General features: G+C 36.4%; 1 protein-coding gene across 1 annotated transcript; it reads right to left on the bottom strand.

The window, feature by feature from the left end:
* Positions 1-39,694: 39,694 nt before the first annotated feature.
* LOC143564964 (protein FAR1-RELATED SEQUENCE 5-like) lies at positions 39,695-40,669 on the bottom strand. The gene is made up of 2 exons (XM_077052092.1): positions 40,651-40,669; positions 39,695-40,239 (listed from the first exon to the last, which is right to left on the bottom strand). The coding sequence occupies exons 1-2, from the start codon at positions 40,667-40,669 to the stop codon at positions 39,695-39,697; spliced, it is 564 nt and encodes a 187-aa protein (XP_076908207.1).
* Positions 40,670-72,089: the final 31,420 nt, after the last annotated feature.

The following is a 72,089-nucleotide window of genomic DNA, read 5'->3' as shown; positions in this document are numbered from 1 at the left end:
CAGTATCCAAGGTTCATGGTGATATCGTCTCATGGCTATATGATTCCGAGCTTAAGGTATGCATAGTTAAATGGGAAAAGGGAGTTCAATACTACGAGAAGATAATGGATGTTCTTACACTACAGCGTTGGGATGTTCGTACCCTCGCGAGGCGTTCATTTATCAATCGTGGTGGCATCCGGACAGCTGAGTGGTTTCATCAACACTTGCTGTTAGAAGTTAATCATAGGTTCAAGTTCTTCAAGCCCCAGGTCCCGATACGTAAACGTATTGACGAGATTGATCCAAATACTGGCTGGGAGAAACTTGTTCTTAAAGTAAATCCGCCGAAGACGATGAAACGAGTGCCGGTGAAGACGATGCCCCAACAAATGCATCTCTCATTCAACCGCTGGTACTATGACAATCGTACGGGCGAGGCCGTCATTGTACTTGGTAAAGGACTGAAGACTGAGCTTATCAAGATAATCGACCTGATGTGGTTGGTTAATTTATCTGAAACAAACAATGACGTGCTACACAGGAAACAGATTCTGATCGAGCGCAATGAAGACTACGACCTGGCTATGCAATTTCAACGTGTTGTGCACGTTTGTCATGAAAATGGAATTCATAGTTGCAGAGACTGGCGGTCCAAGCGCTTCAAGTAACTTAAAGACAAAGAGCTCAAGACGAGGGGGTGTCTGTTAGTGCACGGTTTTGCGTCTTGAGTATTTGTAATTGACGTTAACGTATTTGTCGTTTGTTTAATGTAATAAACAATTATTATATCTTGTAGTTCGTTAAGGTATTAGGCTAGTTCGCTAAGAATGTTTAGCGAACTAGACCTTAAGTTAAGTCTCTCCTGATTCGTTAGGAGATGTTAACGAATCAGGGGGTGTTTCGTCTGATTTATGTATGTAACGAAGTAGCGTCTGGTTCGTTAGGGGATGTTAGCGAACCAGACCTATCTTCTATAAATAGTGAACGTTGTTCACAAATAATTTAAGTTTTGAGAGTTAATTAACGAATCCCTGTCCAAATATTCTCTCGATCTTCATCCTTAATATTATACAATTACTGATATACTTATACTAATAATATATAAACATATACAACACTTAATCATACGTAATTATGAGCTAGACCTATAGTTAAAGTATTAATCGATTATACACAGATCTGAGATCTGTTATTGTTATTGTGATTGATATACACAGCGATTGCATCCCCTAAACCGGTTAGCTTTGGCTAGTCGCAACCTTTGAATGACTTGTAGTTACACCCACCTTGGACCCTCTTTCTTTCATCAAATTTCACAGACCTAACCTCACTCGAGTCACCTTTCTCTCTCTCATCATCCTTCTAACCATTCTCCCCTGCCCTCTCGGCGGTCCTGACATGGCTTTTAGCAGACTTGCTAGGATGCAGATTCTTCACTACAGCAGCTACAGCTTGAGAAATGGCGGCTTGAACAGCAGGATCCAGTTGATACCCGTTATTGTTGCTTCGTCCTCGCAGAGTTTCACTCCTTCCTTCTCTTGTTTTAGTAACTGGTTCTACAGAAGGTTCTCGGACAATACGTGACCTACCACTACGTCCCGTATGACCTCCCTGACCAACAACTTTCCTTGCTTCAACCATTCGTATTCTATAAGGAAACATAAACGTCATCACTCGAGGAAATATTTAGTACAAGGATACTAAGGCTAACATGTAATAACAGTGGCTGGCTGTGATTAGCTGATCACGTTACTTTCCATGTCCTATACACTTCCCTTTGTGAGTCCACTTGTGCTAGTTCTACTTTTAACAGTTAGATAATCAAACAGTTCACATAATCATATACTCCTATCTCTAGCAATTAAGCTAAATTCCTTACACATTCTTACATTACATGTGAAATTTATAATGTATTTTACCTTTACTTAGCTTGCTTGAGTGACACATGACTTTCTTGAACTGGCATCTTCTTTCTTTTCTTACTTAAGTCCAATTCTCTGTTCGAATCGAAGCATGTAGGATGCTTATTTCTCTCGAGCGTATGTTCTGATTACCAACTTGTAAGGCCCCAGTCCCGGTGCCCTACTTTGGCGTTGGATTTACTCATAAACACAATTCTAAATATCAGAGTGAATTAAAACTTTCACGGAATATAAAAAGATCAATCATATATTACAAAATCATTCAAATATTCTTAACAATTAAATTATTGTCTTTAAACATAATTTAAAAAGTCATTTCAAAACATCACAACATTCTTCTCAAGATGCCAGTATCTTCAGTCCAATGCCATGTGCCTTCATTCAAGCAAGCAGCCTTAGCCTATTCACATGCATGCATACTAAAAGTCAGATACGCTGAGCGAGTTCTAGTTAATCGGGCAACATACAATACGTTCAGATATTACATACTTAACCTGCTTTACTTTCTTTAATACATACATAAGTATATACCTTCATTCTTACTTTCATAATTTCTTTCGTACTTTCATATTTTATCTTACTTTACATACATATTTATACGTTTTAAAGAGTCTTTCGCCCTATTACCTCACATATATTATTAGGGTCCACCACCCTTAAAGAGCCTTTCGCCTTATAACCTCACAAATATTATTAGGGTATGCCACCCTCATTGACAGATATTATTAGGGTCTGCCACCCTCCTTAACAGATATTATTAGGGTTTGCCACCCTACTTCACAGATACTATTAAGGTCTGCCACCCTTTACCGTCAATTCATACGTACAATCTTTTTCTTTTATATTTATATACTTTCATACATAGTCTTAACCTTTTCTATATCATTCATACATCATTAATATACATTCATGTATCTTACATACATCATTCATATACATTCATATATCATACATACATCATTCATAAACATTCACACATATCATACACTTAACACTTAAGGTAAGTGTATTAACTAATCACATTGAGTATGCATACAGCCTTGAAAACATAACAAGGAAATGGGGCTAGAAACTCACCTGTATCCTTTGCTTCTCAAAGTTAACTGTAATATCCCTCCTAAGTTGTGCAAGGCTAACTGTGTAATAATTATAAATATTAATTAACTACATTCATATATCTATATCACTATTATATATTAGTGTAACCCCTAGCTACGGGGTCCAGGGCAGCGCCCCTAGAAGCGGGGTCTAGGGGCAGCAGCCCCTAGTAGGGTCCAAGGGGCAGAGCCCCTGGCTGGGTTCAAGCTGCCAGGTCAGCTTGGAAAAATTTTATTTTCTTTAACATTACTTTACTAAAATCCCATCGGACTTAAGTCTGTACTAATCTAATCGAATGGCAGTTCTAATTGAATGACAGTTCTAATTGAATGGCAGTCCTAATCGAATGACCATTCAATTCGATTACAATTCCATTTGATTACCTTCTCATTCGATTCGATTACATTTCCATTCGATTCGATTACACTTCCATTCCATTCCATTTCCATTCGCTTACATTTCCATTCGATTTAATTACGTTTCCATTCGATTACATTTCCATTAGAATACATTCCAATCGAATACCTTTCTATTCGACTACCGTTCTACTCGATGGATTACTTTTATTTTGAGTTATTTTTCTTAAGGGCTTGATTCTCATATAGTTTCATTCTTATCACTTCATCCTTTCCCGTCTTTCACAAGAAACGAGCCTTGGTCTTTAACGACATCGTTTTCCTTTAGTATCTCGGTCCAACGTTACCGTTTCTCCCGTTACATTCTACAACACCTCGTTTACATCCAAGTTCATATTTTTCTTGCATAAAAATTCCCGATTTGCCTTAGTATCAAATCTTAAGGCAAACCGACCTTAAAAACATGACCTTTAATCTAAAGCGTACCTTTTTAGCTCACTTTTATCTATGGTGTAGCTTCAACACGTGACTAAGGACGTTTCTCTTGCTTCTTTGAGAAAGATCTAGCACAAACCCTACATGGTTACAATTAAAATCTGATCCGTAAAGGGTAAGAGCGTTTGTGTGTGTTTTTGAGTGTGTTATGGAGGCTAGAAGATGGAAATGAGGGTTTTAGGGTTTTAGGGAGGTTTAAGGGGTTTATATACTATTAAGCCCATGGACCTAAGCCCCATCACCATACCATGTTCCATCTTTTACTGCCCAAACCCACACCTTATTATTTTAATTTAACATAGCTAAATAATAACATACTATTAAATAAACAAAACTCTTTTTTATTTATTATTATCAAAAATAGGATGTTACAAGTCTATACCCCCCCCCCCCTTAAAAGAGGTTTCAGCCCCGAAACCTAACTATTACTTAAACAAATCCGGGTAAAACTTGTGCATCTCTTATTCAACTTCCCAAGTGGCATCCGATCCATTACGATGTTTCCATATTACTTTCACCAAGGGGATAACTTTACGAAGAATCCGTTTTTCTTTGCGGTCGACTATCTCTACAGGATGTTCAATGTAGTTCAACTGTTCATCAAACTCGATGTCTATTAATGGAACATGATATGTGTCATCAGCTAAGCATTTTCTCAAGTGAGAAACGTGAAAATTAGAGTGAATTCCTTCTAACTCTTCAGGTAAATATAATTTGTAATCTACTTTGCCAACACGATCTATAGTTCTAAACGGTTCAATGTACCTTGGACTCAACTTTCCTCTCTTTCTGAAAACGAATAATCCTCTTCTAAGGCGAGACCTTGAGCATCACATTGTCACCAATGTTAAACTCGATCGGTCGTTGTCGCTTGTCAGCATAGGATTTCTAGCGATCCTGAGTAGCTTTTATTCTTGCCTTGATCTGATCAAACCTTGAATAGGTTTCTTGCACAACTTCCAAACTTCCAATATCTTTATGACCAATCTCACCCCAACATACATGGTTTCTACAACGTCTACTATGCAACATCTCAAATGGTGGAATACCAATACTCGAATGGTAGCTGTTGTTATAGGAGAATTCTGCAAGAGGCAGATGATCATCCCAACTTCCTCCAAAATCAAAAACACAAGCACGTAGCATATCCAATAGTCCTTTTAGAATTCCCATCTGTTTGAGGATGATATGTTGTACTGATGTTTAGTCTTTTCCCATAGCTTCATAGAACTTCTTCCTGAATCTAGATGTAAAGCGAGTATCTTTATCAGACACGATCTACAACGACACTCCATGCTTAGCCACAACCTCTTTTGTGAACACAAATGCTAATGTTTCTGATGAGATGGCCTCTTGTATTGGCAGAAAGTGAGCACTTTTCGTTAAACGGTCCACTATCACCCAAATGGTATCATGATGTTTAGATGTACGTGGTAGCTTTGTTATGAAATCCATGGTGATGTGTTCCCATTTCCATTCTGGTATCTCTAAAGGTTGCATCTTCCCATAAGGTTTCTAATGTTCCCCTTTGACTTTCAACCAAGTTAAGCACTTAGTGACATTATCTACCACATCGTTCTTCATTCCGGCCACCAGTAGTCACTCTTCAGATCCTGATACATCTTGGTGGATCCTGGATGAATCGAGTATCTCGACTTGTGATTTTCATCTAAGATTCGACCTCTAAGATCCCCATGGCGTGGAATCCACATACGGTCAAACCTAGTCTTCACACCATGAGTGTTGTACATCAGCACGCCTTGCTGTTAGAAGACTCTTTTTCACAAGATCCCAATGGCATGGAATCAACATAAGGTCAAACCTAGTCTTTACATAATGAGTGTGATGTGTGTGGTAGTAAAATTATAACGAGTTGGATATTCAGCTTTTGCATAAGATCGTGTTTTAAATTTATAAAAGTGATTTCTACTAAACCTAAACACACATAAAATAGGCAAGTGTACCTATCGTATATGTAGGATAGTATTGGTAAGAACCAAGTATCGATCCGTGTACACAAATGTTTCTAATAATGAATCGTCGTTTTACTTTAATCGGAGGTTTTAATCATATTGGGATTGATTTTTGAACTTTTTATAAAATATAAATACTCATATATAATATATAGGTGACCAAGATGAGAAATTCTAAAAAAGTAGTTCAATTATATGAAGGTTACCATCTAAGATCAAGAATCCACTCCATTGTTCCTTGATGATTATTAAATAAACACGTGATAAACTTGCCGTAATAATATATGATAGAATAGCCCCTCATTTCTAAGTTAGAATATCCTATAACATAAAAGAAAGTAGCATGCATATTTTAAAGTCAGCCCTTTCCTATGTCATGCTACCACGAGAATGTCAATTTGAGTTGGCAAGTAGTTTAGTAAAGTAGAAAGATTAAGATTGACTTCAATTTTTCAAATACCAATTCTAACAACTCTGGGTGGTTATAGTTTAGTCACATAACCTCCCCTTAGTTGATTTAAGTAAGTTATAGTTACACATTCCTTTAACATATGATTTAATTAACTAGCATGATAACCTAAGCAATCGTGTTAATAATGTTATTTCAAAATTATCAAGACTAGAGAAATAGATCATAGCTTATATCTCATCATTTCTAAGTACAATATAAGGATCCATGTTTCAACAAATTATCAAAGTATTTCTATATTTCAAGAACATGAATCGATCATGAATGATTGTCAATCACCAACTTTGAATTGTTGAATTAAGATGGTGAAACATTTCTCATCAAAAGATAATTGCAAGATAACCATGTACTCTACTAAACTAAATCACATGTTTAATATAATCATCAAGTAAAACAAAGCTTCTTCTTATATTTTAGATGGTAAATGGAGTTTAGCTCATAATGAGCATTGTTATGAACATTAAAAGAGATGATGACAACAAACACATGATTAAATTAGAACAATCTAACCAAATGTGGATGAATCTCCCTTCTTAATGATGATGACGGATTGTGATGATGTTGATGATGATGGATGATGATGGTAACCTCCAAGCCTTCAAACTCCTCAAAAGATCTTCAATATGAGTGTTAGTGGAAGTTTTTATAATTGAAAACCGTATAGAACTCTCTTCAAGGCACATTTCTCAAATGACACAAGAGCCTCTATTTATAGGTTGTCTGGAGGCAGAAGCACGGCCCCGTGCTTTAGTAAGCACGACCTCGTGTCTACGTGTCCCAGTTGCATGTTGTCAGATCGTACATGATGACTCACCACGGGGGTGTGCTTTTAGAGGCACGCCCTTGTGCTTTTATTGACATGTGCTTCAATTGTTTTTGTCTTTTTCTGGAGGTGACCACGGCCCCGTGGCCAAAGAGGCATGGCCTCGTGCTTCTATCAACATGTGCTTAATTTATTGTAGAATTTTGTCTTTTCTTGTTTCCAGAAGCATGGGAGCGTATTTCTTGATTTTATTGTTTTTTCTTCTGTTTTTCCTCGTCTTTCCGCTTGTTTCTTCGTTTGAGGATTGGGTTTACCTGAAATTACATTTTATTAATATAAGTAGCCTTCTGTGCTATGTTATTTGATAGAAGTTGCAGTTGTTAGAGATTATTTGATGCTTAAAAGATGTATAATTTTATATACAACAACAGACAACTAAATCCTCGTCACCATCGGGTAGAGCAAGGATTGGAGATTGTGTGAGTCTTTTCTTCAATTCCTCAAAAGCTTCCTTCTGAAACTTACCCCGATTGAACACTACATACTTTCGGGTACTACCGGTCAATGGTGCAGCTATCTTGGAGAAGCCTTCGATGAATCTCCTATAATAGCCAGCCAACCCTAAGAAGCTTCGTATATTATTCGGGTTTTGTGGAGTCTTCCAATTCGTTATTGCCTCAATCTTAACTGGGTCCACAGAAATCCCTTCAGGATTTGATTACGTGACCTAAAAACTGCACTTCACGCAACAAGAATGCACATTTTGAAAACTTAGCATATAGCTTCTGTTCCTTCAAAATCTCCAATACACCCCGTAGATGTTCTATATGGTCTGACTCACTCTTTGAATAAATCAATATATCGTCAATAAAAATGATAACTGACTTTTCTAACATCGGCTGACACACCCTATTCATCATGTCCATAAATATTGCGGTAGCATTCGTTAGACCTAATAACATCACGAGGAACTCGTAGTTTCCTTGTCGTGTCCGAAACTCTGTCTTAGGGATGTCTGCCTCTTTCACCCTTAGCTGATGATAGCCTGATCTAATGTCTATTCGTGAGAACCAACTTGAACCTTATAGTTGATTAAAGAAATCATCAATCCGTGGAAACAGGTATCGGTTCTTCACCGTAAGATTGTTCAACTTAGGATAGTCTATACACATTCTCATACTTCCATTCTTATTCTTAACAAACAACACCGGTGCGCCCCAAGGGGAAACACTCTGTCTTATAAAACCTTTATCAAGGAGTTCTTGCAGTTAGGACATCAATTCCTTCATCTCGGATGGCGCCAGGCGGTAAGGTGCTTTCGCGAAGGGTTGTGCTCCTGGTATTAAGTCTATCTAGAATTCTACCTCTCGATCCGGTGGCAACCCTGGAAGATCCTCAGGGAACACTTCTGGGTAGTCGCGCACAACAGGAACAACTTTTACTTCTCTCGTCTTGGCTGTAGCTTTGACAACATACGCCAGGTAGGCACCACACCCTCGTCTTAACAAACCTTCGATTTTAATCATCGAAATGACATTAAGCCCTGAACTTCAAGTTTAAATGGTAAACTGAAAGAAATCGAAACTGAATTGAATCCAGAGCGATGGTGCCTTGGTGGTAAGGAGACGAGAATATATTGTGGAGATAAAGGAATCAAACCACGACACCACCCTAGTTACTTTGGGACACGTTATTTAGCTCCCTCATGTTGGTCGTGGGACCAGTCTGTGAGGGATGCCCAATGGTGGTGTACTGTCATACCCCAACCTAAGGTGTAAATGTTGGGGTGTGAGCTGATTGCTCACAGCTCTTAAGGTACTATCATGTAATATTAAAGGTGAAAATATCTATTAAATTTAATTAAAAAATCAAATACATCAAAGTAAACAAAGTACATAATTTAGAAATAAAGCAAGTGAAACAAAATCCAAAATTTAATTCTTGTATCTTCTTCTTTAGCATGCAATCCTAAGTTTCTTCAAACAAATCTTGATAATCATATCATATGTTAAGCTGCATATGCGTTAAAAATACAATAATTTTGTCAACACTAGGCTGAGTAACACACCAGATAAGTGAATATATATATATATATATATATATATATATATATATATTTAATAAGTATAGAAAAGTGAAAATTGTATCAAGTGAGATAAGCAATTTAACCGATAAGCAAGTAAATAAGTTGTCGATGAGCTCGATGCAAGATGAACTGGGCAATGGCTATTACGACGATATAACCAAATAAGCAAGATAATAAGTTGTCGATGAGCTCGATGCTAGATGAACTGGGCGATGGCTACTAATATGGTACAACCAAATAAGAAAGTAAGCATCTAAGACGTTAGTCATAAATTTTTAAACACACATGACTAACAGTTGCAAGTTGAGTATTAAATAATAATAAAATATTTAGAAACGCATGTCCCCAACACAGTTGAAATGAGTTAAAAGGGTGAGTGAGATAATCACCTGATTAGATGAAGGAATTACAAATGAAGATAATGTGAGAAGGATAAACCCTTGGGGATACACCGACAAGGATTCCTAGTTAAATATAATAATATAAATTAATTATAAATGATATAACATAATTTAATGAATTAGGATTTCGATGTGATTTGAGTGTGATTTGGGGATTGTAATGTTAGTGATTGAACGATTGATCTCTACGGATTATTTGTTATTACGAAAACAATATTATTAATCATCATTTAATTAAGAGAGTCAGTTGTTTATCACATAGTCGAATTTATGAATACTTAGTTTAAATAAATATAAGTTGTGATATAGTATAATAATAAACGTTTAAATAGTTTATTATAATAAAAATCTATATTTTAAAAACTTTAATGAAACCCAATGGTAAAATACAACTAGTTCGTTTTACACGTTTAATACATTTTATTATATTTTTGTTTAAAAATAAGGAATAATACATTTTAAATTTTTAACCTAGAATGTATATTGAATTAGGTGTGAATTTGTTTGTTGTTTAGATCTGTAACAACAAACAAATTAGCATAAGCTATTACTAAGATTTTTTTGATTTGAAACAGAACGTGCTTAATGTTCAATTTTGTTTAGTAAAAAGTGGGTGAGTAAATTTGAATTATCAACAGAACGTTTTAGAACGTTTAAGTTTAAAAATGCATAGGTGTTTAAAGCTTGGAATAATAGAAGTTGAAATCATGAGAATGTATTAAGGAGCAGAAATCATGAATTAGGTGTGAATTTGTTTGTTGTTTTGATTTGTAACAACAAACAAATTAGCATAAGCTATTACTAAGATTTTTTTGATTTGAAACACTGATCATATTTTTTTGTAACGAAGATGTTGAAAAGAAAAAAAGAATTGCAGAACCAACTAAGGAAAATGAGCATGAACCTGCAAATAAGAAGTTAAAACAAAACAAGCCGAAGAATGAAATTCCGACTCCGACTTTGAAACACCAATCAAATCATTGAAATTCAAAACGAAAAAGGTGGAACACAAGCAACATGATAAAAAGAAAAAAAGGAAAATCAGAAGCCGAGTTTCACAATTCTGATTCAGACTTTGAAACCCAAATAAAAAAGCCAAAAGGCCAAACCCTCAAACAACACGTTGTAGAAAACCTTTTCAAGAATATATAGATACAAAGCTTTGGATGAGGTGTGCACCAGGTAACATTTTTGAAGCAATTAAAGTGATGAATGAAAAAGAAAAACAATGGATTGAAGAAATAGGATTTGGGTCATTGTTAACAATGAAGATTACCTTTATACCTGGTCGATTGGCATATTGGTAGGTTATGAACTATGATCCTGATCTAAATGAATTAAATATGGGAAACTATATTGTTAAGATAACACCACAATTAGTTCATGAGGCTTTTCGAATACCAATTGGTGAAGAAATAGTGGTAGAAAAAAACAGACCAAGATTGGGCTCAAGCATTTGTGCAGACATGTTTATAAATCAATTTGACCATTCAAGGATAAGTATTCAAAACGTCTTGGATAGAATGAAAAAACATAATGGAAAAAGAGATGAGTTTAAACTGAATTTCCTTGTGTTGTTCAACATATGTATTAGGTTGATAACAAAATCTACAATAGTCAATTTAATATTCGTCGCATCGATTGATGACTTTTTAAAATCTCAAATATGAATTGGTGTAGCTACATAATTCATAATTAGAAGAGATCAAAAAATGAATGGAAAGGTATAAAAGAAAATGTAAAACAAGAACAATTCAATGGTCCGACAACATTGCTTGCAGTGATTTCCACACATGAGTATCAGTAACGTCATGGAGCATTTGAGAAGCCAATCAGAACACCAGCAGTTAGCTACATTACCACAGCAACTCTTGTGAGCATGGATAGCTACGTGTATAATAATGGTCCATTAACTGATACCGAGGAGGACAACGAAGACTCAAGTAAGTAACTATAGCTTACTAATTTTAAAAATATGACTACTAATGCTATAATAATTTAATCTTTGAAAATACCTAAACAGTGAATCATGGTCCTTCAAATATTGAACCAACTGAAAAGGGTAAGGTTCTGATGATCACTGCATCTTGCAATGAAAAAGTGAGTGAACATAGAACAAGCCATGTTCAATTAGTGCAAAAAATGTGACTGAAGTGGATAATGCTATGATGAACACTGTTGCTGCAAACAAGATGAAATAGTTGAAATTGATCATGGTAAGTAACTATAACTTTATAACGTTAAAAAATATTACTACTGATTCTATATTAATTTTATCATTGAAAAAACCAAAAACAGTGAACGATAGTCCTTCAAATATTGAACCAACTAAAAAAGGTAAGGTTCTGATGATCACTGGAGCTTGCAATGAAAAAGAAATAAACAAATGATCAAGTAAGTGAACATGCAACAAGCAGTGTTCAAAAAGGGGGGGGGGAATGTGACTGAAGAGGATATTGGTATGTTGAACACTAGTGATGGTAAGGATACTGAAAAAGAAGAAAATGAAACTGCAAAGAAAAAAAAAACAAAATGAAAAAAATTATGAAGATTATTTCCAGATGCCTATAGGAACAGCAACTCAAGAAATAATAGACTACTACAATACGCAACCAGAGTTTTCTGGATTGTCTGCATATCTGCCAAAAGAACGTTTCACCAAAGAGGAAGAGGTAACAGTTCTAAACATATAAAACATTTTTTTGTAAAAATATTAAAAAAAATATTTATTGCAGAATTGGAATAAAGAAATGGACAACAAGTTAGAGGAATTTGATGAAATTGTCTCTGAAATCAATGAGTTGGTAAAGAGAGGTAAAGAAAAACATGGAACAAACACATGGTTATTTGATAGGTGTTGTGCTTGGGAAGCTAAATTCTATCAAAAAGGTTGTTCAAAAGAAACATCATTTGGATCTCAATCTGAATGAGGAGGTCTAAATGAATTAGGTAAACACCATTTTAATAATTTAATTGTATAATACAATACCTAACCAACACCCCTGTATAAAATTGTAGTTGCAGCAGTTGATCTTTCAATAAATCAAAACAAAGCTGGTTTGGAGTCATGGTATGCTAACAAGGAAGACAATGAAGGTAAAACTAGAACGTTCTAATACATTCTAATACGTTTTAATACGTTTTAGACCTTTACATTTTAATTGTTTTTATTTATTATGTAATTATATCAAAAAGATGATGTGAGCCAAGACAATGAGGTAGAAAATGATGTTCAGAATCAAGTTGAAGTAATCAAGGGGCAAGGGGTAATTCAAGGTAAAAAATACCATCTTCTTTATACATTCGTATGCGTTCTGCTCATTTGTACTTTCTTATACGTTATGCTCAAAATTTTTATATTTATTATGTGTGTAAGTGACAAAGATGACGTGAGCACCACAAATATGAGCCTTGACCATGAGAAAGATGTTCAGAATCATGGCAATGTAACAAATGAAAAAGAAAAAGATGATGGTAAAAAACTTGCTTTATACGTTCTACATCTCTACATTTTTTTTTATTTATAAGGTTTTTTAAATGACAAAGATGAGGAATTAAATGATGTTGAGAATCAATTTGAAGTAACCAAGGGGCAAGGGGTAATTCAAGGTGAAAAATACCATCTTCTTTATGTGTTCTGTTGGTACATGATGTCAGTAGTTCAGTGTCTAGTGTCTGTAATCGAGTCAGTTGGATTTGTATTTTGTTTTAAGCGAAGTTAGCTTACAAGTTCGCTGATATAGGCGAACTTGTGAACCAAGCGAAGTTAGTGACAACTTCGCCTAAACATGTTAGGCGAAGTTGTCGTGCTTTATAAGTGTTTAGGTTACGGCTTAGAACAGACTAGATAGAATCAAGTATTGTACGAGTTTACGAGTTTGTGTAATCAGTGATTCATATCACGTGTTTCAAGTTGCAATACAACGAGTCTTTGTTTATTGTAACGTGTGTTTGATCGTGTTAACATATATCGTCTTCTACGCTCGTAACGTCTTACGTAGGGATTCCGAACCTACGTAGAATGAGATATTCCGTGTAGATCCGGCTGGGAACCTACAATTGGTATCAGAGCATTTGCTCGTGATTGTGTGGTTCGGGATTATCACGCGGGTGTAGAAATCGTTCCGTTTGACTATTCGCGGGATGAGTTTACCGAGTTTTTGTGTCCTACTCACCTCCCACCATCATAAACAACCCATAACACCTTCGCATACCTCGAAAAATCCAGAAATCAAACCTGCAAAATCATCGTGTTCATCAGGCGAAGTTGCCGTCACTGTTTGTAGGGTTTAGGCGAAGATATAAGGTTAAGCGAAGTTATCCACAACTTCGCCTACCTCTCAAGTTCGCTTATCTCAAGCGAAGTTATCCAGAACTTCGCCTACTTCACAAGTTCGCTTATCTCAAGCGAAGTTATCTACAACTTCGCCGAATCAGGCGAATTTAAAAGGGGGAGCGAAGTTAAGAATCAGCGAAGTTAAGACTTAAGCAAAGTTATCCACAACTTCGCCTGCAGTACTGTTAAGAATAAAATTTTTATTTTTCGAGTTTCTTTGTGTTTCGTGAAAGATAACTTCAATAAATATTACGGAACTGGTGAAGATGGAAGTGGAAGCGGGTTCAGCTACTAAGGCACCGAAGATGCTTAAGGGTACCGATTTCGTGGCTTGGAAGGATCGGTTTGAATAGTATGTTAAATACCAAGATGCTAAGATGTGGGTGTGCATTCAAGATGGTTACATTCCACCAACTGCCTTGTATGAGGGTCGTGAACAGATAAAGAAATACAATAAGATGGAAGAAGAAGAAAAGAAAATGTATGAGGCTGAAAGCAAAGCTCAGGCAGCGATAACTATGGCTCTTCCACAAGAGATTCTTCACACCTTCAGGAAGTGTAAAAGTGCTAGAGAACTTTGGGAAGCGCTTGAAAGCCGATTTGAGGGTAATGTGGGGATTCGTGCATCAAAGATTAAACTACTTAAAACCCAATTCTCGGTGTTCAAGTACTTGAAGAATGAATCACTTGATGATATCATCACTAGATATTATCATCTGATGACAGAACTAAGCAATTATTCCATTGCTTACAAAGAAGATGAGATCGTGGAAAAGCTTCTTGATGCTCTCCCACCGAAATGGGAGATGTACACTGTCTTGATGAGAGAAGACAAAGAGTTTGCCGACTATGACTTGGAAACAGCAGTCAACAAACTACGAACTTTTGAACTTAACAAGGTTCGAAAAGAGACACCAACTGATCAGGTTCAGGATCCAAGAATGTATAGTGCAAAAGTTAACTCAAGTTCAAGTTCGAAGTCTGAATCATCTGCTTATTACTCAAAGGGAGACTCGGGCGCTAACTCAACACATGAAGGTCATGTATCTCTCAACATGAATGGTGATATGTGTTTTGTAGCTGGTGGATCAAATGCTTCTAAACCTCAAGCAACCAAGAGTAGTTTTTCCCCAAGTGTTTCGAACAACAACTACTCAAAGATGCCCATGAGTGTTAAATCTGCTGAACAGCAGTTTGCTCTCTATGCATCTTTCATTGCTTCATATGAAAATTACATTAAGGGTAAGATTGTTGATCCTGCAACTTTGGACGAAGACTATGATCAGATCGATGCTGATGATCTGGAAGAGATGGATCTGCAGTGGCAGATGGCGATGATTGTGAGAAGAGTTAAGAGGTTTATGAAGAAGACAGGTAGAAAGTTTGTTTGTGAAAGACCAGGTTTTGACAAGTCAAAGGTGCGATGTTATAACTGTCAACAAAATGGACTCTTTGCTAAGGAGTGCACAAATGAACGAGTTGAACGTATTCAGAACAGGTCTACACAACAGAGTGGGGGTGGTAATGAGAATAGAGCCATGATATCCATACAAAACGGGGAGTACAACTGGAATCTGCATGTTGAGGAAGTGTTCGAACAGGCCAATTTAGCGAACATCGAAACTGCAGGAAGTGAGAAAGTAACTGGAGAAAATGAAGCTTACATGGCAGAAGTGGCAGACCAGCTCACCGAGGTAAGTACTAAACTCCCTTGTACGAAATGTGAAAATCTGTCTGAACAATTGACAACTATAACTGATCAGTTTGTTAGTTTGGATGCTCAATTTAAAACATTAAAAGAAGATCATCATTTCACTAAAGCTAGAGAAAATAGTTACAAGGTAAAAATAAAAGCTAGTGAGAAAGATATCAGAAGTCTTAAAGCAAGTCTAGCTGAAAAAAATACAAGTAATTGATCTTAGCTATGAAGTGTTAGAAGAGAAAACCAAACTAATAGCTGAAAGGGATAAACAGATAGCTGATCACCAGGTGAAAGTGGTGGAACTAAACAGAAAACTTGAGCAATTTAGAAATTCCTCCGCTATACTTGATCACCTCGTTAGTGATCAAGGTTCCCCAGTTAAAAGGGGAGGAATTGGATATCATGAAGGTCTACCACCTTACAATCATAACTATACTTAAGATCCTAGTAATCAGAAATCTGTTGATGTTGATTTTGGTCAGACAGTTCCGGTTAAGGTTACTATTAAAGAACCAGAAGTTAGTAAAGGCGAAACAAGTAAGCCTGTTTCGAGTGTTAAGATTTCGGTTCCTAGTCCTGTCTCATCAAACTCGGACAAGTCATCCGAGTCGAGTGAGACAAAAGAAGAGGCAGTATTACCAAAACGTGGAGAGGAACATATACCAAATGAAAAGAATTCTCCACTAAACCCGTATGTCCCACCATATGTGAGACAAACGGGCAGTAATGCAGCCTCAACATCTAAACCAACTATTGAAAAGAAAGTTGAACACAGGAGTTGTTTCAGATGTAATCAATTAGGACACCTAATTGCTGATTGCCCTCTGAAGCAGAGATTCAGAGGTATGAGGCCTTCAAAACTGAGAACAGAACTAATAGTAAGTACAATAATGGTAAAAATGAAAACTCATCAAAGTTTAGAAATTGGACTAATCCAGGTTTTCAAAGAAAACAATCTCAGTTTTTCACTGCTAACAACCAAACCATAAGTAATAATTCATTTAATTCACGAAGGTTTGGATGGCCTCATAGTCAATCTACAAGAAGGTATCCTTTTAGGACTTACAGAAATTATTATGATACTAACTTTGGACAGCCAAAGTACGGGATGTATCGACCCAAGACCAATAGGTCTTGGGTCCCCAGATTTTAATCCTCTGCTTTAATCGTGCAGGAACAGTTGAACAGGGCTGCAAACAATCTATGGGTTGTGGATAGCGGCTGTTCCCGGCACATGACGGGTAACAAGAATTTGTTACATGAATGGAAACCTGTTCAGGGAGGAAGAGTGAGTTTTGCTGGAGAAAGTGGTGGAAGGATTACTGGAATTGGGACGGTGACTAATGGTAAAATGACGTTAGAGAAAGTGAATTTCGTTGAAGAACTGAAGCATAATCTGCTGAGTGTATCGCAGATCTGTGACAAAGATTACACCGTGCACTTTACCAAGAATGAAGCGATCGTGCTGTATCCTGGTTTCAAGATACCAGAGGATTGGATAGTAATGAAGGCTCCAAGGGAAAAGAATACGTATGTTATGGATATGAGGTCGACTGAGATGGCAACAGAAGAATCTTGTCTTCTGTCAAAAGCAACTGAATCGGAGTCCGAGTTATGGCATCGAAGAATGGGGCATATTCATCTTCGGAAAATGAACCACATTGTCAAGAATGGGCTGGTGCTGGGTATTCCCTTGAAAAATTTCAACTTCGAAGACCAATGCTTATCGTGCAAAAAGGGAAAGCAACACAAGAAATCCCATCATACCAAGAAGGTTAATTCAATAGTCAGTACCCTAGACCTACTTCACATGGATCTCTTCGGTCCCGTGAATGTAAAAAGCCTAGGTGGAACATCATACTGTTTGGTGATCACTGATGATTTCTCTCGAATACTTGGGTATATTTCCTGAAGACAAAGGATGAAACGGTGCAGATGGTAATAAATTTGATTACCAAGGTTGAGAATATTATGGGGAAAAAGGTTAAATACATCGGGAGTGACAATGGGACTGAGTTCAAAAACTATCAGATGGAGATCTTCTGCTTACAGAATGGGATAGAACACCAGTACAGCGCTCCGTATACTCCGCAACAAAATGGGGTGGCTGAGAGGAAGAACAGAACGCTAATTGAAGGAGCCAGAACCATGCTGGCTGATTCGAAACTTCCTGTGGTGTTCTGGGCTGAAGCTGTTGCTACAGCCTGTTATATCCTTAATAGAGTTTTAACTGTTAAAAGATTGAATAAAACATGTTATGAACTTATGCATGGGAGAAAGCCTAACTTGAGTGGTCTCGAACCATTCGGGTCCCCGTGTTCGATATTAAAGACGAACTCAAAATTTGGTGAAATAGCCGACGAAGGTATTTTAGTCGGATATGTTGTTGGGACTCCCAACAGACGAGTCTTTAATACATCGACCAGCAAGGTTGAGGTGGTGTGTAACACTGATATCACAAGTTACAAATCACCAAAACCAAGCACGGGACCCGCTGGGGCTTTCGACTATGATAGGCTTTTTAAATCTTTTAACATGCCTTACGGGATTGTGCTGAGAAGAAACTGATTGTGCTCGAAAAGGTTGATACATTAGATAATTTCGCTGACTTGTTTACTAAAGCGTTTGACAAAAATCGTTTTCAAAACCTTGTTGAGCTAAATGGGATAATCAATCCCGAGTAATCGTGTTTTGTGTTTTTGTTTAAAAAAAAACAAAAAAAAAAAAACAAAACAAAACATCACTATCGCTTAGAATTATGTCGGTTGCCTCAGTTTGAAGGACATATCTTCGGATATGTTTGGTCCTCATTTCTACGTGTAGACTATGAGGATAGCCATTAACCAGATGACTGAAAGTGACCGGGGCGGTTTATGATGTGTTTTTATTCTTTCGCTGAAAATTAGTCGATCATACTTAGTTAGAAGGACACATACTTGTATGTGGTCGGTCCAGCTGATCCATTGGATCTTCAGGATAGCCGTTTACCTGAAAACTTCAATTTGATCGGGGCGATAGAACTTAAAATTTTTTTTTGGGAGATGAAATTATTTTTCAAGTCTACTACTTCGTAAGAAGTTCCTTTACTATGTTTAACAGAAAATTGATCCAACCTTGGAAAGTGATAGATATACTGATTCTGTGTGCTTAACTAGTGAAGTTATTAGGCCTAAAAGACTTTAGAACAGTCATTGTATGTCATGGTAGCTTCTTATGGTGCGTAAAAGTAGAAGTGATACTAACTAAATCTACTCGATTTTACGTGGAAACTCCTTAAGAGTTGTGTATGTCTCCATATATATCTTTCCGAATGATAGGCAGAAAAGCGATTACCCAGTCATACACGAGCCCGTGAGGGTTCTGATTCCCGTGAAGATAGCGTGTCAAGAAACTGCAGTGATCCAGATTCGGGACTTGCAGTTGTTTACTACTCTGAGTTCATAATGTTCATACTTCTCAATCAAGATGTAAGAAAGAGAACGGGATGAAGAGTCTAAAGATCGAAGAGTACTTACTATTTAATCAGACACTACGGGTCGAGGTCAACTCGGGGTGACTTGGGGAAAGCCAAATACGCTTTGAGAATAGATAGGAGGCATCATAATCTCTGAGTTGTTGCCCATTTAAGTTTTGAGCTTAATTGAACCTAACCCGTATCACAAAAGCGATGAAAACCATTTTAAGTTATTTACCTGCTTACAACCTGTTTCTTTATGTCATAATACAGCTGAACACGGATCTGTGTGACAGTCACTTAATTAGTATGATTCCTGTTCGGATCTTTTCTAAAACATAGTGGTCCCTGTTGAGACTGAAATTTGATCTTGTGTACTTTATTGTTAAAATTCTTTTTTACTTATGTAGTTGTATGATTTTATACCTGGTTACTTGGTCTTGATCGTATCATTTAACTTTTTAAAGGATGTTTTAAAACTTAATTGCAAGTTGTTCAAATTATAGGGTTTGTTTTGTAAAGTTTAATATCGGCGAACTTGTGCATAACTTCGCCAGCAATAGGCGAAGTTATCCATAACTTCGCCGGTATAACTCTGACCCTATATAAAGAAGTTTTAAGGTCAAACTGTTCATTATTTTCATAAACCGGCGAACTTATCTTCAGAAACCCTAAGCGAACTTATATCTCGTTTCATCTGTGTTCATTTTTCCAGTTCTAATCCTTGATTAAAGGTGTGTCGGGTTGTAGTTTCGTATAATCACGTTCATTAAGGTTAATCAAAGGTCGTTTCGACCCGATACGCGACCCTGTTTATTCGAAACCTTAACACCCGATTTTCAAACTTGTTATTACGTGGTCGTAATCAACTTGGACGTCTAGATCGTCTTAAAAACATGTTCTACGAGATCCGTAATCTCCAAATTCACCAACTACACGTCGAATTGAAAACCTTAACTGTTGCCGATTCATATTCGGCGAAGTTACAATTTAGGCGAAGTTATCCGTAACTTTGCCTGAGGTTTAACTTCGCCTGACAATTAATTATGTAACAGTTTATGAGGCGATGTTGTGGTTAGGCGAAGTTATTATTAACTTCGCCTGGCGAAGTTACTTAACTGTTAACAGGCGAAGTTCAAGTTGAGGCGAAGTTGTTCCCAACTTCGCCCCACCTCTAACTTCGCCTATACAGAATAAATCATAACTTCGCTCATGGTAAGAGGCGAACTTGTGATTTGCCTTGACGTTTATCTAAAAGGCTGTTGAGATCGTTGAATACATTGCCTGAATGTGAAGTGAAGGACTTAGCCAGATTGGGGTTGATAAACAGGAGTGATGATAACATGGCTAGGGTCATTGGAAAGATTGTTTGGAAGGAAAGTATAAAGGAGAAAAAGTTCGAGCTGTTGAAACCACAGAAAGGAAAGCTCATTGAAGATAAAGATAGAGGGATGAGAGCAGATGGCAAGCCTTGGATGATCATGAAGTATAAGCCGATCCGGTGTTTAAAAGAAGTGCCGATGAAACGAATGCCCAAGGATGTGCTCAAAGATCTGAAGTGGTGGTACGTTGATTGTGAAACAGCTGAAGCAGTAATGGAGAATGAAGATGAACAAGAGCTGATGAGAGTATATGATCCTATGCATTTAGTGAACTTGTCTCAAGCTGATCTGCAGGTGCTGAACGAGAAGAAAATATTTTATATTCCTGCTTGGAAAGAAGAAGCGAAGAAATATCAAAGAGTTGTTTCGGTTTGTGTACGAGAAGGCGTTCATGCTTGAAGATGAAAGATACAAGATTGTTGAAGATTACAAGACACGTGCTTGAAGATAGAGATATGAAGCTACTGCCAAGGGGGAGTCTGTTTGTACATGATGTCAGTAGTTCAGTGTCTAGTGTCTGTAATCGAGTTAGTTGGATTTGTATTTTGTTTTAAGCGAAGTTAGCTTACAAGTTCGCTGATATAGGCGAACTTGTGAACCAAGCGAAGTTAGTGACAACTTCGCCTAAACATGTTAGGCGAAGTTGTCGTGCTTTATAAGTGTTTAGGTTACGGCTTAGAAGAGACTAGATAGAATCAAGTATTGTACGAGTTTACGAGTTTGTGTAATCAGTGATTGATATCACGTGTTTCCAGTTGCAATACAACGAGTCTTTGTTTATTGTAACGTGTGTTTGATCATGTTAACGTATATCGTCTTCTACGCTCGTAACGTCTTACGTAGGGATTCCGCACCTACGTAGAACGAGATATTCCGTGTAGATTCGGCTGGGAACCTACATGTTCTTATACATTCTGCTCCTTTGTACTTTTTTATACGTATACTTTCTTATACGTTCGGCTCCTTATATGTTTTGACAAAGATGATGTGAGAAACAAAAATATGAGCCTTGTCCATGAGAAAGATGTTCAGAATCAAGGCAATGTAACAAACGAAAAAGAAAAAGATGATGGTAAGAAATTTGCTTTATACGTTCTACATCTCTACAATTTAATTTTTTTTATTTATTAGGTATTGTAAATGACAAAAATGAAATAGAAAATGATGTTGAGAATCAAGTTGAAGTAACCAATGGGCAAGGGGTGATTCAAGGTAAAAAAATACCATCTTCTATATACGTTCTTATACGTTCTGATCATATACATGAAAAAATTTTAGATTTATTAAATGTGTATAATGAAAAAGAAAAAGATGATGGTAAGAAACCTGCTTTATACGTTCTTATACGTTCTACATCTCTACAGTTAGTTTTTTTTATTTATTAGGTATTTTAAATGACAAAGATGTTTAGAATGTTATCCAAGACAATGAGAATCCAAGAACCTTAGCCAATGAGGTAGAAAAAGATGTTCAGAATCAAGTTGAAGTAACCAAGGAGCAAGGGGTAATTCAAGGTAAAAAAATACTATCCCCTTTATACGTTCTTATACATTCTATCCCTCTGCATTTAATTTTTTTTATTTAATATGTATGTAAATGACACAGATAATATGAGCAAAGAAGATGTTAGCCAAGTCCATGAGAATCCAAAAAATTTAACAAAAGAAGTAGAAAAGGACGTTGAGATTGTTGATGCCATGAGAAAAAAGGAATTGGAAGAGAATTTCAAGAAAATTTCAAAAAAAATAAAAGGTGGTAAAACGTTCTGATACGTTCTAAGATCATAACCTAATTTTTTATTGATTTTTTTTATCAAAGAAAAATGCTAAATACTTTCCAATACGTTCTAATTAAAAAAAATTCAATTGCAGAAAAAAATCAATTGACTAATGTAGCTGACAAAGGATGTGAGGATGATGTAGGTTCCCAGCCGGATCTACGCAGGAGTATCTCGTAACACGAGGGTGCGGAATCCCCACGTAATACGATACAAGCGTAAGATGGATAATACGTTGAACCGATAAACAAACACACGTCACAATACTAATAAACACGATTGTATTCCACACTTCAACACGTGATATCAATAATCACCAATACACGTTCGAAAAAAAAACCTCACCAAAATAAACCGAAGTGAGGTTTAAATAGACCTCGACAACTTCGCCTAACATACTAGGCGAAGTTGTCATAACTTCGCTTATCTCCAAGTTCGCCTACATCCCAGGCGAACTTGTGTAAAACAATATTCAAAACCAAAACAAACAATCTGACACGATTACAGACACATACAAAACACGAGATACTGAACTACTGACATTATGCACCAACAGACTCCCCCTTGGCAGTAGCTTCATATCTCTATCTTCATTCTCGTGTCTAGTAATCCCAAAAATCTCGTGTCACCCGTCTTCAAGCATGAACGCCCTGTCTTACACAGACAGAGACCACCCTCTGGTACTTCTTAGCTTCATCTTTCCACGCAGGAATGTAGAATATCTTCTTATCGTTTAGTACCTGCAAATCAGCTTGAGACAAATTTACCAAGTGCATGGGATCATACACTCTTAGAATCTCCTGTTCGTCCTCATCTTCCATAACGGCTTCAACTGTTTAACTATCAACGTACCACCACTTGAGACTCTTTAAAACATCCTTGGGCATTATCTTCATCGGCACTTTTTTCAAACACCGAATCGGCTTATATTTCATCACCATCCAAGGTTTGCCATCAGCTCGCATTCCTCTTTCCTTATCTTCAACTAACTTCCCTTTCTGAGGCTTTAACAACTCAAACTTCTTCTCTTTCACACTTTCTTTCCACACAATCTTCCCAATTATTCTAGCCATATTGTCATCACTCCTATTAATCAATCCCAATTTAGCCAAATCCTTCACTTCACACTTAGGCAAGGTATTGAGCGATCTCAACGTCCTCTTAAAATACTGAATCCCATCAAAGTGTTTAATCACAAATAACTTTAACTGCTCATCATACAGCCAGCAAATAATACCCTTCTTTGACTCAGCATACCCCTTGATATTGTAACTCTTTTTGAACATCGTTGGAACCGCTGGCTTCTTTGTCTTAACAAACCACTGAGTGTAGCCTTCTTTCCATCTCGGCTGTTCTTCCCACTCAGACTCATCAGACACATCCATATCTTGACTCACATTCACCTTGTCAACATCTGGAATATCATGTTCTACACTATCATCCACAATCTCACCTTCTTCTATCTCACTATCAATCACAATCTGTTCTCCTATCTTTTCAATCTCCTCAATAGTTAACACATCATCGGTTAAATCATCATCATCACCCAACATTTCCTCATCATCAACAACCACGACATTTTCACCACCTGATCCACCTTCCGTACCAGTTGACTCCCCCTGAGATGTGGAAGTCCCAAGAGTTTGTTCAGTTCTTGGCAACTCGCCACCTGCACCTTTCGATGCATTGGGATCATCGTCTCTATATTGTCTCTTCTTGGTTCTCAACTCGTCGCCCTTGCAGCTCGTCTCCCCCTGAGATGCTAAGAACTGTTTTAGAGCATCAAATAGTTTATCGTGTTCAACAAGGAGGGACGATTGGATCTGATTTTCTGCTACAAGTCGTTGGATACCTTGAGTCTGGATTAGATTGATTCTTGACTGTTCAGCAACTACTCGTTCAAGAGCAGCTATCCTTTCAGAATCAGACAAGGTAGCAACAAAATCAAAACGCATGTGAGAAACGTCTTGAGCATAAGGTGGAGGTATTCCCAAACTAGCTGGAGTATCAGAAATAGTCTGAAAAGTAACTGCGGGTGGTATTGAAACAGGCAACCTCGCAGTAGCAACCAACATTGACTCAACAAATCTTGCAACAACCTCCGATGGAGTGACAGTAGGAGGTGGCAAAGAGACAATCTCTGGTGCTGTAAACTGAAACGTGGTCGGAGGAACACCAAAGGATGACGGTGTGGTCACCACGGGAACACTTGAGGTAATCGGTACTGTCACAGTCATAGAAGCAGGAACCATAGTCATACCAGATAACGAGGGTGGAGAGAAACGAACCACCCTTGAGCTTTCACCAACTCCTGAACTTTCACCAGCTCTGACCTTCTTCGAATCTTCGTACCAACTTGTCTAACTCCTCCTCATAGTCAGATTCACTGTCATCCGAGTCTTTCTTTCTCTTGCCATGTATTCTTTCTTGTCTGACCAGAATCTGTTGTGCTTCAGCAATATCGTCAAGTGGAGGAATCAGAGTCGGTTCTCTCATAATCCGCCACAGACGTAGCGACCATAGAGACATGCACACCAGATGCCTCAGCTACTAGGGCTCGAACCTCAGCAGCAAGATCAATTTGTTCCATGTCAAAGAACCCTTGCCCTCCAAAGGCGACTTCAAGATCGACCTATTCTTCCGGAGCTGCAACAGGATCAGCAGGCAGTGCTTGCTGTACCACAGGTGGTGGTAGAACCACAGGAGGTGGTTGAGGAACATTAGCCTGTTGCGGTGACGGGTCACGAAATTCATCTCCTGGAGGAGCAATATAAGCAGGATTCACCAAATAACCAAACAATGCAGTGTGCCGCGGACGAAGCTCTGGTTTGCTACGAGCACTTGATGACCTACATTGCGCAAAAATTCTCTTACTTACACTCTCAACATAACGGATAGGATGTCGTTGAGGCAGCGTAGGGGCTACATGATTCAAAATCATCTGTAAAAATCTCGGGTACATTAAAAATCTTTCCCTGGCGACCGCGCGTCTCTGACGATCAATTTCATAAAACACCATCTGACTAAAGCTGTATGGCTTGTTGTAAGTCAGGGCTATCATTGCAGATTGCATCGTTGCCCCCATACCGTCTGTACCAGCTTTACGACCAGACATGCACACTATCATCACGTGCATCAGAAAACACCACTGATCTCATAAAAATCCCTTTCTCCTTTGAGTGTCACCCAACGGACCCGAATAACCCATACGTAGAAACGCACCATCTCTGAATGGAGCCGGAAAATCTGTTGGATAATCTATAGTTTCAACCCCGAACTGCAAAGCGACTCTGATTTGATCGACCGAGAACTGTACCACCTGATTGTTCACTGTAGCGCGCATAACCGGAGGATCAACTCTACAGTCATATTCTACCGTTCGCCAAAAGTCTTCAATATTTGGTAGAGAAATGGGAAGAGTAGTAGTGATGGCGTGAAAAATACGTGAGCGAACGAGGAAGGAGATGATCTCGCGATAGTCGTCGATACCACTCGCATCCGGATCCAAAGTAATATACATGTTGTGACCCGGAAAGAACTGTCGGTTGTTGTCACCACCTTCGTCACCACCAGCCCCTGCCACAGCAGCCATATCTTTAACACGGACAAGAAACAGATAATAATGAGGTTCGATTCAAGTTATAAGTTCACCGAGGGTAGAAGTGTGGGTATAAGTTCGCCGAGTGTTTGATAGTTTGGAAAGTGTTTAACCAAGTTGACCCCTTATATAGGTTTGAAAATACATGGGCGAAGTTAAGGTTAACTTCGCCCCTGTGACAACTTCGCTGGTCAACTTCGCTGTGATAATAACTTCGCCTGAACCAACTTCTTAATAAACAACATCGCCTTAAATTAGATTAAAGAGAAAGGAATCAAAACTAGTAACCAAGTGTTTATTAAAACGTACCAAGGTATAAAACATAAAATAAAGTAAAGATAATTAATTAAACGGGATTATATTTCAGTCTTGACGAGGACCTGCATGCTTTAGAAAAGATCCGAACATGAATCATACTAATTAAGTGGCTGTCACATAGATCCATGTTCAGCGATATTATGACATAAAGAAACAGGTTGTAAGCAGGTATAAAACTTAGTATGATTTTCATCGCTTCTGTGATACGGATTAGGTTCAATTAAGCTCAAACTTTAGATGGACATCACATGAGAGATTGTGATGCCTCCTATATATTCTCAAAGCGTATTTGGCTTTCCCCAAGTCACCCCGAGTTGACTTTGACCCGTAGTGTATGATTAAACAGTAAGCACACATCCATCTTTAAAGTCTTCTTCCCGTTCTCTTTCTTGCCTCTTTATTTATATGTGAGACAACACAAGCTTCAGAAGGCTTAACAACATATATGTTTTTTTTTTTTTTTTTTTTTTTTACTAAAGACATTAATACAGCTTCAAATTATAGACAACTGCAAGTCCCGAATCTGGATCACTGCAGGTACTTGACACTATCTTCTCGGGAATCAGAACGCTCACGGGCTCGTGTATGACTGGGTAATCACTTTTCTGCCTATCATTCGGAAAGATGTATATGGAGACATGCACAACTCAGAATGATTCTCCACATTAAATCGAGGAGATTTAGTTTGTATCACTTCTACTTTTACGCACCATAGAAAGCTACCATAACTTACAATGGCTGTTCTAGAGTCTTTTAGGCCTAATAACTTCACCAGTTAAGCACACAGATTAGTTTTTCTATCACTTTCCATGGTTGGATCAATTTTCTTTTAACATTATATTGAAACTTCTTACGAAGTTATAGACTTGAAAAATTATATCATCTCCCTAAAAAAAATTTAAATTCTATTGCCCCGATCACGTCAAAGTCTTCAGGTAACCGGCTATCCTGAAGATCCAATGGATCAGCTGTACCGACCACATACGAGTATGTGTCCTTCTAACTAAGTATGAACGACTATTTTTCAGCGAAAGAATAAAAACCCATCATAAACCGCCCCGGTCACTTTCAGTCATCTGGTTAATGGCTATCCTCAAAATCTACTAGTAGAAGTAAGGACCAAACATATCCGATGATGTGTCCTTCAAACTGAAGCAACCGACATAATTCTAAGCGATAGTGATGGTGTTTTTTTTTAATCAAAACGAAAAACAAGGTTACTCGGGATTGATCATCCCATTAAGCTCAACAAGATTTTGAAAACAGGATCGGTCAAACGCTTTAGTAAAAAGATCGGCGAAATTATCCAAAGAATCAACCTTTTCAAGCACAATTAATTTCTTCTCAGCACAATCTCGTATAAAATGATGACGAATGTCAATATGTTTAGTTATGCTGTGTTTGACGGGATTGTTAGTTACTGAGATTGCAGCAGTGTTATCAATGCAAATAGGAGTTTGAGTGAAATTCAGACCGTAATCGCGCAATTGCTGTTGTATCCAGAGAACCTGGGAGCAGCAGTCTTCGCAAGTGGAAATGACTACTGAGATCTGCTTCTTACACTGCCACGACACCAATCTTCCTCCCAGAAACTGACATCCACCGGTTGTTGACTTCTTGCTCTGATTGCAACCTCCATAGTCAGAATCTGTGTAAGCTACCAAATCCAGTTCTCCCCCTTTCGTGTACCACAATCCCAACTTAGGCTTGCCTTTGAGATACCGCAATATTCTCTTCACTCCCTTCATGTGAGATTCCTTCGGGCTTGCCTGAAAACGAGCACAAAGACAAACTGCAAACATAATATCAGGTATAGATGCAGTTAGATACATTAAAGAACCTATGATTGCTCGATATTGGGTGGGATCAACGTCTTTATCACTGTCAGAATCAGCACCCAGTTTGTGGTTGACGCAAATTGGAGTATCAAATGGGGTGCTATCGTCCATCTTGAAGCGTTTGAGCACATCATGGACATATTTTGTTTGATGAATAAACATCCAATCTTTCTTCTGATCTACCTGCAATCCCAAAAAGAAAGTTAATTCGTCCATGGCGCTCATTTCAAACCTCTTTTTCATGACTGCTTCAAATTCCTGACACATGGCGACTTTTGATGCAGCAAAAATGATGTCGTCCACATAGACTTGAAATAGTAGATAATCTCCCCCTTTTCTCTTGACAAACAGCGTGCTATCGATCTTTCCTCTTTCGAACCCATTCTCAAGCAAGTAATCGGACAAGGTTGCGTATCAGGCACGAGGGGCCTGATGTAGCCCATATAAAGCTTTACTCAGTTTGTACGCATGATCAGGAAAATCTGGGTCAGGGAATCCCGGAGGTTGTTCAACATACACCACCTCATCGACTTTACCATTTAAAAGGGCACTTTTCACATCTAATTGGATCACTTTCATCTCTTTGTGTGCAGCAAATGCCAAAAATAGTCGAATTGCTTCCAATCTTGCCACAGGAGCAAACACTTCGTTGTAATCGATTCCTTCTTGCTGATTAAACCCTTTTACTACCAGTCTTGCCTTGTTCCGTATGATTATCCCTTTCTCATCCCTCTTACATTTAAAAACCCACTTTGTACCAATAGCATTTACATTCTGTGGTTTTTCAACTAATTTCCATACTTCCATCTTCTCAAACTGTGCTAATTCTTCTTGCATGGCTTCGACCCACGAGCTATCCTTTAGAGCCATTTGATAATTCTTCGGTTCAATCTGGCTGATGAAGCAGGTGTACAAGCATTCACTTATGATACCCGTGTCTTTAATGCTTGCGTAAACACATGTGTGTTCATCAAAACTTCTTCTTGTTTGAACACCGTCAGACAGATTACCTACCACGTTCTCCAAAGGGTGATTTTTATGAACTCCAGTAGTCTGAACTGGACCGACTTCCAGATTTTTTTCTAAATTCGAAGAGAGTTCATCAGTGGGTGATTGATGTTGAGAGTGAAATGGATTGTAGAATTCTTCTTCAGTAGAGGCAGCAGGAGTATCAACGGCACTTGACGAGGAAGGTTAACTTTCATCGTATCGCGGACGTTGCATAATATTTTCCTCCTCGTCATACAGAATCTGTGAAGCATTTTTCTCATCAACTTCTTCTTGGAGTGATGAGGCTTTTTGTGTTGCTTTCCTTTCTTGCACGACAAGCATTGATCTTCAAAGTTAAAATTCTTTAAGGGAACTCCAAGTACCAGCCCATTCTTGACAATGTAATTCATTTTGCGAAGATGTATATGTCCCATTCTTCGATGCCATAACTCTGACTCAGACTCAGTTGCCTTTGACAGAAGACATGACTCTTCTGTTGTCATCTCAGTTGACCTCATATCCATTACATACGTGTTCTTTTCTCTTAGAGCTTTCATCACTACCCAGGCCTCTGGTATCTTGAAACCAGTATAAAGAACGATTGCCTCATTTTTTGTAAAATGCACCGTGTATTCTTTGTCACAAATCTGAGATACACTCAACAAGTTATGCTTCAACTCTTCCACAAAATTCACCTTCTCTAACTTCATTCTTCCATTTGTCACAGTTCCAATACCACTGATTCTACCTCCACTCTCTCCAGCGAAACTAACCCTTCCTCCTTGAACGGATTTCCAGTCACGTAACAAATTCTTGTTACCAGTCATGTGCCGGGAACAGCCACTGTCAACAACCCACAGATTGTTAATAGCCCTGTTTGACTGTTCCTGCACAATTAAAGAAATAGATTAAAATCTGGGGACCCAAGACCTACTAGTCTTGGGTCGATTAAATCTGTTGACCGGCATCCAGTACTTTGGTTGCCCAAAGTCAGTTTGAGGATGGTTTCTGTAAGTTCTGAAAGGAAACCTTCTAGAGGACTGGCTATGAGGCCATCTAAACCTTAGTGAATTAACTGAATTATAATTGTTGGTTTGGTAGTTAACTGGGAAAAAATGAGACCGATTTCTTTGAAATCTTGGATTAGTCCAATGTCTGAAATTTGGTGTGTTTGCATTCTTACCAGTATCATAATTAATATTCGTTTTATTCTCAGTTTTCGGAGGCCTCATACCTCTAAATTTTCTCTATTTTAGAGGACAGTCCACAATAAGGTGTCCTACTTGATTGCATCTGAAACAACTTATGTTTTGAACTTTCATCTCAACAGTTGTTGCAGATGTCAAGGTTGCATTACTACCCATTTGTCTAACATATGGTGGGACAAACGGATTTAGGGAAGAATTCTTTTCATCGGGCTTATATTCCTCCCCACGTTTTAGTAACATTACCTCTTCTTTTATCTCACCCAATTCGGATGACTTGTCCGAATTTGATGAGACAGAGATAAGGACAGAGATCGCAACGTTAGAACTTGACTTACTCGTCTCGCTCTGATTAACTTCAGTTTCTTTTGTAGAAACTTTGATTGGAACTGTCTGACTGATCTCAACATTCGCAGATTGCTGATTACTAGGATTATTAGTATAGTTATTGTTATACGTTGGTGGAACTTCAGAAAATCCAATTCCCCCTTTGTTAACTGGGGAACGTTGAACACTTATGATGTGATCTAGCATTTCTGAAGAATTTATAAATTGTTCAATTTTTCTGTTTAGTTCCACCACTTTTACCTGGTAATCAGCTATCTGTTTATCTTTTTCAGCAATTAGTTTGGTTTTTTCTTCTAACACTTCATAACTAAGATCAATTACTTGTATTTTTTCAGCTAGACTGGCTTTAAGACTTCTGATATCCTTTTCACTAGCTTTTATTTTTACCGAGTAACTGTTTCTCTAGTTTTAGTATAGTTATGATCTTCTTTTAACGTTTTAAATTGTGTGTCCAAACTAACAAACTGATCAGTTATTGTTTTCAATTGATCAGACAGATTTTCACATTGTATACAATGAAGTTCAGAACTTACCTCAGAGAGCTGATCGTTCACTTCTGCCATATATGCTTGATTTTCTCCCGTCTCCCTCTCACTTCCTCCAGTTTCGATGTTTACCAAATTAGCCTATTCGAACACTTCCTCAACTTGTATATTCCAGTTGTATCCACCATTCTGTCTAGATACCATAGCCCTATTCTCACTACCTCCCCCATTCTGTTGTGCAGGCCTGTTCTGACTTCGTTCGACTCTCTCATTTGTACATTCCTTAGAAAAGTGACCATTTTGTTGACAGTTGTAACATGGAACCTTTGATTTATCAAACCCTGGTCTTTCTCCAACGAACTTTCTACCCGTTTTCTTCATGAATCTCTTTACCCTTCTTACTATCATAGCCATCTGCCACTGCAGGTCCATCTCTTCCAAATCATCAGCATCAATCTGATCATAGTCTTCATCCAAAGTTGCAGGGTCGACTATTTTACCTTTGATGTAGTTCTCATAAGATGCAATGAAGGATGCGTATAGAGCAAACTGTTGTTCAGCTGATTTAACACTCATGGGCATCTGTGAGTAGTTGTAGCTTGAAACATTTGACGAGAAATTTCCAGTTGTGGCTTGAGGTTTTGAAGGATTACTACCTCCAGCTACGAAACATACGTCGCCATCCATGTTAAGAATCACATGACCATCCCGAGCTGAGTTTGAGTTTGAGTTTGATTCTCCCTTTGAGTAGTAGGCAGAGGATTCTGATTTTGAACTTGAGCTTGGAGTGACTTTCGCACCATACATTCCCGGATCCTGAACCTGATCAGTTGGTGTCTCCTTCCGAACCATGTTAAGTTCAAAATTTCGTAATTTATTGACCGCTGTTTCCAAATCAATCATGGCAAAGTCTTTATCCTCTCTCATCATAACCGTGTACATTTCCCATTTCGGTGGAAGAGCATCAAGAAGTTTCTCTACTATCTCTTCTTCCTTGTATTCAATGATTCATTTTTCAACTAATTACTTAGTTCGGTCATCAAGTGATAATATCTTGTGATGATATCGTCAAGTGATTCATTTTTCAAATACTTGAATACAGAGAATTGGGTTTTGAGCAGCTTTGTCTTGGAAGCACGTATCCCCACATTACCTTCATATCTATTTTCTAGTGCTTCCCATAGCTCTCTAGCAGTTTTGTACTTCTTGAAGGTATGAAGAATCTCTTATGGAAGAGCCATTGTTATTGCTGCATGAGCTTTACTCTCTGCCTCATACATTTTCTTTTCCTCCTCTTCCATCTTACTGTACTTCTTAATTTGTTCACGACCTTCAAAGAAGGATGTTGGTGGAATGTATCCGTCTTGAATGCAAACCCACATTTTAGCATCTTGATACTTCACATACTGTTCAAACCGATCTTTCCATGCAACGAAATCGGTACCCTTGAGCATTTTTGGAGCTTTAGTTGCTGAACCGGCTTCAACCTCCATTTTTACCAGTTCTGTAATGTTTATTGAAGTCATAGTTAGAAGAAACACGACTCGAAATACAAAGAAAGTATTTTTTTTTTTTAAACAGTGATCATATAGCGAAGTTAATATAACTTCGCTTGGACGTAACTTTGCTTGGACTTAACTACGCTTGTACCTTATAATTTCGCTTATAAGTTGTACTCAACTTCGCTTTTCGCTTGTTCTTAACTTCGCTTAAACCTTATAAGTTCACTTAAACCCTACGTAAGATGACGGCAACTTCGCCTGATGAACACAAGGTTTTGTAGGTTTTAATTGGATGTATTGCGAGGTATGCGAAGGTGTTTTGGGGTATATTTGATGGGGGGAGATGGGTAAGACACAAAAACTAGGTATTTCAACGTAAACTCGTTCCGCGAATAGTCGAACGGAACGATCTTTACACCCGTGTGATAATCCCGAACCACACAATCACGAACAAATGCTCTGATACCAGTTGTAGGTTCCCAGCCGGATCTACGCAGGAGTATCTCGTAACACGAGGGTGCGGAATCCCCACGTAATACGATACGAGCGTAAGATGGATAATACGTTGAACCGATAAACAAACACACGTCACAATACTAATAAACACGATTGTATTACACACTTCAACACGTGATATCAATAATCACCAATACACGTTCGAAAAAAAAACCTCACCAAAATAAACCGAAGTGAGGTTTAAATAGACCTCGACAACTTCGCCTAACATACTAGGCGAAGTTGTCATAACTTCGCTTATCTCCAAGTTCGCCTACATCCCAGGCGAACTTGTGTAAAACAATATTCAAAACCAAAACAAACAATCTAACATGATTACAGACACATACAAAACACGAGATACTGAACTACTAACATTATGCACCAACAGATGACGATGGTATAAGACAAACAACTGATATAATTCAAGGTATTTTTTTAAAAAAACTATTGATTATAATACATTTAAGGTAAAAAAAACTTAAAAAAAATTATAGTGACAGAATTTTAAGAAATGAATGAAGAAAAGAGATATGGTCAAGGTACATTCAAATTTTAGAAAAAACTGTATTGAAGGAAATGAGAAAGTAGGTAATGATACACTTGATTTTGAGAATACAGGTACATCAACACAAGAAAATGCTGAAAGACAAACGGAAGAACCCATTCGAGGTAATTAATTAAAAATCGTGTTCTTTTAAAATATTATTTAAAAAATATTCTAATAAAAAATGGTATGTAGTTACAGAAGTGGAAGAATTAAATGCAGAAATTGGTGACAAAGAAAGTGTCAACAACTCTACTCAAGGTATTAAAAAGTTTTATACATACTATCACAGAAACACACACAACAAAAAAATGTATATTATAACTTAGTCGTATTATAGGGCTGGTTGATGTTAATATTGAAGAAAATTTTGAATACGACAGTGAAGATTCGGATTCAGTGATAATGAAAACTCTGTTTTACAATCAATCAACAGAATTTAGAACTTCTGAATCTAAATCAAAAAAATTGCCCCTTGTTGCTACATCTCCTACACCAGCTGCAAGTTATCATAAAATAGATAAACTACAGCAAGAAGAAAGAGAAAAAAGATTAGCACCGGCCTTGAAATCACCTTATCTAAACCGAGAAATTGGAATGACTGAAAAAATAACAATAGATGAGCGGATTGTTTCAAGATTTGTTATTGGTGATCTTTCTGATAAACATAAATTTGAAGTGATTTACAAGTCAGAATCCGCCACTGCTTTCGAATTTGTGTTTAAATGCTTTTGTCCGGATATGTACATCTTGTCTGGTGCTATGGACATTTACACAGAGTTGTTGAATCATGAAGAGAGATGAAAAATTATCCCCGTTAAGATTTTTTGCTATATCAACGCTTATAGTAAGTATTACACCTTTATTTATACGTTAACAAAAATGTATACATATATTAATTATATCAAATTTTATTTTTTATACATGAAGCCAAGTGATTACTATTTGAAGGGAGCTAACGTCAGCGAATATAAAATACTGGAAGTCACTCGAACCAGTTACACTATTTGTTGTGCCAGTACTTTATGAATACCATTTCTATGTGGTTGTTTTCATGAAAATAGTTACAATTGAGCTGATTGACAACATGGCTAACGGCGATATATCAAAAACTGCTCGCTTTATATCAGCTCAAGAAAAAGCAGATGTTCCAAAAAAAATCTTTGGAAGTAAGATATAAGGGTGTCCTAGAAAAACTGGTAAAACATTTAAACATTCTTTAAAAACTTATTTAAATAATATATAAAAAAAATTAATAGGTTGATTGCCCGTAGAGGGATATTTTTTGCACCTACTTATCGAGAAAGAAGCACCCAATTGCGCCGAGGTTGGAGATATCAGATATCAAGAGGCTACAGATGGATTGGAGAACAAAAAACAACGAACTCGATTGTGGTGTCTTTTCTATAAAACACATGGAAACTTACAAAGGGAAGAATCTGTGGACATGCGGATTTTATAAAGAGTGTCCAAGACAAAAACGACAACTAAACAATTTGAGGATAAAATACTTGTCAAAGGTGTTACTATCCGATATCAACAAAGCCAAATCAGAGTTAATTAGAGTGGCAAAGAAATATGATGCATTACCTGAGAAAAAACTGTTCAGTAACAAAGATTTAACTGCTAAAATTGATGAGAGGCAAGATAATTAGGAACTGGCCTTTATTATGTTTTTATGGAAATGACCTTTATTTTTCTAATACGTTATAGTTAGATTTTGTTTGTACGTTCAAGTTAACAGACCTTGTATGGAAAATATGATGGAGTTTAATTAGATTTTGCTTATACGTTCTAGTTAACATATCTTATTTTTGCTTAATTGTTTATAAGATAACATAGAGTTATTATTTTGCTAATACGTTCTAGTCAGATTTTGTTTGTACGTTCAAGTTAACAGACCTTGTATGGAAAATATGATGGAGTTTAATTAGATTTTGCGTATACGTTCTAGTTAACATATCTTATTTTTATTTAATTGTTTATAAGATAACATAGAGTTATTCTATTTTGCTAATACGTTCTTGTTAGATTTTGTTTGTACGTTCAAGATAACAGACCTTGTATGGAAAATATGATGGAGTTTAATTAGATTTTACTTATACGTTCTAGTTAACATATCTTATTTTTTGCTTAATTGTTTATAAGATAACACAGAGTTATTCTATTTTACTTATACGTTCAAGTTAACATATCTTATTTTTGCTTAATTGTTTATAAGATAACATAGAGTTATTCATAAAAAAGGTAAAAACATAAAAATACCAAATAACATAAAACACATAGAATGTTATCAAAACCACATAAAACATAAAAAAAAAATACAATTAACAGGCAACAATTATTGGGTAACCAGAAACATACTGCCTAAAATCCATTGATTACATGATAGATTTAAGAAACTCGGTCTTCAAATCAATAGAGCAGTTCAGAAGTTTAATCGCCTTACACAACTCTTTCAATTCATCTACTTCCTTTTTACCTGTGTCAATCAAAAACAAAGCACACAAATAGTTAATAGTACTACCAGGCATGTTTGCTAGCAACTTTGTTATTTCATCCCTCATATCCATGTTTACACCAGCGGTGATGATAAAATCATGTTGTAAAGCAGCCCGATTTTTTGTATCTTCAAGGATTTGTGCTGGAATCTGTTTCAACAACAAATTCTTAGCTGATGAAGAACACGATGAAGATGAGGAATCCATATCTTGTTGTACTGAGTTTTATGTGGTGACATGAAAGGTGTGGTTGTAATTAAATAGATAAAATAAAGATACATAAAAACAAAAATAACTAAAATGAAATAAATTATTGGGAAAAAGTGAATCTTTTGTAATTTAATAATTTAAATATCTGACACCTATGAAACTATGAAAGACAATTACACGTTCCAATACATTAAATATCTGACCACTGCATGTAATACGTTCCAATACATTATCAAACTGCATGACCACTGCATGTAATTAAATATCTGACAAAAATACGTTCTCATACGTTCTAATACCAAAGCATTAAAAGATTGGTCACAAAAATAACCCTACTGAAGTGACAACTTCATGTAATTAAAAAATTATCATCAGATTTTAGTTTAATAATGATATATGTTAAATCTCCAACCAATTAAAACACAAAGAAAAAAGAAATTACAAATTTCATTAACACGTTCAACTACTCACTTTGAAAAAATTGGCAATGCAATCATGCCTACTAAAATGTTAAGATGCCTAGATATAATTGTACTCAGTTCAAAAATATTTAAGTAAAAATTGTAATAACTTCATTCACCAACCAAAAAATCAAAAAAATCTATAAAAAGAGAGCAAACGCATCCCACAAACACACAACAAAAAATTGAAAAAATAAATGGATTCTGGGAATGTTACTGTTAAAATCATTTTCCGAGCAAGAATCTACATGGAGCTTGAAAAAGACTGCAATCGGCTATGAGTAGTTGAAGATACAAAGAGGTGTGTGACAGATGAAGCAACAAAAATCGATGCTCTTCACCAAGAAATTCTAAAGCAACCAGATAGCACATTCAAGACAGAGGCAATAACCTACCTGGAAAAGCAAGCTTCATACTATGGTCAGCTTCAAGATGTGCTAGAGAGAACAGCTCACAAGGTGACGGTGAATAAAAGAGTAAAGCGTGAAGGGGCCGAAGAGATCTTCGACAACAACTAGGGTTTCCAGGTGACTGCTGGTGTGGTGGTGTGGTGATGGTGTGGTGTGGTGGTAGAATAAAATAAGTTTGTGAATAGGTTTGATGTGATCCTCTTTTGTAACCTCCTTTTTCAGCCGGATTTAATATAAAATCTATTTAGTATCAATTTATTTACACGTTCTTATACGTTCCATTACACAACTTGCAGGTTCCATGAAATATAAAACACAAAAAGTGTAAAAAAAAAGAAAATATAAACAAAACCATAACGCTAAAAACTATTCTTCTTGAAGTTGAGGACAAGTTCGACTGTTATGACCTTGTTTATGACAAACTTTGCATTCCCTATATTTCTTCCCAGACCAACTTATAGCAATCTCTTTCTGAGATTTAATCCGTTTATATGACCCGCAACCCTTATTCTTAATACCACTAGGCACACGGACAGTGACCTCTGATGGTTGATTATACCCTAGAATAGCAGCAAACATATCCCTTTTTGATATATGAGTTCTTTTGTATCTTGTCTCATCGGCTTGTTTGATCATAATATTCATTTGATCCCTGACTTTAGTTAGTTCATCAACATCAGTTGCACAGCTATTTATGAGATACTCACCAGCCAATGTTATTTCCCTGAGATCTCTTTGACTTTTAAATATTTGTCATTACCAAAAGTTGAAATTGAAGCAGTTCTAGGATTAACACCAGCATTTCTCTTCCAACAATCGACCATGTATTTCTTTGGAAATCTTGTAACTCTAAACAAATTTAAAATATAAAGGCTGTGACGACACAATAACCCATAATGTTTAAATCTTTTGCATCCGCATGAAATCGTCGAATCAATTACTTCCTCACCTTCCTTTTTAAACAAAACCTGACACACAAAAATATATTAAATACTTTAAAACATTCTGTCAAAAATCATATAAACTTACAAAAAAATGTTTTAAAACGTTCTACAACATTCAAGCAAAAAAAATAGAATCTTTAACTAATTCATACCTCCAAACAGCCTGGAATATATGCATTAAAGTCAAATACTGAAAACCTCACAAAATCTTCTTCTCTTAATTTCAAACATGCTACACCGCTTCTAATATGATACATTTCATATTGAAAAACATTAAAAATAGCCTTTGTATACATCAGTTCTACTTCCTTCTCAAAAGGATTTTCACTAATCGGATCTGGATGGGTGTACCTTGTATCATGATCATTTTTCCTACCATTGTGCCTTTGGATCTCCATACAATGATCAAAATGACTAAAGAGCTCAACTAGTGATAACTGTGAGTTAGAAACTTGACAAAAAAAATGATTTTCACTTTCTGATCTCTATGTAGTTCTCATAAGACCAGACAACGGTTCATCCATAATAAGCAGGAATCCAATCATATCTCATTTCAAACATGTCACACAACCATTTATTTGTTTCAAGATCATATTCCTTCACTATAAGTTCCGATTGCGTTTCGAATTTGGATTGAGAAATTGCATCCGTCCAAAAAATGTCACATATTTTACGTTTGAAATCTTCATTGTTACAAATGGTAGCACCAACCTGATGTAACAAAAATTAATAATTTGGTAATAAGGTCAACCTCAGTAAAAAAAATGTTCTTATACGTTCTTACACGTTAAAAATATGGACGGATATAACACGTTCTTAAACGTTAAAAAACACACACTTAAAACACACTGATGCATGCTAGTTTGTTTTACATGTTCTAAAACGTTCTAACACGAATACAAATATGACCTAAATATACTAAAACAATAATATGTTTATACGTCCTTAAACGTTCAAACACATTTAAAAAATATGCAGCTATCAAATAGTGATGGATGCTAATATGTTTATACATTCTAATACGTTCTGAAACATATGCATAGTACTTTGAATACATTAAAAGTTACCTTATCAACAAGTTTTTTCATAATGTGCCACATACATAACCGATGTCTCAAGTTTGGTAAAACTAAGGAGATTGCTTGCTACATTCCTGGATCTTGATCAGTAACAACCACCTTTGGGGCAATACTGAAAGAATCAAGAAAAACTTTCAAAAGTCAAGAATAAGATTCAATAGATTCAGATGATAATAACGCAACACCAACTGTAACATTACGACAGTGATTATCAATGGCAGTAAATGGTAAACCACATTGTACCTGTAACAAACAAATTTATAGGAAACGAATTAAAAAAAATATGTACAAAATATTAAAAAAATTAAAAAACAAATGTATTAAATTGACATACTTGTTGGTCTTAAATGTGGCATCAAATGATATAATATCTCCAAAAGCCAAATAATTTTTCTTTGAAATTTCATCCGCCCAAAACAAACGATCTAATTCACCATTAGAATTAACAGTATACTCAAACGAATAACCAACACAACAGTTTTTCTTCCCACTTAATCTTTGTAAAACCATTTCCGCATCATACTCCCCAATATAACAAGTTAAACTCTATTTGAAATTCTTACAATCTTATTTTGTAGCCCCAACTTCCTCAAATCCTCCATACTTTGTCCTCATAATATGAAAATCCTTAACAGGGCCCATATTCAATGTTGACAACTCATATATAATATCTTGTTGTACATGAGTCAACTTCCTATTTGATAGAACACAATGCATATCTTTTGCATCCACCAGTTCATGATTATGTCCTTCGACAAAATCGTTTATTTCAAACCTCAAACCGTCATCATATTTTAGAAATATTTGAGCTAGACAACCACACTGAATTGTTGGTCTCTTCCTTCTTTTATAATACGGTCTATTGGAACCATCTTTTTCAGCCATAAAGTCATAACTGTTTGCAAGTTTATGACCTTCTTTCGAACAGGTAAAATATTTAGACTTTAATAAACCGTCATTCATATACGAACCTCCTTTATGAACACAAAAACCAGCTTTCTTTGCATATTCACAATAGAAATCATATGCATGATCAACAGATTCAAAAATCATTCCTTTTACAGGTTTAGAAGATGCATTAACTTGCGGTATAACAAGATCTGATGAAGGATCTGATAAACAAAAAGCAATTTAAGTCAAAAAAATTCGCCTAAAAAAACATCTAATTAAAGTTTAGAAAATACATACGAAAATAAATATAATTTACAATATAATCAAACGTCAAACATAAATTAATACGTTCTAATACGTTATAATATGTTCTAACCGAATCACAACTACTAACCAAACTATACGTTCTAAATAGAAAAACAACAATCCTATCAACGATTTGCTATTAAAACACATAATTTGAAGTCTAATCGAATCACAATTAGTTGACAAACTATAAAACACAATATCGATCATAAATTCAATAGAAAAATAACCTAAAAATCAAAAAAATGTATTTATCCGTCGATTAAACCTACAGTATACAGCTAAATAAATAACAAATTATTAGAATTAAACCTACAATTACTTACTTTGATGATAGTAATACATGACGTTTAAAATCAACGAAGACCGTCAAAGTTAATCGAACAACAAAACTCGCCAATTGTTAAGCAGTTTTTGGATACAAAGATCAAATTGAATAAAACAGGGTATATGCAAAAACCGTTTAATATACTGGCGCGATTAACTTTTAAAAGTAATGTAAAAAGACAAAAACACCCTTCTGTTAACTTACGCGATCAAATTAATCAAATTGGTAATCAAAGATAGGAAGCCTCGTGTACGTAATGTACGATAACCAAATTTTGTATTGGATCATTTATCTATATATATATATATAATAAATATAAGAAATTTGTAAAAACGATTAACGACAAGAAACGTCAATAATGATATTCGGGTTTTAATAAAGTAACGATAATTTATTATTATTAAAATATACTTAAAATACACACACACACATATATATATGTGTGTGTGTGTGTGTAGGGAAAGGATCAGAAAGAACTAGAAAACTAATAATAGAATATTTTTAATTTAATAAAAAAAAAATTAAATTGTTTTTTCATCCTTCTTATATGTTGTTATTCTTCAGCACAAAAAAATATAAAAATTAGAAAAAGTTTAAAAAACTCGTTGTAATGCATATATGAAATACATCGACTTTTTCTTAATGCATATGTGCACAAGTGTGCTTTTTTATATGTGCAATATTGTTGATTAGCATATATGCAAGTGTTTGTATTGTATTTGTGCAATAGTGTTATATTATATACAAAAATTAAAAAAAAATCGATATAGTGCATATGTGCATTAGTGTTGTATTACATATATGCGATAGTGTGTTTTGAATACAATTATTAGTTTTGTATTTGCATATATTCAATATATATTCAATAGTGTGTATTGTATAATGCAATTGTGTTGTATTATATGCAATAAAACACTATTTTATATATCCAATAGGTATTAGTAGAGGTGCACAAATCGGTTTTTTTAAAAAAACCGGTTCGGTTATTAACCGGACCGGTTTTTTTTCACCTGGAAAAAAACCGGTTCGGTTAATAACCGGACCGGTTAATAACCGGTTTTTTTATCTGAAAACCCTAACCGGTCTAACCGGTTAGGATCGGTTTAGAAACCGGTTCATACCGGTTAATAAACCGGTTTTTTTATTAACCGGTTTTATAAAAACCGGTTTTTAGGTTAACCGGTTTTTTTTTTTTTTAAATAACCATTATTTTTTCACAGTATAAACAAACCGGTAACTACAAGGCAAACCGGTAACTACAAGGCAAAATGGACTCACTCCATTCTTTGCTTTCGTTGTTAGGGTTCTTTGCTTGGAAGATTAAAAACACATAACTTTCATTTATAGCTTTTACATTAAAAATACAAAAATTAAATCGTTATCTCATATTCGTATCTCAAAAATACAAACATTAAAGAATGCTTAGACACGATTACATTAACAACTTGCTGTTTCTTACTCATTATTTGCCTCCATGTTTGCTGTTTCTTTAACTAATTTTCTTCGCTACCCGATCCCGAGCTATTCCTTAGGTAATCGTCGTACGCGGCTTCTTCATCTGTCATTGGTTGAGTGTGTCCTTGATTGACCTCGTCTTCATACAAGCCCGCCTCATACTCCATTTCCCCCTCGAGTGAGCGTTGATGTTGTGCCCTATCTAAAGAGTCCAAGTAATCCTTGTAGCAAATCGACATCTCTACAGCTGGTGGAGTGAGTCGAGTCCTCCTAATCGATATAACCCTGCCAGAAACAGAAAAAGCAGACTCCGAAGCTACCGTTGAAGCTTGGACCGTTAGTAAATCTTTGGCCATGGCGGCGAGGATCGGAAACTCATCCTCCTTACCTCTCCACCAAGCCAGCAAATCAAGACTTCTAAATTCATCCGGAGTCATGTGTTTCACAAAGTTGGTACCACCATACCTTCCAAGTTCACTGCTTGGGGTGTTTACCTTTTGACGTTTACCGGCGTCTTCCCAAATCATGTAGTACATCCCCATTTCAAGGTCGGTTTGGGATTGGGATTGGGCAACAGCTCTTAACGAGTCATGAATTTGGGAAGACGACCCGTATTTTGTAAGGTAAACATCATACATGTTTGACAAGGTGGTGTTGAAAGATTTTACTTTAATTTTAAATGGCCAACCGCGGCCGTATTGTTGGACGCGTTATCAAACGAAATTAAAAAGATTTTATGTTCAATCTTGTATTGTCGAATGACTTTATCCAAGAGTTTAAAAATATTTCTACCCGTGTGCGGGTAATCAAACAATTGAAACGCAACGGTTCGTTTCATCATTTGCCACGACTCGGGGTCAACCCAATGAGCCGTCACACAAATGTATGAGTCGGGCGAACCATTAGGTACCGACCACACATCCGTTGTTAAGTTTACACCAGTTTGTAAGTTTGAAAAGTATGAAATTAGTTCGGATTTAGCGTTTTTCCATGCTTTAAGACAATCTCTTCTAAGGGTCGAACGACTTACGTGTTGGTAGCGTGGTTGAACATACTTTTGCATCATCTCCGTGAATTGAGGGTTGTCGAAGTGGTTGAAAGGAAGTGTTTGTTGAATCACAAAGTTTGAAAACTGTTGACGTACCGCTTCAAGGTCGTACGTAAACACCGTTCCTTGATTCGTCATCTCCGGCTGCGAACTACTTCCCGATTCGTCCTTCAAGGCCTTGCAAAAGGGCCTTTGTACATGCGCTTTTAAAGTGGAGTTTGCATCTTTGCCATAAAACTTCAAACAATGTTTGCATCGAGCTTTTTGGCTACCGTTAGACATTTCGCATAGGTCGAAATGTTGCCAAACATCTTGGTTTCGTTTCGTGGGGATGACCCGAACGACCGTTTCTCCGGTGTTCGAGGCACCCATGTTGACGGATGAAGCAGCACTTTGGGAGGTCATGATAATCGACTACGAAATAAGAGCGTATAGAGTGGTAATGTGGTATAATTGAGCGTTTGATAACAAAATAATCGCGTATGAAATAAACGTTTAGAGCGTTTGGAGCGTTTGGAGTTGTATAATCGAGTGTGATCTAACCAATACCCAACCTAAACTATATATAGATGTTTGTGGGGGTAAAATGGTAAAAAAAAAAAAAACGGTCAAAAAAAAAACGGCTATATAGCCTTTTTACAACGGAAATAAACCGGTTTTTAACCGGTTAACCGGTTACTTAAAAACCGGTTAACCGGTTTTTCTATAACGGTCATAAACCGGTTTATAAAAAAACCGGTTAACCGGTTTTTTAGTAACCGGTTATTTAAAAAAACCGGTTTTTTTAAAAACCGGTTTGTTAACCGGTTTGGGCTCTAAAAAGTGTAACCGATATACAAACCGGCGGTTTGTAAACCGGTCAAACCGGTTTTAAAAAAACCGGTTTTTTAAAAAACCGGTTTCCGGTTTAAACCGGCAAACCGGTTCCCGGACCGGTTTTTTTGACCACCTCTAGGTATTAGTGCAAAATGCATTACAACGACAAGTTTATTTTTAGTAAAAATGTCATCTTATTAGGAGGAAAGAAAAAAAATCACATAATATTTTTTCAAATAGTAAAAAATAATTACTTACTAGTTCTCTAGTTCTCAGTTCTCTCTATATCTCACCTATATATATATATATATATATAGAAAGCTTCTAATGAGATTTATGGGTAAGAAAATGTAACTTAGTGATGTCGGTTTAATAAAATAATGTTTATTTAATACCTAATAATTACTATAATTAATTAATTAATTAATCAATTTAACCTTAAAATTTATTAACAAAAAGAAATAGAAAACTGGGTTCAATGAGGTTCGAACCCGCGTGGTGGTCGGCACAATAGTATAACACACACAAGCAACCAACTGTTCCAGCAAGTCAGTTGAGTCACAAACGGAAATGATTCATTATATCCAGACACGAATAGAAACCCCCAAAACTTATAAACCCTAAAATTTGAAATTTGATAAATTGTTATTTGTTTGATAAATTGAAGTTAGGGTTAACAATATATGGATCAAAACGATTACAGTTCATGTTTTACTTACCTGATTTGACCACGAATCGATGACAAATGGTGCCATTACAATCGCGGACAAACACGCACGGGTTAAATGTGTTGCATAAGACTATCGACCAATTAAGCTTAGGGTTTTGATTGCGACGTGAAGATGAATGTATAACTGGGTTTAATTGAATTTGGGTATACGAGTTCTATAATCGGGTCACGGGTATGGGTTTGGATCTTGGCAGATGGGTTAAGATGATAATAATGATAATATTTGCATTCCAGTCCCTGAAGATTGAATATGGATACATAAAGTGGTAATAGTTTTAGTTTGGGTAATTTTTGCCAAAATATGATAGTTATATATATAATTTAAATATATAAACAACAATATTATAATAATTTGTTTACTCGATAAACACGATAATTTTTTTGATAATATTTCCCGAATATAAAATGGGTCAGGTAACTAATATAAATTATAAGTTTGAAAACCCGAGTTGTTAAACGTACTCCATAAAAACACAACGGAAGTTGTTATTGAAATGAGAAAATCGTCAAAGTATTCTAATTTGAAGAAATAAAGAAACTTGATAATCAACTATATGATGCTCAAATATAATCTACATTGATTGGTTAAGAAGATGACAACTAAAGAAGTCAAATGCCATGATAACGCAATCAGACGCTAGTCCAAAACCGTGCAAATAAAACACGATCTCAGTTGTGTTCTCTCAAGGTCATCAATCTGAATTGAAACAAACCGACCGAACTCGTGGCTTGTTCACTCTTACGACTAGGGGTTTTCATCGGATCAGATAATGGATTATTCGGTTTATTTGGTTAGGATTGTTCGGATTTAAAATTTTTAGCACCGATCCGATCGAAATTAGGCATGTTCCTATCTGATCTGATTTCAATTCAGATCGGATTCGGAAATTTGAAATAGTCTGAATAACCAGAAATAAACCGTATAACAAACATTTAAACATGTATGATTAAATGAAAATACAAAATCTGAAAAATTAAAATAAAACATACACAAACAAAAGTAAAACTTCAAACAAAAGTCTAATTAAATCCATGATCCATCTTAGTTCTAAAAATTAAATCAGTACACAAATAAAGTCAAACCTTTAATAATTAATAATATCGTGTTATTCGGATATCCGAATAATCCGAACTATTAGAAGTGTTTCGAAATCCCAATTCGAAATAGATCTGATTCCGAAGTACTTATTCGAATATTCGGATCGATCCAGTCCAAATAAGAATTCAGATCGGGTTATTTGGGTTTTAGTTTCGGTTCGAATTTTGGTTTCTTATTCGGATTTCGGATTTCTTGAACACCCCTACTTACCACTGACGACAAAAGGGCGGCGCAAAGGTGGCTTGCAACAATTAGTTATCGATGACGACGACTAGGGTGGTTCCTGTTTGGTATAACGTCAATTAATCACCCCCGAATAGCAACAATATGATGTACGCTACGCGACTCAAGGCCTCGAAACTTGGATTTGGTTTGGCGATTCATCAAGCGAGTTCTCGATCAAGTCCGTGAAGAAACTTTTTATTCAAAACAAAGACAATAGCAATAATTATGTTATGAGATGGTGTTAGTGGGTTCCGGCCAAGTGTAATATTTGTAACAACTCGAGTTTTTTGAATTAACATTTTATATAAATACCCAACCCGTTTCGATGTTCGGGTTATTTTATATCGCGATTATCGAGAGGATTAATTATTAATACATTGTTGTTTAATTTTTTATATAAAATATATTTAAAACTTTCAAATTTTGGCAAAAATGACCCAAACATAAACTCTTATCTCTTATTACATCCATTCTCAAACCCTAGGGTCTAAAATGAAAATTTTGATTATAACCCTTTAACAAACTGGTTAACCTGTTTACCCATGACCCGTATAACAAACCGTAGACCCGATTCCTTGGCTTGCACCTCAATTCTCAAAGGATTTTGGAAATTGAATCAAAGATTGTATCATACCTTCTAAAATCGGCCTAACCGACGTTTGTATTATGTTAATTGAATCAAAACGGATTAGTTTTCTTATTTTACCTAGCCGACACCAAAACCTAATTCGTTATACATTTAAACGATCATAATTATTCAATTAAACTTGCAAATTAATCACCTAACCCTAGTGATCCTTAACCCTCTACTTTATTTGATTTTCATTGCTGTTTTATGTTCATCATCGTGTCTGAGCCGGCCGTTTAATTAACAATTAACCATTCATATATTGTCATACAAGGTAATTAATCATATGGTTTTGCTCGTCATGATCTGTTCTATAATAACCCTATGCTTAATCGATTAAGATCGTTATGGTTCTTAGTCGGAATGAATTATTGTGCTTCTAGTTATCTAGTTTTCTGTTGATGTTAATATCAATTGCCATGGTAGCTCAGTTGGTGGTGCGTGTGTTGTGCTGGGCTGGAGGTCACGGGTTCGAACCCCCCTCCAGACCCGTTTTATTTTTGTTTCTTTCCTTCTTGTTTTGTTAAACAATTTTAAACCTTTTATTAATACATAATCAATTAGATTTATAAATATTTTCAAATAAATTAATTAAATCGGTATTTTATAAACACCGGCATATTAACCTCTTTTCCAAACCTTGATTAAAATGATATATATATATATATATATATATATATATATATTAGTTATAAAAAATTAATAAATGTTTTATAATAAAGATTTCATTTAGTTTTTTAAATTAAAATACATAATATAATCTTGATAATTAAAATATATATTATTAAGTATTTTATAAAACATGTTATTTTATTTAAATGGTTTATCATCTATTATATATTATTTATTATTTATAACATTAAATATCTCTATCATTAATAATAAAACATAATAATCTATTATTTCACACTACCGACAAACCGCAAATCATTATTTACATAGTATTTACTTCAACTTTAATATTTATTAAGAAAAAAGTATTTATGTATAAATACTAATATAATTTTTATAACTTTTATATAATAACCTATTGTAACTCTTGAACAATAGGTTATTATATAAAACATGGTATTTTTGGGTCGGTTTTAGGTGTTTAACGGGCTACCCGAAATTTTCTCACCCCTAATCACAACATGATTGTTTTCCCTCTTGACCATCATCACCATCGTCCTTCTAAGAACTCACTAGAGGATTATCATGTAATAATATGGCCTCCACTTTCAATAACGAGGCTTTAATTTAACTTTTCCACTTATCACATTTAACCCTTAAAACTTTATTCGATTGAACAAACTTCTTTTAAGTTTTGAAAGTATTATATCCACACACCATAGTTTAACTAATAGTTCAAATCCTCCTATTTAACTATAACAATTGCTTAATAACAAAAAATGCATAAATATTTTTATTTATGATTTAATGATTCTTTTTTCTATTGTATATAAAAAACAACCTAAAATAGGGTTTTACAATTGTGATCAAATAAATAATTACTCTCTGTCCAACACATAATCAAAGGTCTTAGTCCCTTTGAGATGGCCAACAAAGACGTGAGTTGTCACACCCGACTTAGGGCTTAGAAGTGTGACCACAAGTTGGTGCTAGTTTTGAAAATATATTAGAGTTTATGAGTTAATTTTAGCAGAAGACTTTAGGTTGAATATAATATTAATTTACATTGAAAATTTACTTGGGAATTAAATACCCAAGTATTCATTTACAAAATATAAGTTTATATTACAAGGATTTTAATCTTTAAAAAACTGAGCCATCACGTAACGCGCATCTATCTCCATGACGACTTCAATCCTTGATACTTCTTATCATACTTAGTTACCTGCATTGGGTTGGAAAAATACGTCAGCTATGTGCTGGTGAACACGTATGACTCCAAAAATAATTGAATAACAGTTATAATAAAAATATAGTTTTCTTGACAAGCTCAGCGGAAATATTTCTACTTCCGGTTAACTCAATTAATTAAATAATAAACAAACATAACTTAATAAAACAATTCAAAAGAAGAATAAAATTAATTAACTAACTCGAACCATAATCTTCTTTACTCGGACGTGATTTGGTTGTTCGATTACGGTTTCTATTAGTAATAAACGGAATACATAAATGAACAATAAACAATCGATCCATAATAGTTAGAATGACAACAATCGATTAGGGTCAACAACTGATAATTTTAGTGGCTAAGATTAAGCCTAATATACCTAAAAATATATTTAATTTTAAAACTAAAAGTTTATTCGGGTTTTTCGGGTTGACCCGAAACTTATAAATCAAAACCAACCTGAATTACTTTAGTTCGGGTTCGGGTTAGTATTTTCACGGGTTCAGGTTTTTCGGCTCGGGTTAGTTCGGGTTTGAATACGGGTTTTTCGGGTTGGGTTTCGGGTAAAAGTGACAGAGTTTTCGTGTTTATGGGTAAAAGTGACAGCGTTTAGGGCCTAGAAGTGTGACCACAAGTCGGTACCTGTTTTGTAAATATATAAGAGTTTATGGGTTAATTTTAGCGGAAGACTTTACATTGAATATAATATTAATTTACATTGAAAAGTTACTTGGGAATTAAATACCCAAGTATTCGTTTACAAAATATAAGTTTATATTACAAGGATTTAATCTTTAAAAAACTGAGCCATCACGTAACGCTCATATATCTCCATGACGACTCCAATCCTTGCTACTTTTTATAATACTTAGTTACCTGCATTGGGTTGGAAAAATACGTCAGCTATGTGCTAGTGAACACGTATGATTCCAAAAATAATTGAATAATAGTTACAATAAAAATATAGTTTTCTTGACAAGCTTAGCGAAAATATTTCTACTTCTGGTATATGTACCACTGCCCTAAACACACAAAAGTGTTCCCCGAGCCACGTATCCCTTAATGGAGAACTAGTTATGACTGTTAACTTACGGCCACGTAGCCTTTCACTACTAGAAAAAGGGTACAATTGCTACAGAAATTTGTGACGCGATTTTTTGCGTCGGAATTTGCCACACATTTCCGACACATTTTAGACGGAAAGTGAAATCCTAATTTTATGTCGTACGTTATGGCACATTTCTGACAAAAACTAAATTGCGTCGGAAACGCGTTGGAATTTCAGACCCAATTACGACACATCATTTTAATAGTGTATTCTATTTCTTATATTTACATAATAATACAACTTGTGCCGGGAATGCATCGGAAATTCCAACTTATTTATGACACAAAATTTAAATTTCGTAATATTGTTTTTTTAATAAGTTAAATTAAATCGTAATCGATTTCAGGTGAGTTTCTAGCCCCACTTCCTTGTTATGTTTTCGGGGCTGTGTGCATACTCGATGTGATAGTTAATACACTTACCTTAAGTGGTAAGTGTATGCTTGGTATGATTTATGTATAATGATTTCTTAACGGTGCGTGAACGATCTTCGGATATTGCATGTACCATCAGGTGGTAGTTAAAGATATGATTGATATATATATATATATATATATATATATATATGATGTATGAATGATGTATGTATGTTATGTTGATAGTACATGAACGATATTCGGATATTGCACGTATTATTAAGGAAGGTATGTAAAGACAGGTATGATACTGTTGCACGAAACAAAGGGACCAGACCCTACTATTATCCGTGATGATAGGGACCAGACCCTAATAACATCTGTGAGGATAGGGACCAGACCCTTATAATATCTGTGAGGGTAGGGACCAGACCCTAATAATATATGTGATGTCAGGGACCAGACACTTATAATATCTGTGAGGTTATAGGGCGGAAGGCTTTTTAAGTAGTATGGATAGTTATGCATGTAAAATAAAGTACGAATAATGTACACACCCTCGGGCATGTGTGCAAGTATGTGAACAGATTATATGTAATATGATTAACTAGAACTCATTCAGCGTAGCTGATTTTTAGTATGCACGCAAGTGAGTAGAATGAGGCAGCTCGCTTGAGGGGAAGCACATGGCATGGAATTGAAGACACTGGTATCTCAATGAAATGTTATGTTATCTTAAAAGACAATGTTTTATGTTTGAATGATTTGAATGCTCATTAAGACATGAATTAATGGTTATGTAATGCAATGGTTTGAATGTTTTAATATTCCGCGAATGTTTTTATTAACTCTGATATTTAGAACTATGTTAATGAGTAAATCCAACGTCCAAAGTAGGGCACCGGTAACGGGGCCTTACAAGTTGGTATCATAGCAAAGTTCGAGAGATTTAAGTATCCTACATGCTTAAACTCGAACAGAGAATGGGATTTAAGTAAGAAAAGAAAGAAGATGTCAGTTCAAGAATCCCATGTGTCACTCAATCAAGCTAAGTAAAGGTAAAGTATGTAATTAATTTCGCATGTAAAGTAGAATGACGAATGAATGCTTGCTTAATTTCTAGAGAACAAGGTATGATGTTAGCTTAATTGCTAAATAAAGATGTATGAATCTAGCTTAAACGCTAGGGATAGGAGTGTGTGATGATATGAACTATTTGACTGTCTAACTGTTAGAAGTAGAACTAGCACAACTGAACTCACAAAGGGAAGTGTATAGGACACGGAGATTAACGTGATCAGCTAATCACAGCTCGCCACTGTTATTACCTGTTAGCCTTACTATCCTTTTACTAAATAGTTCTTTGAGTGATGACGTTTGTGTTTTACCTTCCAGAATACGATGGCTGGATCTAGGGTAGTTGTTGGAGCAGGAAGTTGCACTAGACGACGTGGCAAGCCTCGTCGTGTTCAACAACCTTCGGTAGAAGCGGCTTCCAACACAAGAGGTGAAGGAAGCGCTGCTGGACGAAACCCATGCAACAACGAAGGGGTCCAACTGGATCCCACAATTCAAGCGCCATTGCTCAAGCGGTAGCAACTGCTATGAAGAACATGAATCCCGAAAAGTCTGCTGGAAGTCAGGCTGGAACTGCAGAGAAGTCGGGGGAAAAGAGTAAGAAAGATGATGAGAAGGAGAAAGAGGAATCGAGTGTCGTTAATTCGGTAAAGATTGATGATAGGAGGAGAGGCCGAGGTGGATGCAACTATAATTCTTTCAAAGGTTGTGATCCACCGAAGCTAACTGGCTTGGGAGACGCAATCGCTACTCTCCACTGGATAACCACGATGGACAAGGTTATCCGAATTAGCGAATGTCGTCATGTTAGTGCACGGTTTTGCATACAGAGTCTTTGTATTTATCGTTAATGTTTATTTGATGATTAATGTAATATTTAATGTTTATTTTGAACTAGTTCGTTAAGTTTAAGTCTAGTTCGCTAGGGATGTTAGCGAACTAAGACTAGTTCGTTAACGTTAAGTCTAGTTCGCTAGGGATGTTAGCGAACTAAGACATTATTATGTATTACCTCCTGATTCGTTAGGGGATGTTAACGAATCAGGGGGTGGTTCGTTAAGTTAAATTATGTAACGAAGGGGAAGCTGGTTCGCTAGGGTATGTTAGCGAACCAGGTCGCCTTCTATATATAGTGAACAACTGTTCACTTGTAAAAAGAGAGTTTTTGAGAGATATAACATTATTCAGAAAAGTTTTAAAGTATTTTACTCTCTCTCTCTCAAGCTTCACATTAACTTTATTACACATACATAACATTAAATCAAGGTTAATTATGAGCTAGATCTATAAACGTATTGATAGTATAGATTCGGATCTAAGATCTGTTGATTGTTATTGATACGGGTAACAACAAGTGGTATCAGAGCTGTTGGTGCTCGTTTTACACTTGATTTGGTGTTCTATTTATTTCATTTTTGTTAGTTTTCGATTTTATTTGATCTTGAATCAATTTGTGTTTATTTTGGTTGAAATATGGACGAATTGGATTGAATTCGTGTTGATTAAGGTATTGTAGAGTTTTGGTTAAGAGGAATTGATGTTTGATTTGGATTTGTGTGGTTTGGTTTTGATTTCGGTTTAAGTCCGAAACAGGGTGTGGTTTTTGGTTAATTTGGATTGGTTATCGAGGATAATTGATTACGAGGTTTTGTGTATTGGATTCGGAATTGGTTTACGAGAATTTTGATTGGTTATTTATGAGATTTGGTTGAGTAACGAGGTTGTATTACGAATTTGGTATTTCTGGGTTAATCTTCATAATTTCTTGAAATGAGTTTGAAGATTTGAAGATTTGAAGATGAGGGTGATTCGTTATCTTCTTCATGGTAATTCGCTATATGTTTCACTGTGATTCGTTATCAACAGTGCTAATTCGTTATCTTATTCGTCAGCCAATTCGTGTGAGTTATTGATTCGTGTTATCTAGTTCGTTAACTAGATTAACGATTCGTGTGACACGTGTTCTTCTTGGGATTTGTGTCATAACAACCTTTGCCACGTGGCATAAGGTGTCAGAGTTTGTTACAAACGGTTGTAACAACCTGATTCGTTATAGTATAATTCGCTATAGTGTTGATTCGCTATCAACTATAGCTGATTCGTTATCTTAATTCGCTAAGCACTTCTTAGTGATTCGCTAAGTTGACTTGGTCAATTAGTTTGGTCAATTCGTTAAGTTGACTTGGTCAATTCGTTTGGTCAATTCGCTAAGTTGACTTGTGATTCGTTAAACCTTCATCTCATTCGTTATCTGTTTCACCATTTGAGTGATTCGTTAATCTTATTTTTAATTCGTTAAGTTGACTCGTTCGGTTGACTTTTGATTCGTTATGATAATTCGTTCGTTACTATTCACAGTTCGTTATATTTGTTTATTGATTCGCTACACTTGATTCGCTATAAATGTTCACATTCTTTAAATTTTTGAATCGTTTCAAAAATGGCTGGTATGTATGCATTGGCGTCTCAAAACATGTTGATGCAACAAATGTTACAATTTGATACCGAGATAGGCTCACATTCCAAATGTCCGAAATTGATGAAGTTCAGTGACTTTGCCAAGTGGGAACCTCAGTTTGGTGCACATTTGGGATCTGTTCATCCTGACTGCTCATATTGTCTTGATGAAGTTTATGTTGCACCAATGATTGGTGATGATACTATTGGGTATACTCCTAAAGCCGTTTCTCAATACTCACAAGAAGAAAAGAAAGCTTTAGAAATCGAGATAAAAGCATATTCTACTTTGACTATGGCATTACCAGAAAATATTTTTCATCAAGTTGGTAGTATCAAGAGATGTGCATCTTTATTTCAACATATGCGTATGAGAAGCATGGGAAACACAGCGGAGAGTAAGAAAGTGATGCTCAAGTTTTAGTTTCGAAACTTTAATTTATTAAAAGAAGAAACAGTTGAAGAGATTACTACAAGATTTAGTCATTTAATTGCTGAAATGGACAAAATGAAAATGGAAATTTCTGAAAGAGATAAAATTGACACTATTAAAAGTGTGCTTCCAAGTTCTTACTCAACATTTCTAATGGTTTTGAAAGAGAATGATTATTTTCTGAATGAAGACTTGACGGCACTTGAATTCCTACAAAAGATCGAAGCTAGAGAATATGATCTTAAGTGTCAAAAATCCTCCAAAGAAAATCAAGATCCTGCTTTCTATAGTGGAAGTATGCCTCTTAGTTCAACAATATCTCCAATCACTGCTTTTCTTACTCATGCGGCAAGTGAAAAAGAATCAACAGTGTTTAATGATCCAAAAGTTTGTTTTTACTCTGCTGGTAATTCGGGTGGTTTCGGAAGTTCGACAAGTACCAATCCATTTGCTACACCACCTAGTGTTAATATGAAGGAAGCTGAGCAAAACTTTGTTGTTCTGACGGCTTTTATGTCTTCATATGAAAACTTAGTGAGTAGTAAAATTGCCACAAGTGATTTAACAGATGAGGACTATGATCAGATAGATCCAGATGATCTAGAAATCATGGATTTGAAATGGAACATGGCGATGATCGTTCGTAAAGTTAAAAGATTCATGCAGAGAACTGGAAAAGATCTTCCAGCTTTAAACAAGAAGTTGGGTTTTGACAAATTAAAAGTAAAGTGTTATAATTGTCAAGAATTTGGGCATTTCGCGAAGGAATGTGATAAACCTAAGAAAGAATACACGGGTTCTCGTGGTCCAACATCAAAATTCTTCTACACCACGAGGAAGTGATGATGAAAAGAAACTATTTTCTTCTACAACACAAGCAATGTTAGCAGATGGTAATGATTGGTCACAACGATTACTATGCAATGATGTTCAAGCAAAATTGGCTATGTTTGGGTTACATAAAGACTGTCTAGATGCTGCTGGTAGTGAGATGTCTTCCCATAATGATACTGGATCTGATTCTGACTACTCATGCGACAAGCCTTCTGAATCAATGTTTGCTTGCATGGCCAAGATCAATGAGGGTTCATCCAAGACCATTTCTGGTGAAAACTGGATCATGGATAGCGGATGTTCTCGTCATATCACTGGAAATCTCAACCTATTAACCAACGTAAGAAATATTCAATGAGGTTATGTAGCGTTTGCTGGGAATTCTGGGGGCATGATCACACAAGAGGGTGAAGTTTCAAATGGTCACATTACATTTGAGAAAGTGAATTATTGCGACAAGGTTGATCATAACTTATTGAGTGTATCGCAGATTTATGATAAAAAGTACACTACGATATTTACTGACAAAGAGTGTCTTATCTTGAAACCGGGTTATGTTATTCCCGAGGACATGGTTGTCATGCAATCACCATGATCAAATGATATTTATGTCTTAAATATGAGTTCTAAGATATCAACATCGATCAAAACATGTTTTGTCTCGAAAGCAACCGAGAAAGACTCGATTCTATGGCATCGTAGAATGGGTCACATACATGTCAGAAAGATGAATTATTTAATGGCAAATGACTTAGTTGAGGGTGTCTCGTTAAAGAATTTTAAATTATCTGATCACCGTGTTGCATGCAAAAAGGCAAGCAGAAGAAGATGACACATCCCTCTAAGTTATTGGATTCCATTGATACTCCTCTTGAACGACTTCATATGGATTTGTTTGGTCCAGTGAATCGTGCGAGTATTTCTGGAGACTGGTATTGTCTTGTAGTGACAGATGATTATTCAAGATATTCATGGGTGTCATTTATGAGTTCAAAAGATCAAACACCAGTTTTGGTACAAAACCTTATTACTAAGATCGAATCATTGTACAAACAAAAGGTGAGGAGAATTCGAAGTGATAATGGTACTGAATTCAAAAACACTATATTGGATTTCTTTTGTATTCAAAAGGGAATTCACCGAGAATATAGTGCACCTTATATACCTCAACAAAATGGTGTTGCTGAAAGGAAAAATAGAACTCTGATTGAAGCTGCACGTACAATGCTCGCTGATTCAAAGCTTCCTGTTCAATTTTGGAATGAGGCAGTGAATACAGCTTGTTATAAGCTTAATCGAGTTCTAACAGTGAAACGACTCAAGAAGACAAGCTACGAGATCTTAAATAATAGAAAACCTAATTTAAAGTACCTGGAACCATTTGGGTGTCCGTGTACAATGTTGAAGAAGGATTCGGGTAAATTTGAAGAAAAAGCTATCGAAGGGTATTTCTTGGGATATGCATCTCCAAAGAAAAGGGTTTTTAACTTCACATCTGGCTGTGTTGAAGAATGGTACCATGTGGACTGTCAAAAGTACACAACTCCTCTTCAAGGGAAAGGTCCAGACTGGATGTTTGACTACGATAGTTTATTTAATTCTTTTACGCCTTCGACTGAACACATCGATGAAGATCTTGTTCGAGCATACTTTGAAGATCATTTGGCAATTTCAAGATTTTCAAGTTCTAATGAAGTTGAAGCTCAACCAGATGCTCCAACTGAATAATCTCACGTTGTTTCTCCAGTTGCTATTGATACTGTTTCTACTTCTTCTGATGATGATCAAGCTGAAATTCAAGTTATTGATCTTGACAGTGATAATGTTTCATCTCCCGAGTTGGGTGAACATTACACTAACTTATTTGATAATGTTGTTGTTCCGAAAATCCCACTCTTCGGATTCATGGATATCATCCACAGGAAAATATCACTGGAGAACTTGATGTGGGCGTTCGTACACGTCATCAAGTTGCTTCGTCAAGTGATAATAACATATTGTGTGCTTACACTAACTTACATTCTTCGGGAATTATGAATATTGCTAAATTCAATTGCTTTCTATCTCAAGTTGAGCCAACGACAGCTTGTAAGGCACTTGAAGATCCTTCTTGGGTAGAAGCTATGCAAGAGGAATTACAGCAGTTTGCACGTTTGGGCGTTTGGGATTTAATAGACAAACCTGCTAGAGTTAAGAAAGCCATTCCGACTAAGTGGGTATTTAAGTGTAAGAAGGATGATCGAGGGGTGATTGTCAGAAACAAAGCACGTCTAGTGGTGCAAGGTTTTCATCAGCAAGAGGGTATTGATTACACAGAGGTATATGCTCCAGTTGCAAGATTAGAGTTGATTCGAATCTTCCTGGCTTATGCAGCTTATAAGAATATCAAGGTCTATCAAATGGATGTTAAAAGTGCTTTTCTCAATGGTGAATTACACGAGGAAGTGTTTGTCCAACAATCACCTGGTTTTGAAGATTCTGATTATCCAGACCGTGTTTATCGATTAAACAAGGCCCTGTATGGTCTACATCAAGCCCCAAGAGCTTGGTATGGCACGCTCGCCGACCATCTGACTGATAATGGCTTCAAACGAGGAACTGTTGACTGCACTTTATTTCATAAAACTGTTGGTGATGATCTTCTTCTAGTCCAGATTTATGTTGACGATATTATTTTTGGGTCTACAAACGACACATTGTGTAAGGTGTTCGAGAAGTCCATGCAAACAAAGTTCGAGATGAGCTCGATGGGAGAGATGAATTTCTTTTTAGGGTTGCAGGTTCACCAGTCTACTCTTGGAATTTTTATTCACCAGACCAAATATGTGAACGACGTCTTGAGCCGATTCAAGATTTCTGCCGGAAAAATCCCTTCAATTCCTCTTCCAGTGGGTCACAATTTATCACCGGATGAATTGGAGGATACCGTTTATCCGACCCTTTATCGTGCCATGATTGGTTCTTTAATGTACTTAACGGCTTCTCGCCCTGATATTATGTTTGCTGTTTGTCTTTGTGCTAGGTATCAAGCAAGTCCACGAGTGACTCACCTAGCTGCAGTCAAGAGAATTCTTCAGTATTTGAGGGGAAATCCAGACATCGGGTTATGGTACCCCAAGGATGATACTTTCGTTCTTACTGCCTACTCAGACTCAGACTATGGAGGATGCAAGATCAATTTCAAATCAACGATTGCAGGATGTCAATTTTTAGGAAACCGGCTTGTTTCCTTGCAGTGTAAGAAGCAGACAACGGTCTCCACTTCAACCGCCGAAGCTGAATATGTTGCAGCCTCGAGTTGCTGTTCCCAGGTTTTGTAGATACAACAACATCTTCGTGACTACGGTTTGAAGTTTCTTACTACTCCTATTTTGATTGATAATTCTGCTGCTATTAGTATCACCAAGAATCCCGTACAACATTCTAAAACGAAACATATCGAAATTCGATATCATTTTATACGGGATTGCTACGAAAAGAAATTAATCGATCTTGAGAAAGTACATACTGATTTTCAGAAAGCCGATCTGTTTACTAAAGCTTTTGACAAAACGCGTTTTAAATTTTTGCTTGATTTAAACGGTTTGAAGACCCTTGCTGATAACCTTAAACAAGGATGACTATCTTTATTTTCTGTCATATCTTTCTTTTAAAACTTATTTTGGTTTTAGGGGGTGAAAATCTAGAAAATACAAAAAGAGTGTGTTTTCGTTTGTATAGATAAAATCCAAAAACATTAAAAATTTCAAAATTCAAAAATATTGTGATTTCTGTTCTTTAATGTTTTTCCTTTAAATATTTAGAAAAACCAAAAACATTTTAATATTTTGAAAAACCAAAAAGAATGTGATTTATGTTTTGTACAGAAAAATCCGAAAATCCAAAAAGAAAATTGAAAAAGACAAAAATATTGTGTTTTTAAAGTTTGTACAGAGAAAAACCAAAAAGATTTTTGTAGACGTTTTTAGATTATTTTCTCGCTGAAAATTACGTCGGTTATTTAAGTTTATGAAGCATGCTTGCATGTCTTGGTCCTATGATTCACTCGTGAATTGATGGTTAGCCATTTATTTTAAACTTAAGTTAACTGGGGCGATTAAATTTATCTTTTCTTTATTTTATGCTCCTCAAAATTTTTGAGTTTTTTTTTAAGCAAAAAGAGAACATGATAGTACATTGACTATCTTGACCCCAAATTCAGCAAAAAGTAAGCGTAAAAGACTGTGTGCTTAATTGCATTGGTGCATTGGTAGGTCTTAAAACAACCTAGTAGAGTAAAGTATGTGATATAAACATAAAGAAACGCCAAATTGAAAGGGGTGTTAGTCTCTAGAAAAAGTCTCGGTGAGGATGGCAGAAATGTAATAACCAGTTATACTCAAGCCTTATATTTGTTGATCACCCAAAAATTAAATAAAGCAAATAACAAGCGTTAAGATTCTGGACACTGTGAGTCTTTATGCGGCTTAACCATCTGGGTATTCATAAGCATGAATATTTTACTCGCCTTCTAGAGCAAACCCAAAGTCATTAAACTTGATCACCGCTGTACTTCGTACAATTTAAATTACTAACTTGATCAAAATCCGCTGTTAGTCATACAATTGTTCCTCCCTTGTGTGCGTCTTAATACCATTAAGAAACGGACCCCAGGGATACAATGTATGTAAGCCGACAGATGGACTCGTGCATACTCACTCACAGTAAAGGATACTTGATGCATTGCTCAAAATTTCTACAATTGGTATCAAAATTTTAATCAACAATATAATGGTTTAAGTCAAGTTGGGGTGATTTGGCAAAAATCAAATTAAGCTTGAACCGAGATTAGAGGCTGATAGTTTCTGATATTCTGTGCTTTAATTGAACTATTTAATCATATCACAAAAATACTTGAATGTGTGTTATTAGATTTATGTGGACAACAATACCAATGACCGACTTATCGCCAGTCATAATATTGCTGAAATATAAAACTGTGATGGAAGGGCAATTTGGTCAATATGATTCTCTGCTCAAACTCAACAAAAATACAAAAATATGTACTGCTTTTGATAAAATCATTGAAAAACACAAAAAGATGGTCTATTTTAAAGGATTAGATATTCTTCTGTAAATACATTCTTTAATTCTTTAAATTTTTACAAAATACCAAAAATATTTTCGTCTTCTTTATACAAAATACATAAATAAATTTTTAAGTTATGTTTCGGAAATCTGAAACATTTTTTAATGTATCTGGTTGTCGGGATAAAAGGATTTCTCGATAATTTTATTTATTTATTTATTTATTTAATTTATTAAGTTATTCAATTTATTATTTAATTTAAAATTAAATAAAAGAGTTTAATTCGCTAAAATACAATTCGTTATGTATGGATAACGAACTAGGTGATTCTCTAGCGAACTAGCTTCTGGTTCGCTAACCTAATTCGCTTTCGCACTCTGTAACGAATCATCCCTTCGTTATGCATATTTAACGAAGCATGACACGAATCGTGTCTTGATTCGCTACCTTTAATTTAATGAATCAAGTAGCGATTCGCCTACATAAGGTAACGAATTGAGTTAGCGAATGGGCTAATTCGCTAACCTTAAGTTAAACGAATCGTCTGATTCGTACAAGTTGTACCTAGGGTTACGTGCATTGATATATAAGACAAGAAAATGAATAGTATTCCACTGTTCGCCTTCTTTCTTCATCTTTAAGAAACCTATTCAAATTCTCTCTGAAATTTCGACCTTTTCGTTTGGATACTTCAAAGATCTATTTGAGTTTCTAAGGTATAACTGATCTTGGCGATATCATTTTCGTCAAAAATGGCCATGTGTTGACTGCTAAATTATGAAATTTTAGGGGTTTAAGGGTTTTGAACTTTTGAAACTCATTTGTGTATAATTTATGTTCATAATTGTATGATTTTGATGTCATTATGATCGGAATCACTTTCCGATACCCTTGGTGGACTTAAATCTTAATTTGATTGTTGTTTGTCGGGTTAATTATTGTTTCGTGTTATTGGTGTTTACTGTTGGTTCGTTTAATCCTTAGTACATCTAGGTATTGAGTCTCAATCTCATCCACCTAAGCTTACTAGTGTGATTCCGAGCTCAACGAGCTGATTATCCTGATGTTTCAACGATAGTTATGGTCCAATTGTATCTGGGTTTACCATGTTGACTATTGTTGTTCATTCTAATTCTGACTTTGACTTTGTGAAGTCAAAGAATAAGTCTTATTTATGACCATTCGTTAGTCTTAGCGAATTGGAACTGTTTCGTGTCCAATTCGTTAAGATTTTACACGAACTAGCTAAGCGAATAAGATATTACACGAATCAGAGTTTGATTAAAATATAACGAACTAGAGTTTAGTTCGTTAAAATTAATTAGTGATTCGCTATGTTTAGTTCGTTAAGATATTTATTGATGGATCGGGGGTGGTTAGAAGTGTGGTGAACAGAGATGAGATAGAGGTCGGTGAGTTTGTGGTTAGATCTTTGACACGGGAGCAGATTTCGATTCTGCTTGGGCTGAATGACGATCAGTTGACTGCTTTAGAGACAGAGCCCTATGTCGAAGTGATCAATGAGGATGAAATGGAAGTTGATCCGTTATTTATGGATATGAATTTTATTTATGAGAACGAGGAGATTGAGATGAAGGATGTGACAGCTGAAGAGTACCCGGACTTGTATCAACACGCAAACGTTGATCAAGGTGCTCCGGTATTTCATGAAGACGTAATTAAAGAGACTGAGGATGAACTGGAGAAGATTGTGCAGCGAACAGTTCCTTCACTCAAAGAAGTTACTGATGATGACATAGAAAGATGGTTCAAACGTCAGAAAGTGGGTAAGATTATCAGTGCTTATCGGTATGTACATCAAGAAAGAAAAGATACCGCTGCTTCTTGGATTGAGGCGAATCAGGTGACTACCTTCAAGACTGTTTCTAAGGTGCATGGTGATATTGTCTCCTGGCTCTATGATTCAGACCTTAAGTTATGTATAGTAAAGTGGGAAAAGGGTGTCCAGTATTACGAGAGGATAATGGATGTTTTAACTCTACCGCGTTGGGATGTACGTACCCTCGCGAGACGTCCATTTATCAATCGTGGGGGTCACCGAACGGCTGAGTGGTTTCATCAACACTTATTGTTCGAGGTCAATCATGGCTTCAAATTCTTCAAGCCCCAGGTCCCAAGACGTAAGCGCATTGACGAGATTGATCCAATGACCGGCTGGAAGAAACTTGTCTTGAAAGTGAAGCCACCAAAGACAATGAAAAAGGTTCCTGTGAAGACAATGCCTCAAGATATTTATCTGTCTTTCATCCATTGGTACTATGACAATCGTACTGGCGAGGCCATTATTGTTTGTGGTCGAGGACTGCAGACAGAGCTCATCAAGATAATCCACCCGATGTGGTTGGTTAATTTATCAGAGACTGACAACGACGTGCTACAAAGGAAACAGATTTTGTTTGAATGTCAAGAAGATTACGACCTGGCTATGCAATTCCAACGAGTTGTTCGTGTGTGTCACGAACATGGAATTCATAGTTGCAGAGACTGGCAGTCCAAGCGCTTCAAATAAGTTGAAGACAAAGAGCTCAAGACGAGGGGGTGTCTGTTAGTGCACGGTTTTGCGTCTAGAGTCTTTGTATTTATCGTTAATGTTTATTTGATGATTAATGTAATATTTAATATTTATGTTGAACTAGTTCGTTAAGTTTAAGTCTAGTTCGCTAGGGATGTTAGCGAACTAAGACATTATTATGTATTACCTCCTGATTCGTTAAGGGATGTTAACGAATCAGGGGGTGGTTCGTTAAGTTAAATTATGTAATGAAGGGGAAGCTGGTTCGCTAGGGTATGTTAGCGAACCAGGTCGCCTTCTATATATAGTGAACAACTGTTCACTTGTAAAAAGAGTGTTTTTGAGAGATATAACATTATTCAGAAAAGTTTTAAAGTATTTTACTCTCTCTCTCTCTCAAGCTTCACATTAACTTTATTACACATACATAACATTAAATCAAGGTTAATTAAGAGCTAGATCTATAAACGTATTGATAGTATAGATTCGGATCTAAGATCTGTTGATTGTTATTGATACGGGTAACAACACGTCCCGACCAAGCTGTGGGTTACGCTACCCAATATTTTGGTGATGAAGTCATGTACTGGTGGGAGTCGATTGATCAGAGAAGGAGTCGATAAGAGATAAAAGCGATGAGGTGGGATGATCTGAAGGAGTTAGTGATGAAGCGATTCTATGCTGATGCGGAGGTTGAAAGAGTTGAAATGAAGTTTCTGAGTCTGAAAGTGGGCAACATGACACACCGTGATACACCACTGAATTCAACCGTATGTCCAGGTTAGAGCCAAACTTGGTGAACACTGAGGCCAAGCGGATCAAGTGTTACCTTAGAGGGTTGCCGTAGAATGTTCGCGTCTTGGTCAAGGCTGGTAGATCGGGTACTTTTGATTCTGCTGTAGGGTTGGTAGAAATGGTTTATGATGACTTGTCGACAGATGAGGTGGTAGTTGTAACATTCGTCAAATTTAAAACCCGAAAACCCGACCCGTTTATTTTTCTTTTACCTCATTTATTATTCGAACGGTCGTTACTAAATAAATTCCCGCCCTCGTTTATGGTTATATATTTCATTTATTTATTTATTAATAATAACTATGAAAAATATGCTATAATACCCCCCTAACTAACTTATTACCACTTTTGGATCCACACCTAAAGAGCAGGGACTAAATTGCAAAATTTCCCAAAACCTTTCTCCCTCCCTTCTCTCCTTTCCGTCGTCACAAGCCGACCCCCCCCCCCTCCCCGCGCGATTTTGACCCATGGATTAAGGCATAAATCACGGGATTTTGTTACACGTACACGTCAATCGTTAATTTACGCGTCCAAATCATGCCTTAATTGTGTTAATTGACATCTATTCACACCCTAACGAACTGCGACCTAGACTCGTCCCTAACCTCTATATATACTTTTCTATTATACAATTAACTAGACACACACAATCCTAAGGTAGTCACCAATCTTTCCCCTAAGTCTAATTATATAAACGAAGTCGCAAGGTATTGTTTCTGGATCAAAGTTTAGCCGTCAACCTTGGTTCGTCGTCTGCCCTGTTCCGGTCATCGTACAAGATAATTAAGTACATCGTGTTGATCGCGAGTTGATGTTCTTCATTAACCCCATGGTTGATTTGATCAAATATATCAGGTTTGATCAAATCAGTTTCTAGGGTTTATATGATCAAGATTGTTCATATATGTATGTGTATTAAAATTATAAGAACTGGGTTTGTTTGCATGTGCCGGATAGCCCAGTTGGTAAAAACGCTTAAGTTATGGGGTGGAGGTCACGGGTTCGACCCCTGCATCCCCAAAATTTTAGTTATATTTTGTTAAAATGCTTTTTAAATCAATTAACAAATATTAATAAATAATAAGGATTATCTTGATAAAAACGACTTAGTAACACTCGTTTAATTTTCATTTTCATTCATGTATGTGTTAACTAAAAGGTATAATTATATGTATATATAGTATATATTATAAATTAAATATTAATGTTTTAACATATATAAAAATCAAGTAAACTAATTATATATATATTTTTAAAACTACAAATAATAATTAATAAGTTATGTTTTTCTTAAATCAAAATGATTATTCAATATAATAAGACCATATATATATTATTATATTTTTTAACTAGTTGTCGTAATAAATATCGTACTTAAGCGCATCTGTTACTCTCGTTTCTTTTAGACTTTAACGTTCTCGCGTGATCCACTTTCGTCTTGTTCTCTTTTCATCTTTTGTTCGTCTTTGAGGTGAGTTTACATATCCCCCTTTTTCATCTTTTAAATTTTGGGGTGACATGTATACCCTATTTACTCATTTATATTTACTTATCTATTCATAACACAATTCAATATATGTTTATGTGTGATTATTGCATGCTCTATGATAATGTTCTATGTGCTTAATTGTTTATTTTATGTTTGGTGGTTGGTATATCATCCTCATCTATCCTCATCTAGTGTGATCATACACTTACCCAAGTACTTTGATTTCGTATCAATAGGAACGGGTCCACATCTATTTAGTTGTTTACATTTTCATTGGAATTGTGATACTCATCATTTACATATGAATTGTGATTTATCTATATATATATTTATAAAACTAAAACATATGTATCCTCACCAACATTCGTGTTGACAAACTTTATTTTTATACATGTTACAGGTACAAGTAGTTGATATTATTCAAGATTGAAGACACTAGTTTGACCTTAGGATATTTATTCAAACAATATATATGATGTAAATGTTTTGATTATTATAATTGTGTACTTGGTTTGATATTAATGAATTAATAATTATTGTCACTTTAATTAGTGTCTTTTGAGCTACTGTCCAATCAATACGTTACGCCCCGGCATGTTCCGCCTTTGGTCGGGGTGTGACAGTAGTGGAAGAGAAGAAGGATAAAAAGTGGGTCGCCCCTGCTAAACGACCTGTTACTCAGTTGTGGAACCCCAAGAATAAGCAGCCGAGAGTTAGGGAGAAGAGGTCGTGTAAGACCTGCGGAAAGATGCACTGTGGTGAGTGCAAGTGGAGTAGGTTTTCTGATGTTTGTCCCAAATATGGAAAGGCTCATGGTGGGGAATGCAGGATGGGGTCTAATGCGTGTTATAAGTGCGGGAAGGTAGGACATTATTCCAATGAGTGCAGTGCGAAGCCAGCATGTTACAAATGTGGCAAGACAGGCCATATGGCAAGAGAGTGTTCCTGGGTCAGCATGTAGGCTCTAGTCCTTGGCCTTGCTTGATCAACATCTTTCTTCCCACTTCCTCCAGCCTCACCATCGGCACACTCTCTATGCAGGATGGGGTCTAATGCGTGTTATAAGTGCGGGAAGGTAGGACATTATTCCAATGAGTGCAGTGCGAAGCCAGCATGTTACAAATGTGGCAAGACAGGCCATATGGCAAGAGAGTGTGCCGATGGTGAGGCTGGAGGAAGTGGGAAGAAAGATGTTGATCAAGCAAGGCCAAGGACTAGAGCCTACATGCTGACCCAGGAACAAGCTAGATAGATTCCTAATGTTGTGACCGGTACGTTCCTAGTAAACGGTATTTCTACTTCCGTATTATTTGATTCGGGTGCGAATATAAGTTTTGTAGCTACAGCATTTAGTAAACTAGCTAAAATAAAATGTTGTCGAGTGTCTAAAACCCTTATAGTAGAAACCGCTAGTGACACTTCAGTCAAAATAACGAGAATGGTTAAGAACTATAAGATGGAGTTAGAGGGACATGAGTTCCCTGCTACTTTGTATGTTATGACCTTAGGAGGGTTCGATGTAGTTTTGGGAATGGATTGGTTGTCTGAATACGAAGCTCAGATAGTATGTAAGAGTAGGATAATAAAGCTAAAGTCCTTGGATGGTAGTGCGGTGACGGCTTATGGTGATAAGGAAAGTTCAGGGCTTAATGTCATTTCGATGATAAAAGCCGAAGGGTTATTAAGACGAGGGTGTGGCGCCTACCTAGCGTATGTTGTCAAGGCTACGGCTGAGAGCCTGAGACGAAAGAAATGAAAGACGTTCCTATCATGTGCGACTACCCAGAAGTATTCCCTGAGGATCTTCCGGGGTTGCCACCGGAGCGGGAGATAGAATTCCAGATAGATTTAATACCAGGAGTCCAGCCCGTGCGAAAGCGCCTTACCGTCTAGCACCGTCCGAAATGAAAGAACTGATGTCCCAACTGCAAGAACTCCTCGACAAAGGTTTCATAACACCAAGTGTTTCCCCTTAGGGTGTGCCAGTGTTGTTCGTAAAGAAGAAGAAGGATGGAAGTATGAGAATGTGCATAGACTATCGCGAGTTGAATAAGCTTACGGTAAAGAATAGATATCCTTTGCCAAGGATTGATGATTTGTTTGACCAACTGCAAGGTTTAAGTTGGTTCTCACGGATAGATCTCAGATTAGGCTATTATCAGTTGATATGGAAAGAGGCAGACATCCCTAAGACAACGTTTCGGACGCGGTATGGACACTACGAGTTCCTCATAATGTCATTCGGTCTAACGAATGCTCCAGCAGCATTTATGGACATTATGAATAGGGTGTGTCGGCCATTGTTGGATAAGTCAGTTATCGTCTTCATCGATGAAATATTGATCTATTCAAAGAGCGAGTCTGATCAAGCCGAGCATCTGAGAGAGGTATTGGAGACTCTGAAGAAAGAGAAGTTGCATGCTAAGTTTTCGAAGTGCGCGTTCTGGTTACGAGAAGTACAATTTCTAGGTCACGTGATTAATCCTGAAGGGATTACCGTTGACCCAGCTAAGATTGAGGCAATAACAAATTGGAAGACCCCACAGAATCCGACTGATATACGAAGCTTCTTTGGGTTAGCTGGCTACTATAGGAGATTCATCGAAGGTTTCTCCAAGATAGCCACACCGTTGACCGGTATGACCCGAAAGTCGATAGTATTCAGTTGGGGTAAGTTTCAAAAAGAAGCTTTTGAGGAGTTAAAGAAGAGACTCACGCAAGCTCCAATCCTTGCTTTGCCTAATGGTGATGAGGATTTGGTTGTTTGTACCGATGCTTCGTATCGTGGGTTAGGTTGTGTGTTGATGCAACGAGGAAAATTGATAGCTTACGCGTCTAGGCAGTTGAAAGTCCATGAGAGTACTTATCCGACGCATGATTTAGAGCTAGCAGCAGTGGTACATGCTCTCAAGATATGGATACATTACCTGTATGGTACTAAGTGTACTATTTACATGGATCATAAAAGTTTAAAGTACTTCTTCGAGCAGAAGAATTGAATATGAGGCAGAGAAGGTGGTTAGAATTGATAAAGGATTACGACTGCGATATTAAGTACTACCCTGGTAAAGTTAATGTGGTCGCCGACGCGCTAAGCCGTAAGAATGAGGAAGTCCTTGCAACAGTGAAGTCATACCAGTTGATTATGAATTCAAGTCTTTTTGAAGAAATTATCAAAGTGCAGTCAGAGGTGCTGGTAGATGAAGGGCTAGTGAAGAAAGAAAGGATTTTCGGTCAGCAAGACGAGTTGATGGAAAACACTCATGGTGTTAAGACTAAGTTTGACCGTATGTGGATTCCACGCCGTGGAGATCTTAGAGGTCGAATCTTAGACGAAGCTCATAAGTCAAGATATTCAATACACCCAGGAACCACAAAGATGTACCAAGATTTGAAAAGAGATTACTGGTGGCCAGGAATGAAGAAGGATATAGTAGATTATGTCAGTAAGTGCCTAACTTGTTTACAAGTCAAGGCCGAACATCAGAAGCCTTATGGAAAGATGCAACCCTTGGAGATACCAGAATGGAAATGGGAACACATCACCATGGATTTCATAACTAAGCTACCTCGTACAGCTAAGCATCATGATACCATTTGGGTGATTGTGGACCATTTGACCAAGAGTGCTCACTTTCTGCCTATACAAGAGGCTATCACGTCAGAAACATTAGCAAGCTTGTTCATTAAAGAGGTTTTATCCAAGCATGGAGTACAGATATCGATCGTATCCAATAGAGATACTCGGTTTACTTCGAGATTCTGGAAGAAGTTCCATGACGCTATGGGAACGAGATTGAACATCAGTACGGCGTATCATCCTCAAACCGATGCACAGTCTGAAAGGATGATCCAAACCCTTGAGGATATGCTACGTGCTTATGTTTTAGACTTCGGAGGAAGTTGGGATGATCATCTGCATCTGGCAGAGTTCTCCTATAACAACAGCTACCATTCGAGTATTGGTATGCCACCGTTCGAGATGCTCTACGGTAGACGATGTAGAACCCCGGTATGTTGGGGAGAGATTGGTCAAAAGGAGATGGGAAGTTTAAAAGTGGTGCAAGAAACCTCTTCAAAGTTCGATCAGATCAAGGAAAGAATGAAAGCTGCTCAAGACAGACAGAAGTCGTATGTTGATAAGCGGCGATGACCGATTGAGTTTAACGTTGGTGACAGTGTGATGCTCAAGGTCTCGCCTTGGAAATGAATTATTCGTTTCAGAAAGAGAGGGAAGTTGAGTCCGAGGTACATTGGACCGTTTAAGATTATTGATTGTGTAGGTGAATTGGCTTATAAGCTGGATTTGCCCTAAGAGTTAGAAGGAATTAATTCGACCTTCCATGTTTCTCATCTGAGGAAATGTTTGGCTGATGACACGTCGCACGTGCCATTAATAGACATTGAGGTTGATGAATAGTTGAACTACATTGAGCAACCAATCGAGATAATTGACCGCAAGGAAAAGCAGCTTCGTCGCAAGGTTATACCCTTAATGAAAGTGATATGGAAACACCGCAAGGGATCGGATGCTACTAGGGAAGTTGAAGAAGAGATGCGCAAGTTTTATCCAGATTTGTTTATGTAATAGTTAGGTTTCGGGGACGAAACCTCTTTAAGGAGGGAAGACTTGTAACATCCCGTTTTTCTAGTTCGGTTAATAAAATGAAAATATGAGTTATTATGAGTCGGGCTAGTGTTGGGTTAAATGGATATGGGTTATGGACTTGGGTTATGAAGGAAAGAAGGAAAGACCATGGGCTTAAGCCCATGATCCATAATTATATAAACCTTAAATTACCCATTTAATTCGTTTTACACATATTCCGTACACCACCAAAACACACACTTAAGCTTTCTCTCTAGTTTCTCTCTTTTCTCTAGCCAAACCAAATCGATCCCGATCAAGGTAATGATAATATGATATTGTATGAGCTCAAACCAGTTAGATTTAGTCACAAAACGACGAGCCGACACCTTTAAACCATTAAAGTCATTAGATCCGGGTGGAATCGGGTATAAACCGAACCTAAGATGAGCTTAGGGGTCACCCTAGTTCAGATCCGGATCGAACGGGACGAAAAAAGGTGAAAAACGAGTAAGATCTTGTTTTTCCAACGAAACCGAGGTTTTCCAGCGACGACGGCACCGGAAAGGCAGCGGGTACGAGGTGAATATGTCAGAGAATGTTTCTGACATTCTCTGACCTAACCCTAATTCGTTAACGGAGAGTTAACTAACTAGAGATAATTCATCAAGTTGATTCGTTAAGGAAAGAATAACAAACTAGCCTTAGTTCGTATCCAGATTCGTTAAGGAAAAAATAGCAAATTAACCCCGATTCGTTATGACCATTCGTTAAAAGAAGATAACGATCTAGAAGGTTCAATTCGTTACAGAGGAGTCATTCGCTATGAGGTTCAATTCGTCAAAGGACCAGTTCGTTATAAGGTCCAATTCGTCAAAGGACCAGTTCGTTATGATGAGTCAATTCGTTAAGAACCAAGTAACGAACCAGAAGTTTAATAAAATAACAGAATGGTCCCTGGACTTAGAAAAGGAATGATATTATTACAAAATAGCCCTTGAACTATATTAATTTATAGAAGATACCTTAAAGGATTAAGAGGTTAAAAATAAAATATTATTATGAAATCCAAATGGAAAATGTGATAAGACAGTTAATGGAAATAAAATTTTTCCAAGCTGACTTGGCAGCTTAACCCCAGCCAGGGGCTCTGCCCCTTGGACCCCGCTAGGGGCTGCCGCCCCTAGAACCCCGCTGCCCCCGGACCCCCGTTCGTTGTGGGTAATAATTAAACTAGAATCACGATATGGGTAGTGATAGTTAAATCGATACGTGTAATTGCTATACAGTTAGTTGTGCACAGCTCAACAAGGGAATAACTATTAACGGTGAACGTAACCGAGTTCAGGTGAGTTTCTAGCCCCACTTCCTTGTTATGTTTTCGGGCTTGTGTGCATACTCGATGTGATAGTTAATACACTTACCTTAAGTGGTAAGTGTATGCTTGGTATGATTTATGTATGATGATTGCTTGACGGTGCGTGAACGATCTTCGGATATTGCATGTACCATCAGGTGGTAGTTAAATATATGATTGACATATATATATATATATATGATGTATGAATGATGTATGTATGTTATGTTGATTGTACGTGAACGATCTTCGGATATTGCATGTATTATTAAGGAAGGTATGTAAAGACAGGTATGACACAGTTGCATAGTTGCACGAAACAAAGGGACCAGACCCTACTAATATCCGTGAGGATATGGACTAGACCCTAATAATATCTGTGAGGATAGGGACCAGACCCTTATAATATATGTGAGGGTAGGGACCAGACCCTAATATTATCTGTGATGTCGGGGACCAGACACTTATAATATCTGTGAGGTTATAGGGCGGAAGGCTCTTTACGTAGTATGGATAGTTATGCATGTAAAATAAAGTATGAATAATGTACACACCCTCGGGCATGTGTGCAAGTATGTGAAAAGATTGTATGTAGTATGATTAACTAGAACTCATTCAGTGTAGCTGATTTTTAGTATGCAGGAAAGTAAGTAGAATGAGGCATCTCGCTTGAGGGGAAGCACATGGCATGGAATTGAAGACACTGGTATCTCAAGAAAATGTTATGTTATCTTAAAAGACAATGTTTTATGTTTGAATGATTTGAATGCTCGTTAAGACATGAATTAATGGATATGTAATGCAATGGTTTGAATGTTTTTAATATTCTGCGAATGTTTTTATTAACTCTGATATTTAGAACTATGTTAATGAGTAAATCCAACGTCCAAAGTAGGGCACCGGTAACGGGGCCTTACAGAATGATTGGTTGATTTTGATTGAAAAAACTATTGTAATAACTATTGTTGCTCGCCATATCTGATGGTTTGCGAATGAGTGCCGGTTTTGTTCGAATGGCTACTCGGCGTCTATGAGCAAGATAGTTAACAAAGACATATGCACTTAATTAGATTTAGGTCTAGAAAGTTTACCAATCCTATCTTATCCCTACAAACAATAATAATAACTTTAAGGTTAAAGCTTAGGTACTAATATTTAAATACCTAATTTGCTGAAACCGATGGCTCTGATACCAACATGTTACACCCCGACTTAGGGATTAGAAGTGTGACCACAAGTTGGTACCTATTTTGTAAATATATAAGAGTTTATGGGTTAATTTTAGCGGAAGACTTTAGGTTGAATATAATATTAATTTACATTGAAAATTTACTTGGGAATTAAATACCCAAGTATTCGTTTACAAAATATAAGTTTATATTACAAGGATTTTAATCTTTAAAAAGCGGAGCCATCACGTAACGCTCATATATCTCCATGACGACTCCAATCCTTGCTACTTCTTATAATACTTAGTTACCTGCATTGGGTTGGA

Source organism: Bidens hawaiensis, unplaced genomic scaffold (genome assembly GCF_021521415.1).
Source record: "Bidens hawaiensis isolate Kalapana, Puna unplaced genomic scaffold, B.hawaiensis_p1.1 tig00022183_1, whole genome shotgun sequence".
In the NCBI taxonomy this organism is placed as follows: Eukaryota; Viridiplantae; Streptophyta; class Magnoliopsida; order Asterales; family Asteraceae; genus Bidens; species Bidens hawaiensis.
Note: the sequence above shows the minus strand (reverse complement) of the source record. Positions and strands in the feature narration are given on the sequence as shown.